This window comes from Pistacia vera, unplaced genomic scaffold (assembly GCF_008641045.1).
Source record: "Pistacia vera cultivar Batoury unplaced genomic scaffold, PisVer_v2 Contig430, whole genome shotgun sequence".
In the NCBI taxonomy this organism is placed as follows: domain Eukaryota; kingdom Viridiplantae; phylum Streptophyta; class Magnoliopsida; order Sapindales; family Anacardiaceae; genus Pistacia; species Pistacia vera.
In genome coordinates, this window is record NW_022196258.1 from 865558 (window position 1) to 937646 (window position 72089).

At 36.4% G+C, this 72089-nt stretch overlaps 1 protein-coding gene, 1 non-coding gene and 2 pseudogenes across 2 annotated transcripts; 3 read left to right on the forward strand and 1 right to left on the reverse strand.

The window, feature by feature from the left end:
* The first annotated feature begins 16220 nt into the window (after positions 1-16220).
* Positions 16221-19572, forward strand: LOC116143460 (annotated as a pseudogene).
* Positions 19573-42718: 23146 nt separating this feature from the next.
* Positions 42719-43588, forward strand: LOC116143461 (annotated as a pseudogene).
* Positions 43589-44020: 432 nt separating this feature from the next.
* On the reverse strand, positions 44021-46480 carry LOC116143462 (receptor-like protein 42). Its single transcript, XM_031428923.1, has 3 exons — positions 46128-46480; positions 44475-44547; positions 44021-44353 (listed from the first exon to the last, which is right to left on the reverse strand). Exons 1-3 carry the CDS (start codon positions 46478-46480, stop codon positions 44021-44023), a joined length of 759 nt encoding a protein of 252 aa, XP_031284783.1.
* A 19767-nt stretch (positions 46481-66247) lies between these two features.
* Positions 66248-66354, forward strand: LOC116143637. The gene has a single exon (XR_004130149.1). It is a non-coding gene; the product is annotated as a small nucleolar RNA R71 (small nucleolar RNA).
* The last annotated feature ends 5735 nt before the right edge of the window (positions 66355-72089 follow it).

The window sequence follows — 72089 nt, forward strand, 5'->3', positions numbered from 1 at the left end:
ACTTAAATGCATCTAAACACTCTTGATTGAAATTAAAAGGAACATCCTTAGCTAATAAATCACAAAGAGGTTTAGAGATTTTAGAAAAATCCTGTATGAATCTCCTATAAAAGCCCACATGCCCAAGGAAACTTCTGACAGCCTTCACTGAATTTGGAGGTGGTAGTTTCTCAATGACTTCAATCTTCGCCCGATCCACCTTAATGTCGTTCGTTGATATCCGATGACCTAACACATTCCCATCTCAAACCATGAAATGACATTTTTCCCAATTAAGCACCAAGTTAGTGTCAACACATCTCTGCAAAACATTAGACAAGTTAGTTAAACAATCATCAAAAGAATTTCCAAAAACAGAAAAATCGTCTATGAAAACTTCAATGGACTTCTCAACCATATCGGAAAAAATTGAGATCATGCGACGTTGAAAAGTTGCAAGAGCGTTGCACAAGCCAAAAGGCATTCTTCGATAGGCAAATGTTCTGTATGGGCACGTAAAAATAGTTTTCTCTTGATCTTCCGGTGCTATGGCAATTTGATTGTAGCCCAAATATCCATCTAGGAAACAGTAGAACTCATGGCCCACTAACCTCTCCAACATTTGATCAATGAACAGTAATGGAAAATGGTCCTTACGAGTTGCGTAATTCAGTTTGCGATAGTCGATACATACTCTCCATCCCGTGACCGTTCGTGTTGGAATCAACTGGTTGTTGTCAACTTGTCATTACGGACCACTGTCATTCTTCCATTCTTTGGCACTACTTGGACTGGACTCACCCATGCACTATCCGAAAGCTTCAACACCTCTTTCTTGACCACTTCTTGCATTGATGGATTCAATCTTCTCTGTGGTTGGACAATAGGCTTGTAATTTTCCTCCATTAAGATCTTGTGTGTGTAGATTGAAGGACTGATACCTTTGATATCCGCAATTGTCCATCCAATGGCCTTGTTGTATTTTCTCAAAATGCGCAACAACTTTTCTTCCTCTACAACACTTAAAGAAGCATTAATAATGACTGGAAAGAATTTACCCTCTTCTAAAAATGCATACCGTAAATGAGATGGTAGTTGCTTGAGCTCAAGTGTAGGCGTCTTTGTGATTGGTAAAGTTGACTGAGACTCCACGGCTCCAATTTCTCTGATCAATTTAGCCTCGGGATGACCTAAGGGTGGTAAAGCACTTAAGTATCTTAGACACTCCCTCATCTCTTCACTATCAACTTCATCCTCCTAGTCTCTAGAATTTATCAAACAATTCTCTAAAGGCAGAATTGGGTAGTTCTCTTCAAAATTCTGCTCCACTATGCTGTCGAGAACATCAATCTTAAAGCATGAATCTAATTCAGATGGACGCTTCATAGACTTGAAAACATCAAATTCTACTTGCTCATCTTCTACCCTTAAGATCACTTCTCTTGGTGGACATCTATCAATGTTCTACCCGTGGCCAGAAAAGGTCGCCTTAAAATTAAAGGTATTTCCCTATCTTCCTCCATATCTAGCATTATGAAATCTACTGGGAAAATCAGTTTGTCTACCTTAATCAGGACGTCTTCGACTACCCCCTTAGGATATGTGATCGATCATGCAAGTAATAAAGTTCGAGTAAATGAGTGTCGAATCCCAAGGGAACTACCTACCAAGTACCAAACTATTATATCCTATTGCTATTTGATAAAACAGAATTTTAAGAAAAGCTTTAATGATAAAGTAACAAACTAAAAACTAAATAAATGCAGAATTTGTAAACGCTTTGATGTAAAGATCAATATGACTAAACCTAGGGCATAGATTTCACACCAATTTAATCCTATGCATTGACATTTGTTGTTGACCTAATTAAACATATTCTAAAAGCCAAATTCCCCAATATTTCACTAACTCTCTCTCGAGCAATTAACAAATTAACCCTTAAGCAACAACCCAATATATCTCTAAATTGGATTTAGAAGCTAAGGGATCATTAAGTTCTATGGAATTTATCGGAGCCTCACAGATCGCGGTAACCTATCTCTAGCGTTCGCTCAATCTATGGTTTTATTACCTAAGACAAATCAGGTTTCATCTCTCGATCTCAACCTAACCCATGATATCATTCAACTCTCGGGATCTTGAGAATTGAAAGCATTATGCACAATAATAAAACTTAGAATTAAAAGCTCAATAAGAATTAACAACAATTCATGTCGACACATATTCATAAATTGGGCTACATCTTAGCCCTAGAAAGAGATTTAGTTCATCATGAAAATAACAAAATCCATCATTCTATTCAATGACATCAGTTCAAGAAAAAGATAAAAAACTTCTCTAATCGGTGAACGAGAGCTTTCAGGATCCCGATCTCCAATTTAGTAGCCATCCTCTTCTACCTCCAAAAGTCCCCCTTAACTTCTTAAAGGCTCTCCTTTTATATCTCCCTGCTTCTGATCGTGCTTAGGAAAAAGATTAGAAAACTTAGCCCATTCAGATTCAGATTAGGGTAATGAATTAACACACACCCGTAGCCATCACCGCGGCGGTAAGAATGGTAGCTGTAGCGATCGTTCTTTCTGTCCAAGGCATCCATAATCTTCAGAATTTGATAAAGTCATCAACATGAACATTGTAGCTCTCTGAATAATCTTTCCAACACCACTAGAATCATCAAATTCCAATTTCTACAGCTCAAGTTATGATAGAAACATCGAGCCATACTCATGATAAAGGATTTCCATATTTTCCGTACATCTTCGACATGTCACAACTTCCTCATTTCAACCCTGATTCTTCTGCCGTTTGTTCCTACGCATTGTGAATCCTATCGACATCATTCTTTTCCCTTCAAAAACCTGTTTGAGCCTGAAACCACTCAAAAATGCACCCGTGATCCCATAAATGGTATTTATGAAAGAAATAATCCAAATTCCACACTTTAAACACATTTTTCCATAAATAAACCAATTAAATCACTAACAAAATATAAATATTCAAGCTCTTATCAGCATCCAAAGCACTAAAAGGATCATCAAATAGATAGATATCAGCATCATGGTATAGAGCACGTGCAATCTGTATTCTTTGCTTCTGTCCTCCACTCAAATTGATTCCCCTCTCACCTATAACTGTTTGATCACCAAAAGGAAGGATTTCTAAGTCCTTCTCAAGGCAACATGCTTCAAGAACTCTGTCACACCTTTCTCTGTCCATCTCCTTACCAAACAAGATGTTGTCTTCAATCTTGCCACTCTGTATCCAGGGCGACTGAGCAACATAAGCCTTTGTACCACACACCTTAAGATTACCAGATATCTTGGGTACTTCTCCCAAGATATAGGAAAGTAAGCTAGATTTACCCGAGCCAACAATACCACAACTGCAACTTGCATGCCATGGAACACTTTCAAGTTGATGTCTCTTAGTGTTTGATTTGGGGAAGAAACATCCCAGGAGAAGTTCACATCAGCTATATCAATTGCTTTATCAGAACTACCAATTGGCTGTTTCTCCATAACATCAGCCTTCAAGTCTTCAAGACTTAGAAAGATGCAATCCTATCAAGCGAAACTTTACTCTGAATTATGGTTGAAATTGTGTCAAGAAGATTTTGGATAGGCTGTTCAAGAATCCTTAACGTTGCAAGTGCAGATAAGATCTTGCTCGACTCAAGTGGGATTCCTAAGAGCATACAAGCACCAAATGTGGCCACAGACACGAAAGTAGGGGCACCCCAGAAGACAAAACTGGTAATTGCAGAGGTGTAAAGATATTTTTTCAACCATACAGCCTCACTCATTCTAAGTATTTTTTCAACCATACAGCCTCACTCATTCTAAGTTCAACTATTTTCGACAAAAACTTCCTCTCCCATCCCTGAAGTTTAAGAATTCTCATGTTCCTTAGAATCTCAGAAGTTGCCTTCATTCTTGTATCTTTTGATTCCATCAACTTTACTTGGAACCTGTTTTGCAATCTCCCCAAACGAAAATTCGGTACCATAGCAATGATTATTGCCAAAAAAGTTGCAATAGATGCAAGCCCAAGATTTCTGTACAATATAAACAAGGCCAAAAAAACTTGCAGAAGCACAATCCATGGATCGTGCATGGACCAACTGAAATCACCTACTCTCTCAGCATTGACTGTCATGAAATTTATTATTTCCCCACTTGTGCGCTCCTGCTTCGCCTCACATGAAAGCGTCAAACCCTTATTGTACACCATCGCAACAAGAACTGCTCGGATCCTAATTCCGACCTACTGCAACCAAAAGAAATAGTGTATCTTAGAGAAGTTCTCCACAAATTTCGCAACAAAAAAAGCAGAAACCAAAACATACCCCTCATTTTTAAATTCCCACCTCCCAGTGAGGTATTGCACAAAAGTGCCAATGAGATATGGGCCAACATATGTGGCCATTGTGTATAAAAGGATAAGGAAACCTGTCAACAAAATTTCCTTCCATGTTGACAAGATCAATGCCTTCACCAGTTTTAGTGTGGTAACTCCACTCCCCACACCACCATTTGCTTCAAGCTTACTTCTAAAAATTGGAAAAGCCTCAACTACACTATCATGCCTATCCAACTGAGGCACATCCTCAAGGTCTAATGTTTTCTTATAGCCGACAACAATCAAGGAACCCATCCAAGATAATGTAAAAAGACTAAATAGACCAGCAGTTGAATAAGGGGTCACATTATCAGCCCTTCTGGACTTGATTCTTGACCCTATATCATCACTTACATTTGAATAACCATTCAAAAGGGGTTCTTGAAGGAGGGTATTTTCACCCTCACTTCTCTTAAAGAACCCCACATAACAGAAAAACAACCCAGTGATAACAGAGACAACATCAAATACCAAATACTGAATCGATAACGACAAATGGTTTCTGTAAAGAACAATGTCAATAACAAGACAATAACAGGAGATTAACATGTAAGAGCCCTACCAAACTCTCAATAAAAATGGTAATTTTTGTTCACCTAAATTAAAAAACTGGGTATGCAAATAAGCGTTTTCACCACTGAATTCAAAAGGGTTACCACTTTATCATCCGACCAACCATTTCTATGCCAATAGAAGTAACTCAACAAACACAATACAAGATTAAGCACTGAAAGACTTAAACAACCCACCAAAGTTTTATTATACCACAAAACCCCCTTTCTATTAAACCTCTCCTTTGACCCTTCAGTTTTATGACTAACACTCTCTCTCAATTTCCTCCAAACCCTCGAGAATAACAAAACTAGTAACAAAACTAAGTGTAATGAAGCAAAAAACCCCCGTGAGAAAATGGGTTTGAGAAGAAACTCAGTACCTGAATACAAAACTAAATATAAGTGTGTAAAGAAAGTTAACGAAACATGCTCTGTTGAATCAAAAAGCTCCATTTCTTAAGTTCGAAGACTCTTATGATTTCTATGTATGGATATAAATATATAATGTATTAAGTGAGTGACAAAAGATTGGTTGTTGGAAGAGAGTTAACTTGTCGACCAAGACTCAGTTGAGAGAGAGAGACTTAAGCACTACAGGTGAAGCGAGGCAAAATTTGGGGTGTTTGTCTGAGCTTATGAAAATGAGCTTAACGTGTTTGGTTAAAGTACTTATAAGTTATTAATAAGTAGTTGACGTGTTTGATAAAATGTGGCTTATAAGTACATTTTATTATAAAATGACTAAAAAGGATACTATATTAAACAAGGGTATACTATGAAATTTTAAAATTAAACAAGGATAATGTGGTAATGTACTTAATCAAACTAGCTTATAAGCAGAGTGCTTATAAGCAAAAAAAAAAAAAAAAAAAAAAAAAAAAGTACCTCTCTCCCAACTTATTTCTTTTTTGTTTATAAGCTCAACTTATAAGTTCAAAAAAGTTATAAACAAACATGTCAGTTTAATTTTAGAGTTTATAAGCTTAGACAAACACCTCCTTTGTCGCCTTTTCAGTAAGTCGGTCAGAGGGAGAGAGAAGTTGACCCACGTGTTTGGCGGCTCTTGGACATCGTCATAGGCTTCATCATGGTGCAAGACAAACCATTATGTAAGCTCTACCCAACACTACTTCAACTTTTAGCTAATATTTAAACATCCATTATGCAGGAAACCTTAAAAAATTATATCTGCACGTGGAAGAGAAGTTTTTTAAGAAGCCATGCATTATAGTTTTTGAGTTGTCTTGGTGAGTGATGTGAAGAAGATGGACCTTGGACAGATGGAAACAATCCAGGGAGACAGCACTGGTGACATGTGTCTCCATCCACCAGGTCTCTAACAAACACGCCAGGTGTCTAACAAACTAATATTCTCTGTGGTCCTCTGTTTGCTGTGCTGTCACTCTCTCACTACTGTGCTTGTCCACCACGTTTTGTAAATTGATCAGGAAGCTTCCTGAATCAGTTATGTAAAGGTGTATAAATCACGTGAACTGTAATATGAATATCATCTTCCATTTTCAAGCTTAATACTACTCCGTTTCTCTGGGTACTCCTTTCTCTTCTCTCACTCTGCTTTCTCCTTTTTCTCACTAGTGAGTGGGCTCACTACTAAAATAAATATTAAAATGGAATTTGATGTCCCAGGGTACTATGGTACAAGACACATTGAAACACCTAAACAAGAGACTAAAGTCTGCTTATACCACAAAAACCGGGGTTTCTTAAACCTCTCGTTTGACTCTTCAATACTATGACAAACACTCTCTCTCATTTCTTCCAAGCCCACGAGAATAACAAAACTGGTAACAGAATACAGAATTACGTGTAATCAAGCAGAAAACCCACGTAGGAAAATGGGTTTGAGAAGAAACTCAGCACCTGAGTACATAATTTGAGAACTAAGTCTAATCATGCATTATATTTGAATATGACAGTGTAAAGAAAGAAAGTTAACGAAGCATGCTTTCTGTTGAATAAAAAAAACTCCATTTCTCAAGTTGAGGACTCTTTTAATTTGTAGGTATATACATACATATATAACGTATTTAAAAAAAAAAACCCTACACGAGACTCAGTGAGTGACATATTGGAATAGAGTTAACTTGTCGACCAAGACTCAGTTGACAGAGATAGAGCTAAGCACTACAACGAAGTGTTACAAAATTTGGCGCCTTTCCATGTAAGTGGATGGAGCGGAGGGAGAAAGAAGTTGACCCTCGTGTCAAACTGGGATTGATCATGGTCCAAAACAAGCCATTATGTAATATGAAAGCTCTACCAACTACCCACTAACATTATTATTCTAATACAAGCTAAAGATATCCACTTTAATTTTAGCTAATATTCAACCTCATTACACTTTAACCTTCTTTTTCTTCAACTTGTTTGCTAATAATTTCCGATTACAAAGCTGCCTTTTGAGTTGTGTGCTAAACAAGTAGCACAGTAGCATTTGTAATTTATAATTTTTTTTTGTGCCCAAGCATAACATATTGCTACCTTCTATATTTAGTTGGAAAAATGTGCCAAAAGCTTTGGAAAATTGTCATGGTGACTAACAAACCACTTCACAATAGTTTCAGTTTCCAAAGAAGGGACAGTAGGAAATTTACTATAATATATATCACATTCTGGAAATGGATACATGAACATTCATCCAATGAGAATATACGTTATTTCAACATCAAACACTCTGCATAAAAACAGAAACTGAAATGTAAAATACTCTGATTTGCATTCAAGTAGATTATAATATCAAGTTATTACATAATCTGTAATAAAGCATCACTAAGATTACATTAACAACTTCTAACCTGATCTTCAAGATCTCACGCTTTTTGTTGGTACAACATAATCAAAATTAACACAACACTATTTTCATCATCATCAAGAAACTCAGCAGAACTGTGTTTTATTAAGGTTTCGCCTTCAAATTCCAGTTTACTTCTCAAAACTGGAATTGGATCTTACAGTGTACTCTGCATTTTGCGTTGTGTGCTGAACAAGTTCTTGCATTTCTGAATAAAAATCAAAACTTATTACTCAATACAAAATCTTTTCGGGAAAATGATGATTGAACTTATCAGTCAAGTAATCATTGTAGTGTTTAATACGAAAAATAAGTTGATTGCAGGAGAGTTCAGATGATGAAAATAAGTTTCTGGTCCAGAAGCCAATCTGTAACCTTTACTCAATAAAGGAAACGTTTAAGCTTGTCTATTCTTTACTGTTAGTGCTCAAATTTACACCATTAAGCTATGATTCAATAATGGTTTAGTTTTTCACTGTGTCAATGGTAAAGNGAGCAGTGAGCCTCCGCTCAGGGTTGTGCCACGCGTTGACATCTTTTATGTGGGTCTTATATTTATGTCGCATTGTAAATCTGGACTTTCATTTCAAGAACTCATGTTTTCCATCATGTATTTCCTTTTGTTTCATATTTTGGAATGTGTAGTATAAGTGAAAAACCTGATACCAAAAGTTTCCCTAACTCTTTTCTTTTGTAAAACGAAAGATGATGTATGTCTTTTTTTGAGATGTTGGAGATGGAAATACTATGATGTTATTCAGGAAAAGTATGTCTTTAAACAGGTTTCGCAGTTTTTCTACATGGCACGTCTCGGGTATCCGAGTCTTGTGGGAGCGCCCGGATCCTACGGGATGAGGAAATTCGGGACGGGTTGTGTCATAAACAACCCACCAAAGTTTTATTATACCACAAAACCCACGAGAGACTTCTATTAAGCCTCTCCTTTGACTCTTCAGTTTCATGACTAACACTCTCTCTCAGTTTCCTCCAAACCCACGAGAATAACAAAACTAGTAACAGAACTAAGTGTAATGAAGCAGAAAGCCCCCGTGAGAAAATGTGTTTGAAAAGAAACTCAGTACCTGAATAAATAATTGAATATAAAGTGTGTAAAGAGAGTTAACGAAACATGCTCTGTTGAATAAAAATGCTCCATTTCTCAAGTTCGAAGACTCTTTTGATTTCTATGTATGGATATAAACGTTAAAAAATTATATCTGCATTTCTTGTTTCTTTATTTCTATATTTCTTTTCTTTATTTTATATATTTTTGCACTTTACAATAAACGTGGAAGAGTAGTTTTTTATAGTTTTTGAGTTGTCATGGTGAGTGAGTGGGCTCATTACTAAAATAAATATTAAAATGGAATTTGATGTCCCAGTGTACTCTGCTACAAGACACATTGAAACACCTAAACAACAGACTAATGTCTGCTTATACCACAAAAACCGGGTTTTCTTAAACCTCTCCTTTGACTCTTTAACACTATGACAAACACTCTCTCTCATTTCTTCCAAGCCCACGAGAATAACAAAACTTGTAACAGAATACAGTACTAAGTGTAATCAAGCAGAAAACGCCCGTAGGAAAATGGGTTTGAGAAGAAACTGAGCACCTGAGTACATAATTGAATATGAAGGTGTAAAGAAAGAAAGTTAACGAAGCATTCTCTGTTGAATAAAAAAACTCCATTTCTCAAGTTTGAGGACCCTCGTGTCAATCTGGGATTCATCATAGTCCAAAACAAGCCATTATGTAATATGAAAGCTCTACCAACTACCCACTAACATTATTATTCTAATACAAGCTAAAGATATCCACTTTAATTTTAGCTAATATTCAACCTCATTACACTTTAACCTTCTTTTTCTTCAAGTTTTTTGCTAATAATTTCCGATTACAAAGCTGCCTTTTGAGTTGTGTGCTCAACAAGTAGCACAGTAGCATTTGTAACTTAATTTTTTCTTGGGCCCAAGCATAACATATTGCTACGTTCTATATTTAGTTGAAAAAATGTGCCTAAAGCTTTGGAAAATTGTCAGGAGGGTGACTAACAAACCACTTCACAATTTTTTAACATTTATTGAATAGTTTCATGTAATGATTCAATTTCCAAAGAAGGGACAGCAGGAAATTTACCACAATATATATCACATTCTGAAAATGGATATATGAACATTCATCCAATGAGAATATATGTTATTTCAACATCAAACACTCTATACACAAACAGAAACTGAAATGTAAAATACTCTTATTTGCAATCAAGTTGACACAACCCGTCCCGAATTTTCTCATCCCGTAGGATCCGGGCGCTCCCACAAGACTCGGATACCCGAGACGTGCCATGTAGAAAAACTGCGAAACCTGTTTAAAGACATACATCATCTTTCGTTTTACAAAAGAAAATAGTTAGGGAAACTTTTGGTATCAGGTTTTCCACTTATACTACACATTCCAAAATATGAAACAAAAGGAAATACATCATGGAAAACATGAGTTCTTGAAACGAAAGTCCAGATTTACAATGCGACATAAATATAAGACCCACATAAAAGATGTCAACGCGTGGCACAACCCTGAGCGGAGGCTCACTGCTCGGCACGATCTCCGGAAGGTCCTGGTGGGGGGAAAAACATTTAAAAAGGGGTGAGCTAAAAATACTCAGTGAGTGGGGAAAAAGGGGGAGGTTTATAAAAGTTTTAAAAAAAAGAATAATGCTAACATACAACAATTTTCAAGCAAATCATGGCAACAATGTAACTTTATGAATATGCAATAGAACAACCACCCCGTTCTCGCATACAATATACAATTTATTTCTAATCATCCTGCACTCAGTAAACTGTACTCTGACTTACTTCCTTTAACTGTATCGGATTCTGTATAAAACCTCAACATTTATTATTAAAACTCTCACCACAACTAGTACCCTGGGGGAAATCTGTCATACCTGGTGGGCGTCCCACACGCAGGCAGAGCGAGGGACGTACCTGTCATACCCGGCAAGGTCTATCATCGCGCGGGCAGAGCCTCAAAAACTGTCATACCTGGCGGACCACTCAACGCCCAGGCAGAGCCAATAAAATCTGTCATACGCATGCGCAGAGCCAAAATCTGAAACTGTCATACCCAGCGGAATCCTGCATCGCTCGGGCAGAGCCAAAAATCTGTATCTCTGGGGGATGGGTACTTCGTAGGGTGGTTTTAGCACCACAACATACTCATGCATAATCTCAAGTAACATGGAAGTCAAGAGTATATTACGTATGTGCCTACAGATCATACTATATGACATAATATTCAAAAATCACATATAGGGCTGAAAATGCAAACTGTAAAACATGTTTCAAAACTGACAGTTTAACCCCTTTTTATTTAACCTTAAAAAAAACGAAATTCCAACAACCTTAACCCGTCACTTTCCATGAAATCAACATCTTTAATTATTCAATTCACACATAATTTCCAAGTGATTGAAAGGCAATAACTTAAAAGTAACATGCAAGCTTAAAAACTCAATCTTTAGTAAAGGATTTGGTGCAATTCCCACTCAGTCTTTGATTAGCAAACTATCTCCAATTTAAGCCAGCAGGCCTTTTTTTTAAGAACAGAACACCAAATGCACCTTTATACACCTATATGTGTATATAAATAAAGAAAAGAGTTAATTATATGATAAAGTCTCATTCTAAATAAATATATATTCCATTCAACAATTTAATAAGCCAACACCAACATTTCCCGTTACCAAACTCTGCATAATATAATTTTCTCCACCCTTCAACATAAGCCGAACCCAACTCTCTCTATAGTGCCACCACACCCCAAATCAAGCAGCCATCAACATCAAATTTCATGAGACAGACATATAAATATATTTAAATAACATGCAGCATGAAAACTTATTACTTTGGAACAAGATCTAATTCATTATCACCCAAAAATTTGCTCAGCCGAAACATGCAAGATAAGTTTTAGCAAATAAAATACTTAACTCAAGATTTTGCACCCAAAACATTATAATAGAAATAAATAACTTGACATGCAAACAGGAATTAAGTTTTTAAAACACTTTTTGGTTAATCCACTCACTCTTCTAATCCTATAATTGGCTGCCTATTACAGTGCTTGGATTTCGATCTCCACCGTTCAGAATGTAGAGCTGTGTTTCATGAACAACATATCCAAAAATCAGAACGATCGGACGGCAAATGAGCTCCAGATCACGATTTGATGATGCACTGTTCACAGACTTAAAAACTAATATATACTCTCCTTTTCTCTTTGTTCTTCTCTTCCTCTCTCACTCTATCTCTCGGCCAAACCCACTCTTTCTTCTCTTCTCCCCCCCCCTTTTTTTTTCTCCTTTCTCTCCTCTCTTTCTCCTTTCCTTTCTTTCTTCTGCTCTCGTTTTCTCCTTCTTCCTTTGGGCGAACTGCCCAGTTTCTTCCTTTAAATAAAAACAGCTTTCTGAAATTATTTCTGCCCCCCATTTTCTATAAATTTCAGTTTAACCCCGCCACATAAGCTTTCCCTAGCAAAGATGTCCAAATGTTTCCCTCTTGATACATGCAAACCCATCAGGATTTATTTTTTTCGATTTCACCCCCTTAACGCAGCTTTAAAAACTGACGAAATACCCCTATCTTACCACAATACCAAAAATCAAATAAAAAAAAAAAAAAGAATTAATTAACTAAACACAATTCATGATCTAACTAAAATCAGGAATGGGGTTTTACACAAGTATATTATAATATCAAGTGTACATAATCTGTAATAAAGCATCACTAAGATTACATAAACAACTTTTAACCTGATCTTCAAGATCTCACGCTTTTTGTTGGTTCAATATAATCAAAATTAACACAGCATTATTTTCATCATTGACAAGAAACTCAGAAAACTGTGTTTTATTAAGGTTTCGCCTTCAAATTCCAGTTTACTTCTCAAAACTAGAATTGGATCTCACAGTGTACTTTGCAATTTGCGTTGTGTGCTCAACAAGTTCTTGCATTTCTGAATAAAAATCAAAACTTATTAGTCAATACAAAATCTTTTCAGGAAAACGATGATTGTGTCATGCAACGAAAATATAAACTCTAATGCTAGCTATTTAAATATAATAAAAACAAGTACTAAAGCAGAAATAAATGGCGAAAATAAATGCAAAAAATAAAGAATACAAGGAATTAACGAGGTTCGGTATTATAACCTACGTTCTGAAGCGTTGCAAAAGAAAACTCCACTATCTCCAAAGAATATTAAAAACTTTTTGGGCAATACTACAAATACCTAAAAACAATTATCCAAAACAAAAGGGAGATACAACAAACTTTTCAACTAAAGGGTCCTTAATGAAAGAACCTTATACAAGATGGATGTAATGAAAATACAATTTGAGATGCTTATAACAATGGTTTGGGTCCTTATTATAGGCCTCAAAATTTGCCCTACTTTCGTTTCTAAGCAATGTGGGACATAATAACATTTGACCTATTTTTGTAGGTTCCTAAACCTTTTTCCATTTTCATTTCTACCCCATGTGGGATTTTGCTAAATAGCCATTTTTCCAACAGATTGAACTTATCAGTCAAGTAATCATTGTAGTGTTTAATGCGAAAGGGAATAAGATAAAAGATTAAAGTTGATTGCAACATAGTGACAAATGATGAAAAATAAGTTTCTGGTCCAAAAGCAACTTTGTAACCTTTAGTCAATAGAGGAAACTTTTTAGCTTGTCTATTCTTTACTTTTAGTGCTCAAATACACACCATTAAGCTATGATTCAATAATGGTTTAGTTTTTCACTAAGTCAATGGTAAATTCCAAAAACCAGACATGGCTCAACTACATATTTATAGAATATGCAACACATAATGTTGACCATATTTGAGATATGCAGCATAATTTGGCAATGAACAATAGATCTTCTATTACATTTCTCTTAACAAGTTCTGTTTAATTCTAAGAATTAATTGTATATTTCATATTGAACATCATTTGCTTCCTTCGTAGACAGTGTAATGAAGATCAAATTTACTTCAAAGATAATCCCAGCTGCTTCTTTTCCATTATCTCAACGCTTTAAAATCTGGAAAGAGGAGAGGTAAAGTAATCATAACTCCAAACTACAGTTGAACCAGCTAAACAGGGCGTGTCTGCAATTTTTAAAATCATGAGGATGCGTTTAATAATATAACAAACCATAGGGATCTACTAAATTATCATATCATAGGAATCTAAGACCATCGAGTCCATTAATATTTGCAGAATCAAAATAAATAAATGACTCATGCTGAGAGTGGAAAAGAATTGAAGCTAGCTTATGTGTTTGTTATCATGAAAGAAATACATTATTTTTTAATACTGTAACACTCACCTGATTAAGATCATCACTTGCACTTTACTGACTTTCTCATCTTGCCAACCCGTCTAGACTTCCGTTAATGCAGTTCTCTGACCTTTCAAGGCTGTCGTTTCTCGAACATCCTACAAACCACCATGGTTTTCTTGTTGAGAATTCCATATATCCAATAGACAAGCCAATTATCAGCCCACATCCATAGCCCATCGTAATAATTTCCCAAGCAAACGGGCTCCAAGGATTGTGCAGGTCATGCAACGTTGGTGCTTGTGTCCCACTGGTGTCAAAATTAATTGAAAGTGGAAATCCACACAATCCTGAGTTTCCGATGTAGGAATTATTTGAGAAGGTATCAAAATGGTTCCTAGAGGTATACGTCCAACAAGTTGATTTTCTGATAAGTTCAAAACTTGAAGAAAATGCAACTTCATCAACTCCTGTGAAATGTTTCCTTTAAACTCATTTGAGGAGAGGTCTAAGGACTTGAGAGTTTCCAAATCTCCCAATGCTGATGGTATATGGCCATTTAGATGGTTTTGAGAAAGATTAAGGAGTCAGAGTGGATGAAGCTTTCATAATACCTCAGGAATCTCTTTGTGGAAGCTATTATTTGAGAAATCAATAGTGGTAAAAATTGTAAGAATTTTTTCCATATCAATAACTTTTCCTTTTAATATCACAGTGATAGAATCTTGATAGTACTTGTTACCAAGATATTGCAAATACTAATTTTCATCTTCTCCAACACTCATCATAGCATCAAGACTTTCAAAATACCTGGCAGGCAAGGAAGCACTATGATTGTTGTCCGAGAGATTGAAAATTCTCAACTTTGGGAATGAATGGTAGGCTTCAAAAGTACCCCCTACAAAACCATGAAATTTATTGGAGCCAAGAACAAGAACCCGTAGCTCTGGAAGATCTCCTAACCAGTATGGAAACCTATCGCTTATGTTGTTGTTTCCATTATCTAAAACTTCGAGCATTATACAATTCAATAAAGATGAGGGAACTGACCCTTCGAATGCATTGCCGCTTAACGGTCCGAAGATTGCCCGTAACAAATGTTTCAGGAATGGTGCCATAAAATTTATTCTTCTTCAAGTCCAACACACTGATGCTATCGCTAAAATATCCCAAGCATTCTGGAATAGTGCCACTCAACTCATTACTCGAAAGATCAAGAATTTCAAGGCTACTAATATTGCAAATGAAATGAGGAAACTCTCCTGTAAGTTTGTTGTTTGAGAACATATAGAACCTCAAGCCAGGTGGTGGAACAGGAAGTGATCCCTGAAGCAAGTTGGAACGAAGATCTAGAGATTGAAGATTTTTCCATGGAATCTGCTCCATGCTTGTCAGGAAGTTGTTTGAGAGATTGAGTAATGTAAGATTATCCTTTGCCATCTCCCAGAACCAGTAGGGAATTTGGCCATGGATATTGTTTCCAGAGAGGTCCAGCTGGAACAAGTTCTCTTGTGTTCTTAGAAACTCCGGGAACTCACTTATGTTGCAAGAAGATAGAAGTAAGTCGAGAAATTTCAGAAAGGAAGAGTTGAATTGTGGTCGGGTGCTCATGATCGATAGATTGTTATGTGAAAGATCAAGCTTTCGAAGCCTTTTAAGCTTTGTAAACATGTTAAACTCTAGAATTCCACTTAAATTATTGGAAGAAAGTAACAGGTCGGTCAAATTCACAAGTTCAAAGATTGAATCTGGAATTGAGCCATGCAACCTATTGTGTTCCAGAAGGATCACCTGCAATGAACTATTCTGAAATCCATCAATAGGGCCTGTAAATTGGTTGTAATTGAGGTCAATGAACTCCAATAATGGTAGAGTGAATAGTCTGAACGGCAGAGATCCATTAAGTTATGTTGTAACTTCACACTGATTAAATTTCAGAGTCCCCTTATATGAGAAGGAAATGAACCAGTTAGTAGATTCCCAGACAAATCTAGATAAAAAATTTGTGGTAAATTGACAAAAATTTCTGGAATTTCACCAGAAAATTTGTTGTCTGAAAGATCTAACCTTCTAAGCTGCTTAAGATTGGAAAGTGATGATGGGATATGACCACTGAAATTGTTATTTGAGAAGCAAGACATGGTAAGTTGGGTGAGCTTACCAAGTACTACAGGAACTGGTCCTGTGAAAATACATTTTGCAAGACTCAGAAACATCAAGGATTTCAAATCGCCAATTGAGTCAGGTAATTCTTCTTCTGACATCTTGGAATCGGCCATCAAAACCTTGAGGGGACTGCTCCAATTAACCTTCGGAAAACAATTCTCAAAGTGGGGTTATCCTCTAAAATAAGTGTCTAGATTTGGTAAGAGGAAGAGCTTTTCCGGAAACTTTCCTTCCAGTTCGTAACCGCTGAGACTTAGAGATATCAAAGAAGAGGATAGACTTATCAAAGAAACTGCTGCTATGCTTGACATATTTACTTGATCAAGAACAAGTTCTTTTAACTCTGTCAGATTTTGAACGAAAAGAGTTGCTTAAACTTGAGAAGTGCAAAACTTTGGTCATGAGAGCACAAATTTGCATAATTATGAGAATGAAAGAGCAATAACAGTAGGCAGAAAAGTTGAGAAGACCAGATGAACCAACCCATCTCTTCTTGTGAAATCAAAATAATAGAAATGATTATAAACAACGTCAATCTGTATATCTATTATATTTTGTTAACAAGGATATACGATTTCTTTCTCTTTTCTTAATTATAGAAGCCATTTACCAGAATATTGAATTCAAACTTGGTTTTCAGAATGTCATTGTTAGTATTTAATATTATGTGCTAAGTGATAGGTACTATAGACAAAAATGAAGAGAAAAAAAAAACACTTGAGAAAAAAGCTTAATATTTATTCTTTGTTGGAAAATGAAGTAATCGAGGTTGGTCTAAAAGTTTCTGCTAAGCATTTTCCAGCATGTTTCTGTCATTTGGTCTAAATGCAATAAAATAAAGTCAGTTTAATAACAATAAAAGAATCATGAAAGATGACCTTTTGTAGCATTCTGTTAAAAAAATCATTTTTTTTTGCTTCAGAAACACAGGAAGCTACATATCTCTAACCTATATGTTTTGAGCTTCACTTTTGTTGGCTTTCCAAATAGTCCTCTAATACTGGCTGATTTGGTAGTAACATAATGTTTGATCTGACAAAGAGGATTTGAAAAAGACTTAAAAAATATAGAACTTCATTGTTAAATGGTTCAGGTTCTTCTCATGGACTTTTCAACACACAAGTTCAAAATTCACCGGTCTTTCACCTTTAACCAATACTGGCTGTTTTGATAGGAACATTATGTTCAAGGTCAAGACTGCATAAACTGATATTGCATCTACCAGAAACTACAGCTATAAACACCGCCATACAATCTGACACACTTAACAGAAACTAAAATGTAAAATACTCAGCTATATATTCCAGTAGATTATAATATCAAAATCTGCAATAAAACATCCTGACAGTACATTCACAAATTCTAACTTGATCTCCAAGATCGCACAATACTTTTTTTTTTTTAATTACAGTATAATCAAATTTAACATATTTTTTTTCATCATAATCAAGAAACTCTGCATAACTATGTGTTTTATTAAGGTTCGGACCCACATTGGATTGAACTTAATGTTTTTGATATGTGATTTGTTTAAAAAAAGTTTAGAGTCTTGAGTTCAGAATTCAGATCGAGTTTTTCATAATCGATTTATGAATTACTTCTTACATATTAGAAACATGACCGAAAAATTTGATAATATTATTGAAGATAATCAAAAACAATAAAAGAAAAAGTATAAATTGTGAATTCAAAATTGGCAAATATTGTAAGAGAAAAATGTATTGAGGCATTTCTCCTTCTTAAGGTATCTTTAGAAGTATAGATGCTTGCAACTTTGAATATTCCTCTAAGATACTTTTTTCCTCGACTAAGCTTGCAACTTTGGATATTCCTTTACAATAGTTTTTCCTCAATTAATCCCTGAAGTCCATTAAATACCCTATAGGCTTAGATAAGTTACAATATTATTGTATTAGGTAACCTTAAAGTTTGAACCCATTAACTCAAAGAAGAGAGTAAACCTCCTTGACCGTCAGGCCAATAACCCAACTCTCTCTTACAATTTTCACAGACAGACACAACAGGAGGAAGAATTTTGATCACAAACTTCAACTACATACGCAAAGCTTTATCCTTCCTCATGAACCATCCTCCAACCATATTTCCCATCAAATCCTGGTCCTCACTTGCCTCTAGAACTAAAACCAATCTAACGGCTCAAAATGGTGCCACATAACTCATGGACCACCCCAGAGTTGATTGCTTTTTTCTATGGTTCCATTTGCATACAAGTTATAGAACTCTATAGCCCCACGCATATTCTATTTGCACCACAATCTTCTTCTTCTTGTTTTATCAGTCTCTCCATGGAAATCCCACTTCTGTTTTAAGCCACTAGTTTCATGCATTTCCCTCAACATGTTTATATATAGCTTCTCATTGCACTCTTGTTTCGATTCTCTTAGAGTCAGTACTCTTCAATGGCTATCCTACCCCATCAAAAATGTTAATTATGGTCCCTAGAATATGTCCCCACATGGCATCGGCCGTGCCACAGTACGCGTGTTATATGTCAGCCTCTACTAGTACCAAGCCTGAGCCGAGGTCGAGCAGTCCTAACCAGCTAATCATCGACCCACGGCTAGTAGCTTCTCCTCCTTTGTTCAATGACCCAACTTTGCAGTCAACATGGGCTCATCGAGCTTGGGTTGCAACTGGGTGCACCACTGTGCTTGTTTCACTAGCCAAGTCCATGGTGGCTGCAGCCTCTTCTCATGTTTGGCTTAAGCCCATGTTGGCAGGCTACGTTGGTTACATTTTAGTTGATCTTGGGTCCGGTGTCTACAAATGGGGCATTGATAATTACGGTGATGCTTCAACGCCGATTTTCGGTTCACAAATTGATGCATTCTAGGGTTATCATAAATGGCCCTGGACGATCACCAGGCGCCAATTTGCTAACAATTTGCATGCCTTAGCTAAAGCCATAACCTTTACAGTGTTACCTTTGGATATCTTTTGTAATGATGCAAGTATTAATGGATTTGTGAGTGTCTGCGCAGGCTGCATTATTTTTAGCCAGCAATTTCATGCCTCGGCTCATGGTACTAAGAGCAAGTTGCCGCCATTAATGGTGGCGTTACAGGATGCAGGGGTGCTTGTGTCGCGGTCACAACATGCTGCACATCACAGGCCACCTTATAACAACAATTACTGCATAGTAAGTGGAGTTTGGAATGAGTTTTTGGATAAACAGAAGGTGTTTGAAGTCTTGGAGATGGTCTTGTTTTTCAAACTTGGTGTTTGACCCCGGTCTTAGAGTGAACCCAACTCTGAGTGGACTGAAGAGGCTGAGACTCCTTCTCAAGTTGCAGCACGCTGTTAATTTTTTTTCTTCTCGAGGGTTTGATAAGTTTATGGCCATTTCCTTTTTCTTTTTGATGGATAAGGTGAAGGAGGAAAACAAAATAATATTGCTACTTTTATGTATCAGTCCTCTGCTAGATACAATTTATAAACAAAATCCTACAGGGTGAAGATTGTGGCGCGACCTGAATTTAGAACACACCTTCTCTGTTTATAAACAAAACAATGTTGTATTGGTGGTGTCCTTCAAATCAAATGCAATGTATTCATTCGGCAGAATTCCTGATGTTATTAACAGAAAACAGGGTTATTCTGCTCATTATTAATTAATGATCCTTGTATATTTGTTCTTAAGTTAATTATGTCTAGCTATGTGAAACTTGGAGGGCTTTAAGCCATTGTAAAACAAGTTAATCAATGTTGGGAAATGAGTATGCAAGATTTCATATATTACTTAAAACTTCATGTAAAAGTTTGTTTTTGCTGTTTCAGGGAATGCTTGCTTAATACTTCATTTGATGATTAAAGTACATAAAGAAACACATAACTCTGAAAAAGATCTAGCTACATTTTCTTAGAACACTGCTAACTTTGTCCCCAAGTCGATCCAAGAAATTACAATACACATACCTCCATCTTCTGTTGACAAGCAAAGGCCCTATCAAACTCCAGAAGCCCACCACATATCCAGGTGCCATGGCTACATAGAACCAGTCCACTTCATGTTCATTACCATCAATGTTTGATAGTCAAGTGTTGGAACAGTCGTAGTACAATTCTGAGGTAGTGGAGGTCCACAGAGATCATTTCCCACATAACAGGATGCATCAAAGCTCTGTAGTTGAGTGCCTAAAGGAATTCTTCCACTCAACTTGTTATTGGATAAGTTCAAGTGACTTAAAAATGTCAAACTTGAAATACCAATTGGGATCTCACCAGAAAGTTTGTTTGCAGAGATGGCAAGGGACTCCAATAATGTCATAGCACCAATGTTTTCGGGAGTTTTTCCAGTGAAAAAATTGTATGACAAATTCAGTGATTGCAGAGCATCAAGATTTGTGACTTCTGTAGGCATTTCACCAGAGAATTTATTGTTGGAAAGGTCTAAATTTCTCCCTAAATTAAGGATAGTACTATATTCAACTGTTTTTCCCTTCATCACAAGTGATGCGTACTCGATAGACAAAAAATAGTCAGACTGATATGGTATCTGATCACCTACAGAACAGTTTATTGTCACCATAGAACTAAAGTTATTGATGCATCTCGGCACGATCCACTGAAATTGTTATAAGCAAGGTCTAAGATTTGTATTGAAGCCAGATGACAGAGTTCAGTTGGTAGAACACCATAAAACTTATTTAAACGAAGGCTCATAATTTTCATACTTGGAAATCTTTCCCCGATCCATACAGGCATATTTTCAATAAACTGATTTTCACCAACATAAAAAATCTTTAACTTGGAACAGTTTACAAGCGATTCCAATATCCTTCCAAATAGGTTGTTTTTGCAAAGGTGTAGTCGAGGGAACTTAAAGTTCCCATGGAGCTTGGAAGGTTACCGGTAAACTTATTATTACCTAAATTCAGGACCAACAAGTTTTTCCAATTCATCTAACAATCAGGTAATTCTCCGAACAAAAAGTTGTCTTTCAAAGTGAGAACTTGCATTGACTTTGACTCATTCATCCCATAACACAAAAAATGAGACACGGTTCCTGAAAAAGAATTGTTGGAAAGATCTGGTCCAAAAACATCAGAGGGCATGAGAGGCAGTGGTCCAAAGAAATTATTTGAACTTAAATTAAGAACCTCAAGGCGATAAGCCTTAGTAAAATTTGGAACCTTCCCATGGAAAAGTATTTCCAAGAATGACTGGATATGGTATCCTGAATTCCCGATTTTGACATATCCGGAAGAAATAGGTCCTTTTGTGTTTGAAGCCACAATGGGAATTGAGGTCCTAAATAACAAGATCCCAATCCTTGTTCAAAGTAGTGATATTTTGCTTGAAACAAATATTTTGATTACGCTGGAGGTGGAAACTGGGAGCAAAAGGGTAGAATTTGAAGTTGTAAAGGTGGCCTGGAGCAGTTCAACGTAGCTGGTCTGTAGGCATGCTGAAGTGATAGTGAATTCAGCTTGCATTTGGCTACCAACTTTGTATCATCTTAATGTGATGTAATTAGAGTTGCTAAGGATGTATAGTTAAGATGTTATTTTGGATTAAAATATGTTTTATATTAGGTACAATTGTAAGTCTGCAATGTATAAAACTCTGCTGTATTTTTTGTTGAATATATGAAATATACAAGTCCTTCTTCTTTCTTATCTTTTCCTTCCTTTTTCTCTCCCATGTAACCATCCTTACATGCTCAAATAACCAACAAGTGGTATTAGAGCACCATATTGATCTTAAGGGGCCTGCAAAAACCTTCACTTTGGCACTCACTCACTCAGTCCTCACCACACCAAAAACCGGGCTTCATGGCAGTAAGTTCAACCTCACTCTTACCTCCAACCTTCAATGTGGAATAGTACCATATGTGGGCTGTTAAGATGAAGCCTTGAGAGGTCAGAGTCTATGGCAGTATATAGAAGAAGAGAAGTAGATGCCACAGTTGGGGCCAAATCCAACCTTGGATCAAATAAGAATCCATGAAGAGGAGACTACTAAAGCTCTAAAAGCTTTGTCCCATATACATGCAACTATTACGGATCTAGTCTTCACAAGGATAATGGCTTGTGAGAAGGCAAAGGAAGCTTGGGACAAACTTAAGGAAGAGTTTGGAGGAAGTATCCAAACCAGAAACATGTAAGTCTTGAACCTAAGAAGAGAGTTTGAGACATTGAAAATGCAAGAGGCTGAAGTGGTTAAGGCGTATGTAGATAGATTAATGAATGTGGTTAACAAGATAAGGTTGCTAGGGGAAGAGATAACTAATAAAAGAATTATAGAGAAGGTATTAGTAAGCCTACCCAAGAGGTTTGAATAAAAAATCTCCTCTTTGAAGGATTCCAAAGACTTGTCTCTAATTACCTTAACTAAACTTGTTCATGCACTTCAAGCTCAAGAGCAAAGAAGAAAGCTGAGACAAGAGGACAGTGGTGAACTGACATTGATTGTCTAGCAAAAGAGCAAGCCAACTCAGGGAGGAAACAAGAGGTTTATTGGAGATAAAAGAGCAAAGGAAAGAGCAAGCAGTTAGTGGAACAAACCAGTAGGTTTTAGGAGTTTTGCACCATGTTCTCATTGTAAAAAGAAGAACCATGCAGAGAGCAAGTACTGGTTCAGACCAAATGTTCAATGTAGGGCATGTAAACAGTACTACAAGAAAAATGCCTTTCAGTGTCTAGCAAAATTAGATGCAAAAAGTAAAATTTAGATGCTAAATCTCTTTCGCGTTTAAATTTCGTAGTCGCGACATAGTTGCGAAATCGCTATTGTAGAAAGTATGGACGTCTAAATTTTTTGGCGACTAGCAAATTAGTCACTAATTGCTGGTTAAAATAGTCCCCTCGCTTAGACGCTAATTGTTCAAGGGTAATTTGGTAAAATGGTATCGCGACTAATCAATTAGTTGCAAAATGTACCTTTTAGTGTCTAATAATTTGTCGTGAATACCACAAAAATTAGACGCTGAAGGTGTAAAGGTAATTTCATAAAAAGTTTTCGCGACTATTTTATTAGTGGCCGAATGTATCTTTTGGTGACCAAATTTTGGTGGTTAATTCTAATAATTTTAGATGCTGAATGTGGAATCCAAAAGGTTTTCGCGACTATTTTATTAGTGGACGGATGTATCTTTTGATGACCAAAATTTGGTGGTTAATTCTTATAATTTTAAACATTGAATGTGGAATCTAATTATGATAAATTACCATTTGCAACTAAAATATTAGTTGCAGAATGTGTTTTTTTTTTTTTTTTTTTTGAGAAAATAATTAGTGGCAAAAGCATTTTGTATTAACCTAGTTTATACATTCAACATCAACAAAATAATTCATCACAATATAAAAATATGAACACTAACATCAAATATTATATATATATATACATACATACATACATACATACATGGATTTTTATGCATTAGGAGCAATAAAAATCCCAAATGCACTATCAAGTGTGCATAACCAAAAACAAAAAAAGTATGCACCACATTTTCATCACTAGCTATCTATCTGTGTATAACTAACAAAAAAATGCCCATCCCATGTACACCATCTAACAGATATATGCAAACAATCCTAAAAAGATGGTCCTACCCCCATGTCAAAATATATACTATCCATACAACAAAAAACTAACCATCAATATCTAGAGCATCTCAGGTGTCACCAGTTGAGGTTTTTGAAATAGCTGTAGCTGATGAGGATGAGTCTTCAGCAGTTGGAGATGGCGATGGCTGTCGAGTTTGAGCTTTATCAGATTGTTGTAGTTCAAGAGCTATAGTCGGCTACTTCATCATCTCCAATAGGACAAACTATTGTTTTTCAAGGCTTTTTATTTTCTGTTTTTGTTGATCAACTAAGACGAGTTGCTCCTCCAATTGTTTAATCTTATTTTCTTGTTGTTGCACTATGCACCTTAACTCTGCTTCTGCTACAGTATCATGATGCTCAGTGTGTGAAAATGCAAAATTTTGATTAAATCCGGAAGCTTGACCCAGAACTTCCTCACATATTTCTGCTTCTATTTTTTCACTTTCATTTGCTTGTGTTTCATCTTGCAGCTCTATCATTTTTTCCTACCATCAATTCAATGCATAATCAATAAGTCATGAAATAATTGTATAGGACCGATAATTGAAAGATGATCAACTTACATATAGCTCTCTTGCTTGTTCATTAACCCACCCTTTCTCGATGCTCCAACGAGTGTCGTGAAATAATTGTATAGGACCGACAGATTTCCCAAGTTGGTTTGCCTTAACAGTTCATATGGTCATTGACCATAAATTGAAATAAAATTAGTAAACAGGAAAACAAAATTGTATATTTGTATAGGTGAATAATATTAATACCTTTTCCTTTTTGTGCTGAATAAAGTTCTTGGAACCATCATGGTGGTTACACCTCATCTTTCACCGGTTCTCAGAATAAGTTTTTTATCGTGCCTAACACCACAAAATTTAATATTAAAATACAATACATATATAATAACATTAAAAGCCAAGTTGACCTTACCTGAAACTTTTCACTAGAAAAAAGGTCACAAAGATATATCCAATCATCGAGATCTTTAATTTCTTCATGTCTATTCTGTAATGCTTCCTCCTTAGTAGCATATGCTTTGAATTTCTTGTGTAAGGCACTCTGAAAGCTGTTGAATCTCTTACATAGTTTGTGCTTCAGCCATTTGAGTACATGGGGCTCCATGACATCAATGTCAAACTTGGTCTAAATTCAGCAATAATGTACATGCATTAAACTTATATGGGTATTATATATTATTTTCATAAGGAAGTATGACAATATGGACAATGATATGAAAGACATTATCGTGATACGAGCAACCATTTGTTTTTCCATATCGTATGGAACTTTCTTCCAAGTAAGCACTCTAACGGGGGCATAGTTCCTTGCAATTATTCCTACCTCAGTACTCAACTTTGATGCATTTACTCCAGTAGGTACTCCATCTTCTTTTTGAAAGTCTACATGCAACTTTGACTTCGCTGTTTGTATGAGTCTTTCACATCCAACTCCTCTAGTCTTCCCTCTCACTTTCTTTGCCACAATATTGGCTACAAAATCAAAATAATGCATCATTAGTAAATAATATGTTATCACAAGGACTGTTTAAATGTTGGTAAAGTAAATTGGATTCTTAAATTTTAAACAAACATTAGAGACAATATCTAAAATCCAAGTATATATTTCAGTATGCTTATGTTAACCAATATCATAACTTTACCAGTGTTTGCAGCAATTTCAGTAGTCGGTTCAGTACTCTGATTCATTCAAACAACCTTTGCATGTCTAGCTAGGGTCCTTCTTGTACCAGGAGCCATCTTCGGAATATGCAAACATCAACATAAGAGAAAAGATTGTGTGGCCAATGTGCAAAGCCAAATTGGTTTTTTCATTCTTTCATTGCTTTATGAGAGTTTGTTGTTAGTAGTTGTTGATTCAATTTCATTTTCAGTTTTTAACTTTTAGAACTGAATCTGTAAAGTCTCTTGATAAATAAGCTTGATAATATATATCGCATAAATAAATTGACAGGGTACCTTTTGACAGCTTATCGACTCAAATTTCAATTAAGAACACAATTACATAAACAGAAACCATCAAAGAGAATTAAAACCCTATCAAACAGAAAAATTTCAGCGTTCTAACAAGGAAAAGACTAAAGACTCTGGGATTAAAACCCTTAAACCTCAATCAAAAATCATTTGAGCATATAGTACAACTAACTTTCAAAATTGATTTTTATTTTTTAACGGGGGAACTAAAAGATACAATTGATTTTTTATTTTAGAAATATATAAGTAACACAAACTGAAGAACAAACAAATCGTTCATATAGACCCAAAAAAAAAAAAAAAAAAAAAAAAGCTACAACACCTTTAAGGTTGGTATCAAAAATTACGAATCACAAAAAAGAAAAAGAAAAAGGAACTTTTGATAACCAAAAAGTAAAACAAGAATATTTTGAATCTTTCAATTCTTTTTTACCTTTATATCTTGAAAAATAGATAACGTGATTTAGAATATGACTATTTCATCTACTTTGGTATCTTTATAGCATAAAAAAAGAATCATCAACAAGATCCTCAAGCTTGAAAAAAAGAAATAGAGAAAGAGAAGCTCTTTAATATGAATGAAAGCAAAGTAGAGATACCGAATCAATAACATAAATAAAATACTTGAAAAAAAAAGGGTCTAAACTAACCTCTATACACTTGGACTGTTGAGTAATAATCAGTAATATGAATAAAAGCAAAGCAGAAATACCGAATCAATAATAATCAGTACACTATTACACTATTACCAAAATCCATCTCAACCTAGCTCCAACCAGCTTCTTTTACTAATTGTTTATCATTTATCAAGCCTCTTGCTGTGGCTGCCTCTTTCCACTTGCCCACGGGTGTATACAAATTTGCCATTAAAACATAATTGTCGGTACATAGAGGGCTTAAATTTATCAACTTTCTAGCTGCAAGTTTTCCTAGCTCAATGTTGCTATGTTTCCTGCATGCACTAAGTAATGGAGCCCATACTTGTGCTTGTACTTGGACAAGCATCTCTTGGATTGTTTTCAAAGCCAAATCAAACTGAACAACTATGCCAAGATCCAAGCATACATAATGCTGTATGCTGGGTTTTATTCCATACTCATTCTGCATACTTCAAAAATACCTTAATCCATCTTCTACCAATCTAGAATGGCTGCACACCGATAATAAGCTTGTGTAAACCACATCATCTGGCTTTATTCCTTCTACTTGTTGCATCTTATGAAAGACTTCATCTCCCATCCCATGAATGGCATAGCCATTTATCATAGCACCCCAAACAGCCAAGTCTATATCTGACACCCTCTCAAACACTTCTTCTGCCTTGTTTATGCTCCCACATTTGGAGAACATATGTATCAAAGAGGTCAGAACTTGCCTACTAGACTCTAGCTCGTTTACCAAAATGTACTCTTCAATCTCCTTTCCCATGGCAAGTGATCCTAAATCAGCACAAGCTGAAAGTATTGTAGCCATGCTTGCTTCATTGGGATCTTCATCCTTGCATCCACATTTTAGTACAAGAGAATGGACCAGCGAAGTTAACAACAAATTCCCTTCTTGTGAACAACCCTAAATGAGTTTCAGAAACACTATTAAGTCTGGTTTCAAACTAGTTCTTCTCATTTGGTTGAACACACCAAATGCTTCACCAACTTTCCCAACATTCACAAACCCACCAGTAATTATTGCCCATGAAATAACGGAACTTTCTCCCATTCCATTAAAGACCAAACACGCTTCATCAAGTCAATAGCATACATTTTCATAACAGAGTTAGCTAAGGGTATCGCAGTACTTAACAGTCCAAGTTTAAAAACGGAACAATGTATTGACAAGCCTAACATGCCAATAACACTTCTAAGTGAACAAAGAAAGGACACGTATAATAATGGCACCAATTCACAAGTTATCAAACAAAAATCAAGTATTTCAAATCAATACAATGTCAATACAAGAAAATACATCAGCTTCGAAAAATTTTAAATCAGATTCAATGTTACCATGTGAGAGAACTAAAGAATCAAAATTTGTACTTATGGGAGGCTAGGGACTGCCTCGTATTGGATGAATGAAGGAAGCCAAGAAGATCAATTGAAAGATGAAGATGCGTGGAGAAGAGATGACGTCAAGTTCTGCATTTCTGAAATTCAGGCAATAGCGACTAAGATGAAGACGCGTTAGAAGAGATGAGCTAGGTAAGGGTTATGCATTTGGGAAATTTGGGAAAAAAGCTAGGGCTTCCAATGAAGATGCGTGGAGAAGAGATATGAAATTGATAAAAATGCTTGCTTTATATAGGTTAGGGTTTTTTGTAAATAACTTAAAAAAGTAAGGGTTGTAATTAGTTGTTTAATTTTGAAACATAATTATATTTTGCAAATAAGTCAATTTGTAACTAAACATTTAGTCAGTAAAGAATTAGTGTTAGTTGCCTCTAATTTAGGTCTGGCGGGAACAAATAATTTGGGGGGAATATGAATTTTTCAACTTAAATTGGCAACTAAATTCTGTATATAATTTTTTGCAACTATTGTTAATATGAACACAAACATTTCTTGCTAAAAATACTTTGAGGCCCTTGTAATTACTGTTCAGATATGGGATATTTTGGAGGGAAAAATCACCCATTAAAAATTGTAACTAAATTTATTAGTCACTAAAGCAACTTATTCTGTGACTAACAAAATAGTCACAGAAAATTAACTTTAGACGCCAAAAGTTGGAACATCTAGGCCCCAAAATTTTAATCTTCTTTGCTCGACTAATGTCAATTTTGTTGGTAAATGTAGTCTTTTTGTAACTAATTTTGGTTAGTTGCTAAAAAATTGGTTGCAGAATGCCAGTTTTCTTGTAGTGTAGTTCGACCACATTGAAAAGGTCTGCAAAAACAAACCACACCAGCCAGCACAGCAAGCACAGATGGTTGAGGATCTGCAGCAAACTACAGAATTAGAGTAGTTGTTTATGGGCTCCTGCTATGCAATTTAGTTCAATGCTGGAGCTTGGCTGATTGATAGTGGATGTACAAATCATATGACACCTAATCTGGAGAACTTTGTGAAGTTGGATCAAGCATAACAGTCAAGTGTAAAGGTGAGAAATGGTGACTTTGTGAAGGTTAAAAGTAAAGGAGATGTGGCTGTGTAGACCTTGACAGGTACAAAAATCATTTCTAATGTGTTGTTTGTTCTTGAAATCAATCAAAATCTACTTAGTGTAGGACAGATACTTGAAAGAAATTACATCCTACACTTTGAAAATAAATCCTACACAATATTAGATAACAAGGGAAATGTGATGATGCATGTTAAAATGGTGGGGAAGAGCTTCCTAGTTGAACTCAAAAAATCAGAATTTTAAGCTATGGTAGTGAATTCAGATGACACAAGCCTATGACATAAAAGGTATGGTCATTATCACTATGCTAGCATTAGGCAAATGAAGCTTAAATATATGGTGCATACATTACCCGAAATGGAAGAGAAAGAGAGTTTGTGTAGAGTATGCCAAATAGGGAAGCTTAGCAGACCTGTTTTTCCAATAAGCTAGGCTTGGAGAGCTATTGAAAAGCTCTAATTGGTACACACTGATGTATATGGACCAATGCAAAACCCATCTCTAAGTGGATCTAAATACTTTACCTTGTTTATTGATGATTATTCAAGAATGTCTTAGGTGTATTTTTTAAAACAAAAGGGAGAAGTTGTTGCTATGTTTAGGAGGTTTAAAGCTCAAGTTGAAAACCAAGCTGGTGTAAGGATAAAGGCTATGACAAGTGACAATGGGGGTGAATATACTTCATGGGATTTTGAATCTACATGCAGAGATGCAGGAATATGGCATCAGTATAGCTGTCCTTACACTCCTCAACAAAATGGAGTGAGTGAAAGGAAGAATAAGACAGTGATGGAGATGTCAAGATGCATGCAAACTGAAAAAATCTGCCAAAGGAGTTATGGGCAGAATCTATGAACTGTAGTGTGTATTTGTTGAATAGGCTTCCCACCAAGGCTTTAAAAGATCAAACTCCATTTGAAGCATGGTATGGAGTCAAGCCTCAAGTGGACCATCTTAGAATCTTTGAGAGTATATGTTATGTCCTCATACTAGCCATCAAAAGATCAAAGCTTGATGACAAAGCAAAGGCTGGAATTCTGGTTGGTTACAACCTCCAATCCAAGGCATACAGAGTTTATATTCCAGAGTCTAAAAAGGTTATGGTTTCAAGGGATTTAATGGTTGATGAGAGGTTTGTGGAACTGGGAGGAGAAGAAAATTTAGGATGATACATGGCCACAGTAAAGAGAGCAAGTTGCTAACCAAGTTGATAGGGTAGATTCTGATACAGAAGAAGAAGTATCAGTTAGATGAACCAGACCTTTTGCTGAGATTTATGGGAGATACAATGTTGTAATGCTTGAACCAATATCCTATTATGAAGCAGCCAAGACAGAGGAATAGAGGATTGCTATGTAGGAGGAGTTGTCCATGATAGAAAAGAATGGAAGCTTATGGACAGAGCTGCCGAGAGAAAAATGATCCAGGTAAAGTGGATCTTCAAGAAAAAATTAAACCTTGATGGTTCAGTTCTTAAGCATAAAACTAGGCTAGTTGTGAAAGGCTTTGCACAACAACATGGTGTAGACTTTCAAGACACATTTTCACCTGTTGCTAGGCATGATACAATCAGGTTAGTCCTTGCTTTAGTAGCTCAATTCAAGCGAAAAGTTTATTAAATGGATGTCAAGTCAGCCTTCTTGAATGGTTGGCTAGATGAAGAGATCTTTATTGAACAACTTGAGGGATACGAAGTCAAGGGGAAAGAAGACAAGGTCTATTTGCTGAGGAAGGCTTTATATGGCCTAAAATAAGGTCCAAGAGCTTGGTACAACAGAATCAATGACTACCCGGTCAGCCTAGATTATACAAGCAGTCTAAATGGGCATACTTTGTATGTGAAGAAAGTCAATGAAAATGTGATCATGGTTTCCTAGCTTATATGTAGATGATTTGCTGGTGACAGGAAATAATGCTATTCAAGTTGAAGAGTTTAAGAAGGCAATGCACAAAAAGTTTGAGATGATTGACTTGGGAAAGATGACCTATTTTCTTGAAATGGAAATCTTTCAATTTCAAGATGGAATTTTTATATGTCAAAGGAGATATGCTAATGAGATGCTGAAGAAGTTTGGGATGGATGAATGTAAGTCAATTGGCACACCTTTGGTGCAAAATCAAAGGCTGTGTAAAGAGGATGGAGCAGCCCCGGTGGATGAAACAAATTATAGAAGGTTGATTGGGAGCTTGCTGTATTTAATAGCAACAAGACTTGATCTAATGTTTGCCACTAGTCTCCTATCAAGATTTATGAGCAAACCAAGTGAGGAGCATCTTAAAGTAGCCAAAAGAGTGCTGAGTTTCATCAAAGAAACATCATATCATGGAATCTAGTTTAGGAAATCTGAAAATTTCAGATTGGTAGGCTATGCAGACAGTGATTGGGGAGGCTCTTATGATGACATGCGAAGCACATCAGGGTATATTTTCCTGCTGAATTGTAGAGTTTTTGGTGGTCTTCCAAGAAGCGAGAAACAGTGGCTCAATCCACTATAGAGGCTAAATACATATCAGCTGCTGCTGCAGTAAATCAAGCCATATGGTTACGGAATATGCTAAATGATATGGAGGTAAAACAATGTGAGCCTACTAAAATTTTTTGTGATAATCAATTAGTTGTTGCTATGGCAAAGAATCTAGTCATGCATGATCAAACTAAGCACATAAAAATCAAGTTTCATGTAGTGAGGGAGGCTGAGTAATGCAGGGAAATCAGATTGACTCACTATAGGGGAGAAGTTCAATTGGCTAACATCTTTACAAAGTCTTTATGTAAGTCCAAGTTTGAAGATCTCAAACTTAAACTTGGTGTCTCAAGCAAAAATATCAAGGAGGAGTGTTCAAAGTAGTGATATTTTTCTTGAAACAAATATTTTGATTATGTTGGAACAGGAAACTGGTGGCAAAAGGGTAGAATTTGAAGTAGTGAAGCTGGCCTAGAGTAGTTCACTGTAGCTGGTCTGTAAGCACGCTGAAGTGATAGTTTTTGGTGAATTCAACTTGCATTTGGCTACCAACTTTATATCATCTTAATGTGATGTAATTAGAGTTGCTAAGGATGTATGGTTAAGATGTTATTTTGGATTAAAATATGTTTTATGTTAGGTATAACAGTAAGTCTGCAATGTATAAAACTCTTCTATATTTTTTGTTGAATATATGAAATATACAAGTCCTTATTCTCTCTTATCTTTTCCTTCCTTTTTTCTCTCGTATAACCATCCTTACATGCTTAAATAACCAACAATCCTAACGCCAACAGTTGAAATGGAGGAATCCAATAAGGACTGACTTCCAACATTAATGAGTTTTCACTTACAGAAAAGGACGACAATTGAGTCAGATTGGTCAATTGAACCTGGCTGCGGATAGGCTAATATGGGAAAATTCTTCTGATGGTGATCTTACATTTTCGTCAAGCTATGATTCGGTTAGAGGTGCTTCCCACTTTCTTCCATGGAGTAAGCTTATTTGGGCTTAGTTTATCCCTCCAAAATTCTCTATTCTGGCCTGGAAGTTAATTCACAAGAAACTTGCAACAGATGATGTTCTCAAAACTAAAGGGTGCTTTATGGTTTCTGGATGTCAAATGTGCAAGTGAATTTGAGAAAGAGTTCCATTCAATTTATTGCAAGAGAGATCTAAAAGTTCTAAAGATGAAAGATTTGCTAAAGACAATGGAATAGGACCAGAAATAGAGTTGGTATGTAATCGAAGCCTACTTAAATCTTTAAATTGCCCAAGTTTATTGGTCAAATGACCATAAAATTTATTGTCACTCGATTCCAATAACTCTAGGCCATCTGAGACACATCCTAAAAAAATATCTAAGACCTCTGATATCTCTTGACTCAATTCGACACCGTGTATAAAGATTGACCTCAACTTGCAAAGCCTTTCAAATGATCTTGAATTCTCTCTTCAAGATTATTAAATGACAGATAAAGGTAATTGATAGAACTCAGGTTTCCCAAACCACTTGGAATTGTACCTTGTAAGTTATTCGAGATAAGAGAAAGGTACTCAAGACGACTAAATTTGTAGATCCAATTGGGTATTGAAGAATTGAAACTATTGACAGATAAATCAAGATGTGTGAGAAATGTCAAGTTTTGAAGTCCATTAGGGATTGGATCTGCAAAATTATTCCAACTTATATCAAGAAAGTTTAGATGAGTGAGACCAAAAATCCAACTAGGAATCAGAGAGTTATCGAAGTTGTTGAAGGAAAGTGTTAAATTCTGATAATTGGCTAGAAATGTAGCAGGTTATCAACTTGGTTTTTGAACATGTTCTGGCACCAAATAGAAATGCAATCTGACGTCTGCCATTTTGTGAGGCAACCTAGTATAATTCATTTTGTAATGCTTAGTTGTGTACTGCCAGGTTATATGGTATGTGTTTGTAATGGTTGTTGTAAGTTGGTATTAATGTATGGCTTTAGATTAATGTAGGATAAAATATGTCTGCAAAGTTGGTGTTAATAGTAAATTATTTGCTTTATTAGTTATGCTATAATCTCAGTTCGTAATGCAGAAAGATAACTCTTTTCATTTCTCAAGTTGCTTTCTTTCTTTTCTTTATATTCTCAAGTGTAAGCAACAACAAAATGGTATCAGAGCTCGGTTACTTGAGCTGAAAAATTGAACCTTTTTCCTTCTCCTGATCACCTTATTTGTCTCTCCAAAAAACAACCCTACATCATACTTGTTTTTTCTTGAACCAATGGCCAGTCCGACAGCTTCCCTTCTACCTCCTGTATTTAATGGTGAACACTACCATATATGGGCTGTCAAAATGAAAGCATACCTAAGGGGTCAAGGATTCTGGTAGTATGTAGAAGAAGAGAAACAACCCTCTTAGTTTGGACCAAATCCCACACTCAACCAAATTCGGCTGCATGAAGAAGAAGTTTCAAAGGCTCTAAGAGCCTTGTCCCACATTCACTCAGCTATCACAGACCTTGTTTTTACAAGGATCCTGGCATGCAAAACAACCAAAGAATCTTTGGACAAGTTAAGGGAGGAGTTCATGTATAATGCCCACATTGAGGTACGTAACTTAACTTATGCCCTTATACACTTAGTTGATTTTTTTTTTTAAAGTTATTTTGAGAAAATGTAAAGAAAATGCCTTAAAATTTCATTAGGGGTAAAATGGTGTTTTCACTCATAATTAGTTGAAAAAGTGGGGAGTGAAAAGAGATAGAATTTCATGGAGAAGTTAATAAAAATGAGGGCATTATTGTAATTGACTAAGGGACATAGATAGATTTTTTGGTTGGATTTTGGTAGATATTCAATCCTAAGCATCCAAAGGTAAGAGTTCTTGCAATATGATGTGAGATTAATTTTTAAAGTGTGGAATTCTTATAGTTATATGCTTAGGGTTTAAGAAGGAGATGAGATCTACCCAAAGAGAGAGTTTTTAGTGTGGAACTACACAAGATCAAGGTAAGTAAATCCAACCCTAAGTTTGATTTGATAAATTTGTAGAGATTTGTACATGTATGTATGTGCTTATGTTTTTGTGAAGTTTTGATTAGATTGATACTTGATGATAATTAAAATTCAGCCATGAGAATCTAGATTTTGCCTATATGGTGATTGATGGAAGTTTGGTTGAATTTAGAAAGAGTTTGAGTAGACTTTATGGAGTGTATTTTCCTGGCAAGGTTTAGTGTTGATTTAAGGGAGTTTTACTCCAAATATTGGTGGCTTGAGAAAGAAGTAGAAGTGTAGCCAAATTAGAGTTCGAGTATGCATGCAATTTGTTTGATGAAAATCCTAAGAGAAAACATGTTACCATGGTTGCCCTGTCACAGCCGTGACTTTCTAAGTAATTTTTGGGCATGTTACCAATTGAATTGGGTTGAGACCTAAACATAAAATTTGTAGCCCTATCTGTAAGCTTTAAAACGAGACTAAGATTGTAGCAATACGATATGTATAACTCGAGATATGCCTTCTTGAATATGACCTATGTAGAATGACTACCTCAAAATATTTTTAGTCTAATAATCTATGATTGATTTCAAGTATGGGAATGTTGTTGGTAAAAAAATACTAGTTCTCTAATGATATTTTTATATGCCATAATGCATTCTCACATTCTCACATTTGCATTTAGAAAAAATAGCAAAGATGAGCATAGTTCCATGCACATACACATGGATGAGAATAGTCAAGAATAAAGAAAAAGAAAGAAAAGAATTAAAGGTAGAAGTATTATATAAAGAAATATACTTAAAGAAGAATTCAAATCTGAAATTTTACTTAAAGAAATGTAAAAAGAAAAGAGAAGTAGAGGTTGTTGTGATGGGGAACCCGTGAGTGACAGAGAAGAATAGTCCCACATACACACCGTCTTCAGTGAGCGGCCTCAGAATCAGAAAGAAGTAAGTGTACAGTTTGTTAGAAGTGTATGTGGAAGAGAACTGTACCAATAGAATTTACCTACATGCACACCGCCTTTAGTGAGTGGCCTCAGAATCAGAAAGAAGAGTTGTACAGTCTGATAGAAGTGCATGTAGATGAGGACTATACCCACTCACATGGTTAGAGTTCTAAATCCATGCCTCAACCAAGTCTGATCGACATAGAAAGAAAGAAAGAAAGAACAGAAAGAAAGAATAGAAAGAAAGAAAAAATAGAAAGAAAAAAAGAACAGAACAGAAAGAAAGAAAGAATAGAACACGGAAAGAAAGAACAAAATAGAACGAAAGAAGAGAAACAGAAAACAGAAAAGAAATTGCATTCTTTATGCATTTATGCATATGCATCATGGCATTCATATTATTCAGAATTAGTTTCTCCAGTTTTGCTTACTTGTCAGTAAGTGAGAAACAAGAATATAGAAAGAACAAAGAGAAAGAAAAAGAGTAGAGAAAGAACAGAGAAAAAGAAAGAAATTTGTTGTAAGGAAAGAAATTCAGAAGTTGAACAACGTAGAGAAAGGAGTAGCCTAGTGGATTTACTTACTGAGCAATTAGTGCTCACCCTGTTGTTTTCAATGTTTTTGCAGGTAGTAGATGAGAGGTGGTCGGAAGGAGTGTCAAAAAGCAGAAGGAGCGGGCAACACTATCGAGACTATTTTGAGAAGTTTTGTTACATGATGTAAAGTTTTGTTTAAAAAAAATTGGGCCCATTATTTTAAACTCATCTACATGTATACTTTCTTATATATATTTAGTGAGTTTTACTATTATTTTACGAGTATTTTATCTACAAAGAATGCATTACATCATGGGAAGTGATACTAGAAGAAACATGCAGGTTCTGAACTTGAGAAGGGAATTTGAGACATTGAGAACGCAGGAGGTTGAGAAAGTGAAGGAATATGTTGATAGGTTGATGAAGATAGTCAATAAAATCAGGCTGCCTGGAGTGGAGATGTCAGACAGCAGAGTAGTGGAGAAGGTGAAGGTAAGCTTGCCGGAAAGGTTTGAAGCAAAGATCTCATCCTTGGAGGACTCAAAAGACCTGACTCGGATCACATTGACTGAGCTGGTCCATGCTCTGCAGGCACAAGAGCAGAGAAGGTTCCTAAGGTTAGAGGATGCGAATGAAGGGGCAATGTTAGCAACAAACAAAGGCAAGTCTACGTAAGGAAATAGCAGAAGGTTTGCTACAGAAAAGAGAGAAAAAGAAAGGTCCAATAGTTAGTGGAACAAAGCTGGTGGAATGAAGAATTTTCTAGCTTGTTCTCACTGTAAAAGGAAGGGACATTTAGAGCACAGATGTTGGTTTAGGCCTAGAATACAGTGTAGGGCCTGCAAACAATTTGGCCATATCGAAAGAGTTTGCAAAAGGAAGGGAGAGCATCCCTAATAGCAAGCTCAGACAGTTGATGAACAATAACCAGGGCAAGAGACAAAACAACTATTTGTGGCATCATCTAGTTTTTTCCAAGCATGTGATGATACCTGGTTGATTGACAGTAGATGTACACATCACATGACACCAGATTTGAAGAGTTTTGTGAACCTGGATCACTCACATCTGTCAAGGATCAAAGTGGGAAATAGAAAATTTGTAGAAGCAAGAGGGAAAGGAGATGTTGCAATCTAGACACCAAAAGGTACAAAACTAGTCTCAAATGTACTTTATGCACCTGATATAAGTCAAAGTCTCCTTAGCGTGGGACAGATGTTGGAAAAGGATTATGCATTGCACTTTCAAAACCAATCTTGTATTATCCAAGACAGTGAGGGAAGTGAGATTATGAGAGTAAGAATGGTAGGGAAAAGCTTTCCAATCATGTGGAGAATTACTCCACACAAAGCATGTAATGCTAGAGAAGATGAAACTGAGATATGACATAAGAGATTAGGCCATGTATACTATAGGAGTCTAAGGGAGATTCAGTCAAAAAACTTAGTCCAAAATCTACCCATTGTTAAACAACCGAGAGGAGTTTGCCAAGTATGTCAATTAGGCAAAATGAGTAGAAAACCTTTTCCAATGAATCAAGCATGGAGAGCTTCTGAAAAGCTTTAGCTTGTTCACTCGGATGTGTGTTGCCCCATGCAAATCTCATCTCTAAATAGAAGTAGATACTTTGTATTGTTCATAGATGATTGGTCTAGGATGTGCTAGGTTTACTTTCTAAGGCAGAAAAATGAGGTGGTTGGAGTATTCAAAAGGTTCAAACAGGAGGTGGAAAACCAAACAGGGAAGACCATCAAAACCTTGAAAAGTGACAATGGCACTAAATACACTTCTCAAGAGTTTGAAATAATCTATAGAGAGGCTAGAATCAAACATCAATTTAGCAGCCCCTATACTCTACCACAGATTAGAGTTTGTGAGAGGAGAAACATGACAGTTATGGAGATGGCAAGATGTTTGATGGCTGAGAAAAGACTTACAAAATTCTTCTGAGCAGAGGCTGTAAATACAGGTGTACTTGCTCAACAGACTTCCTACTAGAGCATTGATTAGTCAAACACTATTTGAAGCTTGGACTGGAGTCAAACCAGCAGCAGATGATCTGAAATTTTTTGAAAGCATATGCTATGTTCTGGTGCCACCTGCAAAGAGAACAAAGCTGGAGGACAAGGCAGTGACAGGAATTTTTATTGGCTACATTAGCCAATCTAAAGCCTACAGAATATATATTCCTGACTCAAAGAAAATGGTTGTGTCCAGGGATGTTACAGTTGATGAGAGTGGAGTCTGGAATTGGGGGAAATGCAGGGCTGATGTAGAAACAAAACCTCAAATGAGTGAACCTCCAACTGATCTGTTTGAAGAAGATCCCGGGGAGGAATCAAATGAAGACGTTGCTGTCAGAGGAAAAAGGTCTCTAGCTGATGTATATGACAGATGCAATTTAGCACAAATGGAGCCTTCAAGCTACTCAGAGGCAGTAAAGTCAGAACCTTTGAGGATTGCTATGAAGGAAGAGCTAGCCATGATTGAAAAAAATCAGACTTGGAAGCTTGTGGACAAACCAGAAAACAGAATGGTGATCCAAGTAAAATGGATTTTCAGAAAAAAGGTAAATTCGGATGGGTCAGTTTTGAAGCATAAGGTCAGGCTTGTTGTCAAAGGATTTGCTCAGCAATATGGAGTGGATTTCCTAGAAACATTTGCTCTAGTTGCTCAGCATGACATCATCAGATTGCTACTTGCTATGGCAGCTCAATTTTCTTGGAAAGTTCATCAATTGGATATAAAATCTGCCTTCTTGAATGGCTGGTTGAATGAGGAAATTTACATTGAATAACCTGAAGGGTATGAGATTCAAGCAGAAGAGGGAAAAGTCTACTTATTGAAGAAGGCCTTGTATGGCCTAAAATAGGCACCAAGGGCTTGGTACAATAGGATTAATAACCACCTACTCAGCCTAGACCTTGTGAGGAGTCCAAATGAGCATACTCTATACATTAGAGAAGCTAAAGATGATGTAATGATCATTTCTCTGTATGTGGATGATCTTCTTGTGATTGGAAGCAATCAGGCTCAAGTGGATGAGTTCAAAAAATCCATACATAGTGAGTTTGAAATGACTGACTTGGGTAGAATGTCATATTTTCTTGGGATCGAGATTGATCAAGATGCAGATGGTATCTTTGTGAACCAAAGAAAATATGCAAATGAAGTCCTGAAGAAATTCTGCATGGAGAATTGTAAACCAGTGGACCTGCCATTGGTCCCTAATCTAAAGTTGTCAAAAAATGATGCTGGTGAGAAGGTTGATGAAGGATTGTACAGAAGCTTGATAGGTTGCCTGTTATACTTGACAGCAACTAGACTAGATTTAATGTATGCCACTAGCTTGCTGTCCAAATTTATGAGTCAACCAACCAAGACACATTTCAAGACTGCTAAAAGAGTGCTGAGATATGTGTAGGGCAGCACTGACTTTGGGGTATGGTTCAGGAGATCAGAAGACTTCAAATTGGTTGGTTTTTCTGACAGTGACTGGGCTGGTTCAACAGATGATATGAGGAGCACTTTAGGATATGCATTTTTCCTAAATCATGGTGCTATCTGTTGGCTTTCCAGGAAGCAAGAAACCGTGGCTCAATCCACAGCAGAAACAGAGTATATATCTGCTGCTGCTATTGTGAATCAAGCCATTTGGCCGAGGAAGATCCTTGAAGACTTGAAGCTGAAACAGATCAAACCTACTGGCATCATGTGTGACAACCAATCTGCGGTAGCTATGGCCAAAAATCCAATGCATCATGGACGCACAAAGCATATCAAAATAAAGTTTCATGCAGTGAGAGAGGCTAAACAAAATGGTGAGGTGGAATTGATGCACTGTAGGGGTGAATTACAAGTGGCTGACATTATGACTAAAGCTGTCTCCAAAGCCAAGTTTGAAGAATTCAGATTCAGACTTGGTGTTTCTGGCCAAACATCAAGGAGGAGTGTTAAATTCTGATAATTGGTTGGAAATGTAGCAGTTTATCAGCTTGGTTTTTGAACATGTTTTGGCACCAAATAGAAATGCAATCTGACATCTGTCATTTTGTGAGGCAGCCTAGTATAATTCATTTTGTAATGCTTAGATGTGTACTGCCAGGTTATATGGGATGTGTTTGTAATGGTTGTTGTAAGTTGGTATTAATGTATGGCTTTAGATTAATGTAGGATAAAATATGTCTGCAAAGTTGTTGTCAACAGTAAATTATTTGCTTTATTAGTTATGTCGTAATCTCAGTAGGTAATGCAGAAAGATAACTCTCTCCATTTCTCAAGTTGCTCTCTTTCTTTTCTTTGTATTCTCCGGTGTAAGCAACAACAGAAAGGTCAAGTGTAGAAAGAGACGAAAAATTTGCTATGAATAGCGGAGGAAAGTGGTGGAGCTGACAACCTGACAATTTTAATTCTACCAAAGAACCAAGTTTGTTAGTCACCATCAACCAATAACTAGAGGCTTTATTAAGGTTAACACCATTGAAATCAAGATGGTTTAGCAAAGCAAGATCGGACAGCCAAAAAAGATTCTCAATAGAAAACTCACTGTAACCATTACAAAAGAGGTCAAGATATTCCAAATTTGAGAGATTTCCAAGTTGACGAGGAATCACTCCCCGAAATCCACTTCTAGAGAGATTAAGGTAACTTAAATTCCCCTTAGAACCAAGAAAGCTAGGAATCTGAGCACCTTCAAAATCATAACCGCTTAAGTCCAAGTGAATCAAATGTTTAAAGTCAAGCAATGGAAAGAAATTTATCTTAGCACCCAATTTTAATCTCTCACAGGCTTCATATTCCACGTCTGGTGAGCCAGGTCTCAGAGGAAAAGGATTTCGACGGTGGAGCTCAAGGATATGGCCTGTCAAATTGTCACAGACAACACTAACCCATTTACAGCAATCGCCATCACCAGTCTAGGAGACGAGCCGCTTCGAAGTATCGTTGAGATCATGCTTGAACCGTAAAAGTGCTTGTCTTTCTCTCTCAATGCAACCCAGGTAATAGCTTCCATTGCAGAAGCTAATATTGATGGTTGCTATGGTAATAATTAGCTGAAGCAGAAGAATGGCAGAAACAGCACTCATGATGGTTTCCTTTGAATTAAATTTGTAACAAGAAGGAAATGTGCATGAGAACTTCCCCAACAGGATGCTATTTGTAGTGTCATTCAAAATCGAATTGACGCGGAAAATTATCCATATTGTCCCTGTGGAATACTATTACCAGAGTAGACTATAAGTCAATTAAAGAGGACAGCTAAGCTTTGATTTTTCTAACTTATTTGCAAATACAAAAGAAAGTAAACAGCTAACCAGGAAAGTTTATCATTGGGAAGCTAAAAAATCTAAAGGATTCCATATAGAAAGAAGATAAACAAGACTAAGGTAATATATAAAGATAAACCTTCATAAAATTCATGAATCTGTATTGGATTGATCCGATTATTGATTTCATAATTACGCTTTGGTTACTATCAAAAATGGTTTTTTTAGAGTAATATATCAATCAATGCGTCTAATATCAGTTGACCAAGACTTAATAGCACTATTGTATGAACCTGGAATTGGAGTGGCAAGAGAGGGTAGTAAGGCTACCGAAGTATACTAAGGAGAGGCTGGATAGGCAGGAGAAGCAACTTAGTTGCTGAGTATGCCGGGACAAAGAGATAGCAAGAAATAGAGAGAAAGAATACAAAAGTATTTGATATGTATATTTTATGTAGAATGTGTCACAATTTATACAAGTGTAGATGTAACATGTAACGAAAGCAAATAATGTAAATAAATATAGGATCAATTTACAGAAGGTAAATAACCAATTGCTAGCTAACTATATTTGGATCATATCAATTATCTCCACTAATTGTGCATTCATATAATTCTGGATTGTCAACAACTATCATTGTTGTCTTTTCGTTTTTCTTTTCTCGCGTCTTTGTCTTCCTTTTACTTATTCAATTATTGAAAACTTTTCAAGTCTTTTACTTGTTCTACACGTCAAATTTTATTGTTTATATACATCAGTACATTAACTTTTACTTGAAATAGAACCACGGATGTTGAGCTTGTTGACACTAACCGGAAAATAGCATAAAGCTACTACCATTAGAGAGGCAATGAACTTTAGTTGGCTAGTATGTTGTATTTGTTTATTTATGTTTTGTGACCGGGGGTGTCTGAGCCAGTTTATGCGTACTTCGACTAATCTATTAGGGCCTTGAAGTTAACGATTGGGTATACCTCTAATGGTCATCCCTATTAACAATCGAGGTGACTTAAACTCAAGACATCTTGAGCAATATACCTAAAAGTCCTTGTTCATTGGGCTTGTAGGGTGTTCTATGGCCCTAAGGATTAGACAAGCTCTAATGTGCTAGCCTTTAGGGTGTTCTGTGACCCTGTGGATTAAACATGCTCTAATGTGGGCTTGGATACCTTAGTTACCTAAAAAAAATGAAATAACTCATGGACCACCTCAAAGTTCATTAATTTGCACACAAGTTATAGACAGAATTAGAAATATTTGCCTTCCTTGGTCCATTGGGCTTGTAGGATGTTCTGTGATCCTGAGGATTAGTTAGACTTTCTTGATCCATTGGGCTTGTAGGGTATTTCGTAGTCTTGAGGATTAGGCAAGCTCCAATGTGAGGGCTTATAGGATGTTCAATGGTCCTGAGGATTAAGCATAATCCAATGTGAGCTTGGATACCTCAATTACCTGAAAAATGAAATTAACTCATGGACCTCCTAAATGTTGATTAATTTGCACACAAGTTATGTGCCTTTCATTTCCCTCAACTTGTTTATATATAGCTTCTCATTGCACTCTTGTTTCGATTATCATAGAGCCGATACTATTCAATGGCTACCTTACCCCACCAAAAATGTTATTGGCTGAGCCAGGGTAACCGTGTCACACAGTCAGCAACTATTACCACCCAACCTAAGCCCAGGTCGAGTAGTCCTAACCAGCTAATCCTCGAGCCACGGCTAGCAACTTCTTCTCCTTTGTTCAATGACCCAACTTTGCAGTCAACATGGGCTCATCGAGCTTGGGATGCAACTGGGTGCACCACAGTGCTTGTTTGCCTAGCCAAATCTATGGTGGCTGCAGCCTCTTCTCATGTCTGGCTCGAGCCCATGTTGGCAGGCTTCGTTGGTTACATTTAGGTTGATCTTGGGTCCGCTGTGTACCACTGGGTTATTGATAATTATGGTGATGCCTCAACACAAATTTTTGGTGCACAAATTGATGCTTTTCATGGTCACCATAGGTGGCCCTGGACAATCACCAGGCACCAATATGCTAATAATTTGCATGCCTTGGCTAAAGCCATAACCTTGACAGTGCTACCTTTGGCTATCATGTGTAATGATGGAACGATTAATGGATTCGTGGGTGTCTACGCAGGCTGCATTGTGTTTAGCCAACAATTTCATGCTTGGGTTCATGGTACTAAGAGCAAGCTGCCGCAATTGGTGGTGGCATTGCAGGATGCAGTGGTGCTTGTGTCACCATCACAACATGCTGCACATCACAGGCCGCCTTGTAACAACAATTATTGCATCGTGAGTGGAGTCTGGAATGAATTTTTGGATAAGCATAAGGTGTTTGAAGTATTGGAGATGGTCTTGTTCTCCAAACTTGGTGTTCGACCCCGATCCTAGAGTGAACCTAGCTCTGAGTGGACTAAAGATGTTGAGACTCCATCTCAAGTTGCAGCGCCCTGATAATTTTTATTTTTTTTTGGCTAGACAAAAGTTAATAAATAAAAATCTGTAGGGAGACAATTGTGGTGTGACCTGAATTTAGAACACACCTTCTGCGTTTAAAAGATTACTCAGGATAAAGAGTTTCTCTTCAGCGAGGAATCAATAAAAATCGGCAGAAATTGTGATGTGATTACCAGAAAATAGGGTCCTTCTACTCATTATTAATAATGATCCTTGTATATTTGTTCTTAAGTTAATTATGTCTACCTATGTGAAACTTGGAGGGCTCTGAGCCACTATTAAAAAAGTTAGTCAATGTTGGGAAATGATTACGGTTTCATAAATTTCTTAAACTTTATTAAAAATTGTTTTCCCGTTTCAGGGAATGATCTCTTAATACTTTGTTTCATGATTGAAGTTCGAAAACTAATAGAGAGCTCTGAAAAAGATCTAGCCACATTTTCTTAGAACACTGCTAACTTTGTTTCCTCGGTGATCCAGCATATGACAATACACATACCTCCATCTTTTGTTTACAAGCAAAGGGCCGATTGAACTACAAAAGCCAACCACAAATCCAATTTCCATGCTAACATAGAACCAGTCCACTTCATGTTCATTACCATCACCATTTTCATAATCAAGCATTGGAGCATGATTGTGTGCAAGGATGCCGACGGGTGGAATCTGAAAATGTCCTGAAACTCTTGTTAAAATGTAGAGGTAGATGAAGAATTGCAGTGATTGTTTGCAATGATGCCGGTGAGAGGACTTGATGATGTCCTGGAAAAAGCATGAAGTGAAGAACATGCTTTTTAATTGTGAGAGACTCCAATTGAAGTTTGGAGTGAGAAGAGACCAACACCCAAAGAAGTGGTAGGTTGTATTTGTGATGCTCACATACTTGGAGGAGTAAGCTTGAAGATGAGGCTGAAAAAGTCTTGGCTGTAGGATTGGCAGCGTGACAGCAACATTGGCTGCAAGAAGAGCAGCAAGATTGGCAGCATGGTAGCAAGATTGGTTGCAAGTTTGGCTGCAGAGTTGGCAACAAGTTTGGCTGCAAGTTTAGCTGCAGAGTTGGCAGCAAAGCAGCAAGATTGGCTGCAAGTTTGGCATGAAAGCAGCAAGATTGGTTGCAAGTTTGGCATGAAAGCCATGAAGGCGTGAAGAGCCTTGAAGACATGATGAAGAACATGTTTTGAAGTTTCAACCAAAAGAATCAGAAGGAGTGTTGAAGTATGAATCTTTTGGTAGAGGCATGACCCAAGAATTTCAGTTTGAGATAAACTCAAATGGAAGTTATTTTCAGTTTTATTATTTTGTAACTTCTTGTACCTTTTGTTGTCAATTATCCCTTTAAAACTTATAAAAGGGAAGGTTAGATGTATGTTTTAATTGAGTTCAATTGATAAAATTGTTCTCCTTTTACACAAGTTCATCTTCTTCTTTATCTTTATGAAATTAGAAGCCTGAGAACTGTATTTCCTGGCTTCTATTTTCCAACACAAAGCAATGGTCAAGATTGAAAAGAAGTAGCAATAAAAAACGACAGCGTATGGTATTAACTCATACGACAGCGTTTAGTGTCTTCACAATTAACATAGGTTAAGTTCAAGTGGCTTAAGAAGGTCAAACTAGGAATACTCTGTGGGATTTCACCAAAAAGTTGGTTTACAGATAAATCAATGGACTCTAATGATCTCATAGCGCTAATACGCTCAGGAATTTTTCCAGAATGAAAATGGTATGACAAATTCAATGATTGCAACGCTTCTAAGTTTTGTCAATTCCTGTGGAATCTCTCTTAAGAAGTTATTGTTGGAAAGATCTATGATTCTCATCAAATTAAGAATCCTATTGTGTTCATCTGCTTTCCCTTTCATCTAAAGTAATTCATTTTTACGAAAATGCTCTGAAATCTTATAAGCTCCTGTATTACTGAATTAGGATGGATATTGTAAATAATTTCCTGCGGGATAGTAACCATGTAAGTGAAGTTATTGATGCATCTTGGTATAGTTCCTGAGATGTTGTTAAAAGCAATGTCTAAGATTTATACAGAAGCCAAATGACAGAGTTTTATCGGTAAGAGACCTTGAAACTGATTCAAACGAAGGTTGAGAATTGTCATTCTTGTAAATTCTTCACCGATCCATTTTGGAACATTTCCAGAAAACTCATTTTTAGCAATGTCAAGTACTGTACTATTAAGTTGATATTTCAGGGATAAAGGTATTGTTCCGGAAAACATGGCTCTTCTGCTTATTATTAATTAATGATCCTTGTATATTTGTTCTTCCGTTAATTATGTCTGGCTGTGTGAAACTTGGAGGGCTTTAAGCCATTGTAAAACAAGGTAATCAATGATGGGAAATGAGAATGAATTCATAAAAAATAGTTTTCCTGTTTCAGGGAATTATCGCTTAATACTTTAGTTGATGATTGAAGTACATAGAGCAACACACAGCTCTTTAAAAAAAAAAAAAACTGACCACATTTTCTTAGAACACTGCCAACTTTGTCTCCACGGTGATCTAAGAAATGATAATACACATACCTCCATCTTCTGTTGACAAGCAAAGGACCTATTAAACTCCAGAAGCCCACCACAAATCCAACTTCCATGCTTACATAGAACCAGTCCACTTCATGTTCATTACCATCATCATTTTCATGATCAAGTGTTGGCAGATATGCTGTACAATTATTAGAGAGTGGAGGTCCACAAAGTTCACTACCCATAAAACAAGATGCATCAAAGCTTTGTAGTTGAGTGCTTGAAGGAATTCTCCCAGTCAACTTGTTATGGGATAAGTTCAAGTGATTCAAGAACGTCATACTTGCCATACTCCCTGGGATTTCACCAAAAAGTTTGCTCATAGAGAACTCGAGGGACTCTAATAATTTCATGTTGCCAATAAGCTCAGGAATTTTCCCAGTGAATAAGTTGTAAGACAAATTCAGATTGACTGAGATTGAGGTACTTCAAGTTCTTTAAAGACCCAAGAACTCTAGGAATCTGAATTCCATGAAAATTATTATTGCTCAAGTCTAAGTAATTCAAATGCTTAAGATGAAGCAGAGAGGGGTTCAGTTTACCACCAAACATTGACCTTTTATAAGTGTCATAATCGGCAGCATCAGATGCAGGATTTCTAAGGTGGAGCTGAAGGACATGGCCTGTCAAGTTGTCACAGAAAACACCTGCCCATCGGCAACAATCTCCATCTCCACTCCAAGAGGCAAGCCAGCCGGAATGGTCAATGAGATCTTGCTTGAACGTCAAAGTGCTTCTCTCTCACTATCAATGCAATCCATGTAGGCGCTTCCATTGCCGAAGCTAACATTAATGGTTGCTATAGCAAGTAACTCGAGATAAAAGGCAACCAAAACACTCATGTTTTTTTTAATTGCAAATACACCTTTAACTTTGAAAAACAAGAAAATGTGCCGAGAATGTTACCATTGCCCCACTTTTTATGGTGACTTTTGCCTGCATATTTTTTGCACTGCATCGTAGTTATCTCTATGGAGTAGTTTCCAATATTTGGCAGCTGATTGTATGGATGATATAATTAGAATTAGTATGTCTGAGTATTCGAGGGGACACTTGCATTTTAGCCGGCCTTCGTTTTTTCAAATTTTCTCATGTCATTGTTGAAGTCAGTTACATATGTTGAACATATGTGGAGAATTGGAGACGACATTCTTTTTCAACTTTGGGGTTTGACCCCAGTCCTGGAGTAAGCCCAGCTCTAAGTGGACTGAAGAGGCTGGGATTCTTCAAGTTGCAGTGCCCTGATCATTTTTTTTTTTCTTTTTGTGGGTTTTGTTGAATCCACAGCCAAACACACGCAATAAAATAAAATATAAAAGTAAATAGGATACTTGATTTACCTTGGTTCGTTCCGATTAAGAAACTACCTCGAACATTCAAATAGAGATTTTGTATTAAGTTTCAAAACTCTGTAGCAATTACAATCTATATAATGGCAACTCACTCTCTCGTTCTGTCATAAACTTGGTTTCTCACTATTACATCATATAATAGAAAACCCTACCCTATTTGGGCCTACCCGAATCTAACCTAACATAGGCCCAAATAATAGTAAAACAATAACAAGTCTAATTACTAATCTGCAGGGTGTACATAAGGGGACATCAAACCCATGCAAAGTATGAACTATATCCAACAGGTTTGATGTGTTCATGGCCATTTCTTCTTTCGTTTTTATGGTTACGGTGAAGCAGGGAAAAAAAAAAAAAACAATATTGCTATTTTTCAGGATCAAGTCCTCTGCTAGACACAAGTTTATAGATAAAAATCTGCAAGGTAAAAGATTGTGGGGTGTCCGGTATTTAGAATTCACCTTCTTTGTTTATAAGATTACTCAGGACAAAGATAGTGTTATTAGTGTCCTCAGAAAAAAATGCAATGTATTCTTCCAGCAAAATTCCTGATGTGATTAACAGAAAACAGGGTTCTTCTGCTCATTATTAATTAATGATCCTTGAATATTTGTTGATCTTCAATTAATTATATCTAACAATGTTAAACTTGGGAAGGCTTGAAGCCACTAAAAAGCAAGTTAATCAATGTTGGGAAATAAGAATGATTTCATATATTCCTTAAACTTCATGAAAAAGTGTTTTCCTCTTTCAGCGAATGATTGCTTAATACTTTATTTGAATGTACATAAACCAACACACAGCGCTGAAAAAGATGTAGCCATATCTTCTTACAATACTACAAATTTTGCGTACAAGGCGATCCAGGAAATTACAATAGACATACCTCCATCTTCTGTAGACAAGCAAAGGATCTATAAAAACTGCAGAAGCCCATCACAATCCAATTTCCATGCTTACGTAGAACAAGTCCACTTCAGGTTCATTAACATCACCATTTCAGTAATAAAGTGTTGGAGCAAATGTAGTACAATTACTCCTGATTTGATTAACAGAAAACATGGCTCTTCTGCTCCTTATTAAATAATGATCCTTGTATATTTGTTCTTCCTTTAATTATGTCTGGCTATGTGAAACTTGGAGGGCTTTAAGCCATTGTAAAACAAGTTAGTCAATGTTGGGAAATGAGAATGAATTCATAAAAATTATATTCCTGTTTCAGGGAATGATCTCTTAATACTTTATTTCATGATTGAAGTACATAACAGACAGCTCCGAAAAAGATCTAGCCACATTTTCTTAGAACACTGCTAACTTCGTCTCCAAGGCGATCGAAGAAATGATAATACACATACCTCCATCTTCTATTCACAAGCAAAGGACCTATTAAACTCCAGAAGCCCACCACAAATCCAACTTCCATGCTTACATAGAACCAGTCCACTTCATGTTCGTTACCATCATCATTTTCATAATTAAGTACTGGCGGATATGCTGTACAATTACCAGAAAGTGGCGGTCCACAAAGTTCGTTGCCCATAAAACAAGGTCCATCAAAGCTTTGTGGTTGAGTGCTTGAAGGAATTCTCCCAGTTAACTTGTTATAAGTTCAAGTGATCCAAGAACGCCATACTTGCCATACTCCCTGGTATTTCACAAGAAAGTTTGTTCATAGAGAAATCGAGGGACTATAATAATTTCATATTGCCAATAAGCTCAGGAATTTTCCTAGTGAACAAATTGTAAGACAAATTCAATGATCCCAATGTTTTAAGATTTGTCACTTCCACAGGAATCTCTCCCGATAATTTATCGTTGGAAAGGCCTACAAGTCTTAAAAAATCGAGAATAGTACTATATTTAACCGCTTTCCCTTTCGTCACAGGCACTTCATTTGCAAGAAACTGTTCTGGGAATTTGACAAACTTAAATCGGAACTGAAAAAGTCGATGCGTCAAAAGAGGATGAATATGGTATACACTTGCCCTGAGATTCACTCATGTTCACCATGGCAGTGAAGTTCTTAATAAACTCTGGAAACAGTAAAAATCTTAAGGAACTGAGTGTGTTTATCACCATCAACTAGTCAGCTGATGATGCTCTGAGGTTAACATAGCTCAAATCAAGATGCTCCAATTAGTGAAGAAAGACCAGATAGCCACCAAAGATTCTCAACATATGAACTGTAATGATTCCTGCTACTACACATACTTGTAACACTTTTTGTTTTGTCACTAATAATACTTTCTGTTTTTTCACTAATAATGTACCATCATGGACTTTGTGGCATCAAAGATTAGGCCATCCCATCACATGATATTCTTAATAAAATTTCTATTATCAAACACTCTGATTTAGCAACTTTTATTTGTGATCTCTCCTTTGTCAGAACAACATCGATTACCTTTCCATCCTAGCATAACTCACTCTCACACAGCTTTTGAATTGATTCATATCAACATTTGGGGACCTTATAAAGTAGCTACACTTACAGGGGCACATTATTTTTTAACTATAGTTGATGATTTCAGTAGAGCTACTTGGACTTTTCTTCTAAATCATAAGAGTCAAGTAGTACATACATTGACTACATTTTTTAGAATGATTAAAAATCAGTTCTCCCTATCCCTTAAAAAAATCCAAACTGATAATGGAACTGAATTTCTTAATAAAGATTGTCAGAATCTTTTCCTTGAACATGACATTTTACATCAAAGATCATGCACTTATACACCCCAACAAAATGGATTAGTTGAAAGGAAACATAAACATTTGCTTCAAGTAGCCAGATCCCTTATGTTTCAATCAGCTCTACCTAAATACTTTTGGGGGGAAGCCATACTCACAGTTACTTATATCATTAACATGTTGCCCACTCCTGTTCTCAAATGGAAAACCCCTTATGAAATACTTTTCCATAAACCTCCGAATTACTTTTTCCTCAAAACATTTGGATGCTTATGTTTTGCTACTAACACACATCCACATAAAGATAAGTTTGCCCCCAGAGCTTATACATGTATTTTCCTAGGGTATAACACTGGTCATAAAGCTTACAAAATGTTTGATATTCATTCTAAAATAGTGTTTATGTCTAGGGATGTCATTTTTCATGAGCATTCTTTTCCTTTTAAACAAAGTAGTCCTACTTCAACAATTGTGTCTTTACCTCAGATTCCTATTACTGAAAATCATCAATGTACTCCTCCTAGTCATACAGAATTACCTTCTCCCCTTTTATCACCTTCATCACGTAACTCCTCTTCTATAGAATCTTCACCCTCACCAATTATACCTCCTCTTATACGATGCAATACCAGGACATCTAAACCACCTGCTTGGTTAGAGGATTTTGTCTCTAATGATCTTACTTGTCCATCAACTTCCACTGCCACTACTGCTCAGCCTGGTGTCTCTTCACCATATACACCTCCCATATTTCCATTTGTGCAGTCACCTCTTTTTACTTCATCATATATTTCCTTCTTGGCAAATGTATCTAATGTCCAAGAGCCTGCTTCTTATAGTCAAGCTCGACTTAATGATCAGTGGGTACAGGCCATGCAACATGAGCTTAAGGCTTTAGAAGCCAATCATACATGGGAGCTAACGTCTTTACCTACAGGAAAGAAAGCCATTGGTTCACGATGGGTTTATAAGATCAAACTTAATCCAGATGGTTCAGTTGACAAGTGTAAAGCTTGATTAGTTGCCAAAGGTTACAACCAAGTAAAAGGTGTTGACTATTTTGATAGTTTTTCTCTTGTGGCAAAAATGGTTACTATACGGATTTTTCTTGCTGTGGCTACTACTAAATTATGGCCTATTCATCAGCTTGACATTAATAATGCATTTTTGCATGGTTATCTTGATGAAGAAGTGTATATGTTACCAGGTGCTGGTTATGATAAAGCTGGACCAGATTAGGTTTGTCGTTTGAAACGATCTCTACACGATTTGAAACAGGCTTTTAGACAATGGAATAATGAGTTTACTTCTCAGCTGCTTACTTATGGTTTTACTCAGTCTACTCATGATACTTATTTGTTTGCTAAATCTACTGCTTCTTCCTTTTTTGCTCTTTTAGTATATTTTGATGATGTCATCATTACTGGTTCTTCTGAAACTGACAGTCTTACTGTTAAGAAGTTCCTTCATGATCAATTTACCATTAAAGATCTTGGATATGTCAAGCATTTCCTTGGTCTTGAGATTGCTCGGTCCTCACAGGGTACTTAAATATATCAGAGGAAGTACGCTTTGGATATTCTTACAGATGCAGGCCTTTCTGGTCCCAAACCTACTGCTACTCCTTTACCTAAAGGCTTCAAGTTTTTTTCTATTGAGGATACTTTGTTTGCTAATCCTGATCACTATTGCAGATTGGTTGGCAGACTTCTTTATCTTGGTTTCACTCGACCTGATCTTGCTTATGCAGTTCAGCAGCATAGTCAATATGTTCAATGTCCTTGTACTCATCATTGGGAAGTTGTTGTTCATGTTCTTCGTTACTTGAAGGGTTGTCCTTCCAAAGGCTTGTTTTTCCCTGCCCATAGCTCTTTTCGTTAGAAGCATTTTGTGATGCAAATTGGGTTTCTTGTCCAACTACCAGGAAGTCTTTAACTGGTTATCGTGTCTATCTTGGCTATTCTCTAATCTCTTGGAAAACCAAGAAACAGACTACTGTCTCCAGATCCTCTCCTGAAGTTGAGTATCACAGTCTTGCCTCTACTGTTTGTGAATTGCAATGGATTTCCTATGTTCTTCAGGACTTTCATGTTTCTCTTCACCTTCTTATTCCTCTCTAGTGTGACAATCAGGTTTCTTTCCATATCACTACCAACCCTATCTTTCATTAGTGCACCAAACATCTCAAAATTGATTGTCATTTGGTTCGCAATCAATTTAAGGTTGGTTTTGTTCATCCTCAACATATTTCTTCTAAGTTGCAGGTTGTCAACATTTTCACCAAATCCTTATATGGTCCTTTGTTTCATCAATTTACTTCCAAGTTAGGCTTGTTGGATTTCCATCAAGTTCCAACTTGAGGGGGGGATGTACAGAATAAAATACAAATAAATTATTTTATTGTTTTATTCAGTTTAGTTGGTTACACTAGTTAGTTGCTGAGCTGTAAAGCAGTTAGTTGGTTAGATTAGTTTTGTTTAGTTGTCAAGTACGTAGCTACAGTTCTTTGTATATATATACAACAACATTTTACTTTACTCAGTAATAAGAATATACTACTTTACCAAAATATCTTTATTCTGTAAAGCTTGCGTTACTTTGTTCAAGTACACATGGCAACACAGCTCCTAAAATAAAAAAAAAATAAAAAAAATAAACCTCTAGCAACATTTTTTTACAACACTATTACATTTGTCCCCAAAGCGATCCAAGAATTTACAATAAGCATACCTCCATTTTCTGTTGACAAGCAAATGACCTATAAACTCCAGAAGTCTATCACAAATTGAAGTGCCATGCTTACATAGGATTAGTTCATTTCATGCTCATTACCATCACCATTTTCATAATCAAGTATTGGAATAATGGTAGTACAATTTAGAGAAAATGGAGGCCCACAAAGATCATTTTCCATAAAACAAGGAAGAGGAAAACCCTGTAGTTGTGTGCTTCTCATCGAGGCGGCATTAGAACAGACAGAGGCTGATGCGGGAAGGGTGATGGTCAACGTCTCGGTATCCTCATCAATTTGGACTGATTGAGACGACCTTGCTCCACCCGAGATACGTCAGTCGGTGGAGTAACAACATCCTCTTCCTCCACTCTGGTCGATTCTTGAATAACAGGCTCCTCAATGACTAGTCTCTTCCTCTTGGCTTGGCGCTTTGTGAAGGCCTCACTTGAACTCGGAAGCTAGAAACCACTTTTCATTAACCTTTCTGCAAGTGACAATTCTCTGGGTGTTAGAGGATTTAGAGGCAACTCAGTATAAAAAAAATGGTTGGAGTATTGAGTCAGCAACACATGCCACATTCGCTTTAGTGGAGGAAACGGGTTACCTTGTCGAATCTCCCTTACCTTCGCCCACAAATGATTCCCTCTCAGACTCAACTCGTCAAGCAACACTCTCTAATCTCGCTTGTTCTTGGGGATGGCTAGGATTTTCTTGGTGTTGTTGTCAAGACGGTCTATTGGTTTAAGGAAGAAAATTTTAGAGTGAAAATGAAAGATTGATAATGAAGGAGACGGCAAGAATTAGGGATTTTTTCTCTCTACATTTCTTTCATTGAACAGAGCAATGTATATACAAACTTAGTCACTGTTTTACCTACTGCAGTAAAAATAAAATATTACAAATACACTTTAGCAAAAAATATGCACCAACCCAAGTTAAGTCTCAACAAAACATGACATAAAGTCTTCACATGATTGGCCTGATATCTGCTCCATAACCACTGCTGTCATAACAAAAATAGAAGCTGAAACTTTGGCTCCAAAAACTGGTTTGAATATCCAACTGAAAGTTCTCCCATTTCCAGCAGGTTATCACCTACATCATCACTCTTACTTGATAAGCTTACTGGAAACACCAAGTCTAAGTCTCAAACTCTCAACCTTGGTTTTAGGTAGACCCTTGGTCATGATATCTGCAAGTTGATCTTCACCCCTACAATGGATTAGTTTTACTTCAGCATTACTTTCAGCTTCTCTCACAGCATGGAACTTGATCTTGATATGCTTTGTCCTATCGTGTAGGATTGGATTCTTTGCCATAGCCACTGCTAATTGATTATCACAGAAAATCATAGTAGGTTCTTCTTGAATCTGCCTCAAATCCAGCATGACCTTTCTCAACCAAATAGCTTGGTTAACTGCGGCAGCAGCAGAAATGTATTCTACTTCTGCCATGGACTGAACTGTTGTGTCTTGCTTCTTGGAATGCCAGCATATGGCCCTTGAGTTCAAGAAGAATACATAACCTGATGTACTCCTCATATCATCAATGCATCCAGCCCAATCACTGTCAGAATAGCTAACAAGCTGCAATTTTTTAGCCTTTTTGAACCATATTCCAAGCTCAGCACTTCCTTTAACATACCTCAGCACTCTCTTGGCTGCCTTGAGATGGATTTCACTTGGATTAGACATGAACCTAGAGAGGACACTCGTTGTGAACATTAAATCTGGTCTGGTGGCAGTCAAGTACAGAAGGCAGCCTATGATGCTTCTATACATTGTTTCATCAACCTTCTCAGCCTCATCATCCTTACTCAGCTTTAAATTCATAGCCAGTGGAGTGTCCACTGATTTGCATTTGTCCATGTTGAATTTATGCAGAATTTCAGTTGCATACCTCTTTTGATTGACAAATATCCCATCGTGACTTTGGTGGATTTCCATCCCAAGAAAGTAGGACATCTCCCCTTGATCAGTCATCTCAAATTCTTTATGCATGGCTGATTTGAAATCATTAAGTTGAGTTGAGCTGCTCCCCATGATGAGTAGGTCATTAACATATAGTGAAACTATGGTAAACTCATTTTCCAGCCTCCTAACATATAGAGTGTGCTCATTAGCAATCCTTACATAACCCAAACTCATCAAATACTCATTAATTCTATTGTACCAGGCTCTAGGAGCCTGTTTCAAGCCATATAAGGCCTTTCTCAGCAAATACATCTTATGCTCCTGCCCTTCCACTTCATGTCCCTCCGGTTGCTCCACAAAAAATTCCTCATTGAGCCAACCATTTAAGAATGCTGACTTGACATCTAATTGGTAGATTTTCCATCAAATTGGGATGCCAATGCAAGAAGAATCCTTATAGTATCATGCCTAGCCACTGGTGCAAAAGTATCCAAAAAATTCACACCATATTGTTGAGCAAAACCCTTAACAACTAGTCTTGCTTTATGTTTGTACACTGAACCATCAGGCCTTAGCTTCCTTTTAAAAATCCATTTTACTTGGATCACTCTCTTGGTTATTGCTCTGTCAACTAACTCCCATGTTCTATTCTTCTCAATCATGTTTATCTCCTCCTGCATTGCATTCCTCTAGATTTCGGATTTAGCAGCCTCCTTGAAGTTTACAGGTTCAAGCATGGTTGCATTACATCTCTCATAAACCTCAGCCAAAGACCTTGTGTCCCTGATTGGAAAATCATCATCCAAGTCTGCCTCTTCTGGAATCTCAAATCTGTCCACTGGTGCATCTGCAATCTGCTCTATTTTGTCCACTTCAGCTTCATTTTTCACCTAATTCTAGGTCCCTTTTTCATCCACCCTCACATCCTTTATGATGTGTATCTTCTTGGTTGCAGGATCATAGATTCTATAGGCCTTGGACTGCTCACTGTAACATATAAAAATTACTATCAAGGCCTTCTCATCTAGCTTACTTCTTTTGGCTGTTGGAATGAGAGCATAACACACACTCCTAAAAATTTTCAGGTTTCTCACTGAGGGCTTCATTCCATACCAAGCTTCATAGGGTGTTTGATTTGTCAGGGCTTTAGCAAATAGACCCCTGTATTTACAGCTTCTGCCCAAAATGATTTGGGCAGCCTCTTCTCAGCAACCATGCACCTTGCCATCTCTATTACAGTCATATTCTTCCTATCGCTAACTCCATTTTGCTGTGGAGTATAGGGACAACTGAACTGGTAAACAATTCTAGCCTCCCTGCAAATTTTCTCAAATTCGTTGGAAGTATACTCTCTCTCATTATCACTTCTAACAATTTTATACATAGGCTTGATTGTTTTTCAACCTGCACTTTAAACCTCTCAAACACCACTGCAACTTCACTCTTTAATTTCAAAAAATACACCCAACACAACCGGGAATAATCATCAATGAAGAGGATAAAATATTTGCTTCCATTTAGGGATGGTGTTTGCATAGGTCCACACACATCCGTGTGGATAAGTTGCAGCCTCTCACTAGCTCTCCAAGCCTTGTTTACAGTGAAGGGTAATCTGCTCATCTTGCCAAGTTGACAAGTAGCACAAATGGTTTTGTTTTCAACAATTTCGAGCAGGTCACAGACCAGCTCTTTGGTTTGAGTTTCCTTAAGACTATGGTAATTTAAGTGGCCTAATCTCTTATGCCACAATTCAGTCTCATCTACCTTCACAACATATGCTTCTAATTCTAGTTTGTTCAGCCTAATGGGAAAGCTTTTTCCCATCATCCTAACCTTCATCAATTCATTCCCTTCACTGTCTAGGATTGTGCAAAACTGATCCTGGAAGTGCAGGGCATACTTTATCTCGATCATTTGTCCAACACTCAAAAGGTTATGACTTAAACTAGGCATAAACAAGACATTGGGAATGAGTTTGATACCTGATTTTGTTTGCACAGCAATATCTCCTCTCCCTTTCACAGCCACAAATTCCCCATTTCCAACCTTAACCTTGGAATGGTAAGACTTGTCCAAATTCACAAAGTCTTCTAGGTTTGCCATCATGTGATTTGTGCACCCACTATCTATCAGCCAATCATCATTTTGAGCTTGAACAGCACTGCATGACGCCACAAACAATTGCTCTGGATCTGAGTTTGGCTGCTGGTCCTCCACAATTTGTGCTTGCTGTGTTGACTGAGATGATTTGCTTTTGCATACCTTTTCAATGTGACCATATTGCTTGCATGATCTGTACTGAACATTAGGCCTAAACCAGCACCTCTTTTCACTATGCCCGTTCTTCTTGCAGTGAGCACATGGTGGAAAATCTTTCCCTCCAGTCGGTTTATTCCACTGGTTTCCTATTCTCTCATTTCTTTTCTTTTCTCTCGCAGGTCTCTTGCTTCCACCCTGGCCTAGTTTGCCTTTGAATCCAGCCACCATTGCACCCTCACTAGAGTCCTCTTGCCTCAACAATCTCCTTTGTTCTTGAGCTTACGAGGCATACACCAAATCAGTGAAGGTGATTTGTGTCAAATCCTTAGAATCCTCAAGTAAGGATATCTTATATTCAAACCTTTCAAGTAGGCTAACAAGAACCTTTTCAACTATCCTTTTATCTGTCATCTCCTCTCCTATTAATCTGATTTTGTTTACCACATTCATCAACCTATCCATATACTCTTTTACGATTTCATACTCCTGCATTTTCAGCATCTCAAACTCCCTCCTCAAGTTTAGCACCTGCATACCCTTTGTTGTATCATTGCCACCGAACTCTTCTTTGAGTTTATCCCATGCTTCTTTGGCTGACTCATATGCCATGATTCTAGTGAACACTTGTTCAGTCACTGCTGCATGGATATGAGACAAGGCTCTAGGTGATTTGGTGGCTTCTTTATCGTGTAATCTAATCTAGTTCAAGGTGGGGTTTGGCCCAAGTATAGGTGGTTGTCTATTCTCTTTAACATACTACCATAATCCATGTCCTCTCAAGAACGTTTTCATTTTGATAGCCCAAATGTGATATTGCTCCCCATTGAAGGTTGGAGGAGATAGAGAGGTAGAGGGTTGTGACATTAAGTCAGTTCATGTGATACTTGAAGCTGATTTCTGCATAACATGGGTTGAGAAAATGGAGAGGAAGAGATGAGGTTATCAGGACCTTAAGATCAATATTGCTCTGATACCATTTTTTGGTTCAAGGAAGAAAATTTTAGAGTGAAAATGAGAGATTGATAATGAAGGAGACGGCAAGAATTAGCGATTTTTTCTCTCTACATTTCTTTCATTGAACAGAGCAATGTATATACAAACTTAGTCATTGTTTTACCTACTGCAGTAAAAATAAAATATTACAAATACACTTTAGCAAAAAATATGCACCAACCCAAGTCAAGTCTCAACAAAACATAACATAAAGTCTTCACATGATTGGCCTGATATCTGCTCCATAACCACTGTTATCATAACAAAAAACAGAAGCTAAAACTTTGGCTCCAAAAACTGGTTTAAATATCCAACCGAAAGTTGTCCCATTTCTAGCAGGTTATCACCTACATCATCATGGTCGCTGATGTGTTCAGCTCGATTGTAAGTGACATTTGCACAAGACAAGTGGATGAGATTCAGTCAACAAAGTATTAAGGACAAGAAGATAAAACACTCACTCATGGCCTTCCAGTAGAATGAAATGTCTCCCAGTCCACTCAGCCCAAGTACATCTTCACCTTTAAGGAAGCAAAAGGCATATTTCCACTTTTTGTCATGTAAGGTTTGTAACCAAATGTATTTGATCGTGCGTCTAGGTAATTTGGTACCGTCCTTTCTCTTTATCATGCTCATTCATGGGATATGAGTAAAGGAGGTCATGCAGCCTATACTCCACACGATGCCTTGTACTCAGAATCTCCAAGGCCATAAGTAGTCTCCATCCATTTAACATCAGTTGGGAGGGTGCTACTATAAAATGATGCAAAACTTCCCAGACCAGCTGGGGAATCGACAGCCTCAACCCATCAAAGAAGGGTTGCTCATACATGCCCAGCTAGCTAGGAACATCCCAGTCGATCCTCTCATGAAACTTCGGTATCCGAATGCGAGTTGACTCCAGTATCTTGTATGCATACCTCAATCTCCATTCATCGTTCGGCATGAGTCTAGACCGATAATCGACTATAAGAATGCCTCCACCTGACCAGCTTGGTTCATCCCCCTAACCTCCACCAGTTGAAGGTTCTTCATTCAAGTTATCGCTTGGTCTATCCCCACTCTTACTAGACTTAGCTCCACTTGACTCTGCTCGACCTTGCACCTCCTAGCCAGCATGTTGGGCTATATTAACTCCCTCAGGCCCTAAAGACTTTCTATCAGGCATCAAGATGTAAGTCCTGGCGCACTCATACTCATCCCCTTTGTCCATTCTTTCTTGGCTCGGCCTACGTCTCCAGTTGAGGTGAAATACTCACTCGACTGTGCCCAAACAAACACAGTTACACTTCCACAAGTTTCATAAGACCCCACTCGGCTCCCTCAAGTTGGCCGAGACAGGATACTTCCCCACAAACTATCTCCACTCGGCTCAATCAATTTGGCCGAGTTAGGATATCCTATATGATTTATTTCAATCTAACATTTACAAATGAATTGTTATAAGTAGTTATTTTATGTATCACTTAATCACTTGATTTTAAGCTATTAAATTTAATCAATTTGATTAAAGCTTCATGCCCTTTATCTTTAAAGTAGACATTGTTAGCATCGTAACATTTTTAGACATCATTTGTTAACATGGGCTGTATCAATGTTTAACATCAATTATTAACTCTTTTTTTTTATTTTTTTAGCAAAATTCTAATATTAGCTTATTCTATATCATTTATTAGTTAATTTCTGTTTTAAACTAATTAGAAGGAATTAATTAGAAAGCTTTTTTCTTTCTTTCTTTTCAAGTTAGTTATAAGGTTGTTGTTACCAATACTACAAGTACTTGGGTGGGACTATTAATTCCTTAAGCATCCGAAATGGAAGCGACTAGGTTCTTACGAATAGCTGTAGTACTTCTTAGTCTAATTTTATTTTTTAGACTTAGTTTTGGAGCTTCAAAATCAAAAGGAGTCAGCATTAAGCTCATCCCAATAGACTCTCGTGAGTCCCCTTTATATCAACCTAACCTTACTCACCACGAAAGAGTTGAAAGAAGGGTTAATATCACCCTAGCCAAAGCTAAACTAACGAAATTACGTTTTACTCAAAATGCAACATTTGGTGATGAAAAGCTTTTGATTGCTCTAGACCGTCAATATATATTCTATATTGCGTATATGATGATTGGACACCCAATGCATTCTGTGTATTTAGTGGTGGACACTGGTAATGGCTTAAGTTGGACACAATGTGAACCTTGCATAAATTGTTTCCAACAAAGTTATGCCATGTACAATTCACAAGCTTCCTCTTCTTACCATAGAGTTAATTGTGATCACCCTCTTTGTAACTACAATGAACCATCCAGCGTTTTCTGATGTGTTAATGGCGATTACGTCTACAGTCAAACATATGGTGATGCTTCAAGTCTTTCTGGGCCAACAAAAGGTTATCTCTCCTCGGAATCATTTCATTTCATAAATAGAAACTTTGAAGTTGAAGAATTTACTGTTCTCTTCGGCTGCTCGAATGACAACGTAAATTTCTACTTTGGTAATAAACCATCCAATAGGATTTCTGGGATCTTGGGATTAGACTTAGATCCTACCACACTAGTGAGCCAATTGCATGAAACCATTGGTGGTGTTTTCTCTTATTGTATTGTTCCTTATGATCAAAATTATCCATTTGATATTCATCCTCATATACTCAGGTTTGGGGATGATGTTCAATTACATGAAGGAAACATTCCAACAATGCCCTTTATAAGTTTTGTAGGCAGAAGTAGTCTTTATTATCTTGATCTTATAGATATAAGTGTTGGAAATTATCGCTTATATTTACCACCAGGTTCCTTCAACGCTACACTTGGTCACGGTTTCATCTAGATTCAGGAAATCCATTTACCACACTCACCACAAGTGCCACGAGGGGGCTCAATTTTTTGAACTGGTGACAACAGCATTTAGTCTACACTATGATTCTTATAATCTCGTTGATGCGTGTTTCTACAACATGCAAAAATAGCAAGTACACTAGTCGCACAAAGTAATAAAGTGATGAGTGAGTATCGTTCCCACGAGATAATGTTACTAAGTACCGATTTCTCTAGTTTAAGTCCTAATTGAAGCAACAATAAATTGGATTGATGGAAAATTAACAAACTAAATACAAATTAACAAAATATAAATGAATGATATGAAATTAAAGTAAAACCTAACACTTAACTAATTAACAATGCTAAAAAATGCTAGGGTGTTGATTTCACCTAGATACGCTAACCCAAATCACGAATCTATTACCCAAGTCTAATTCCTTGATTGAAATCGAATTCCCTAAGTTGTAAACATACCTTCTCAGGCTACATTTCCCTACTTATCCCTATCAAGCTTCCACACCCAACAAAATGAAGATTAATGTTCCAAGTCTTTTAAGCTTTAGGAATTCTATCTAGATTTCATAGATCGTTAAACCATCTCTAGCGTTTGCTAATCTAAGGTATTTATCCCAAGAGGCACAATCACAGATCGCTTCTCAGTCTCATTATGAACAACACACATTTGAATGGTGATCAAGCATCCAAAAGTCATTAAGCAAAGAGATAAACACTCAATCATGAAATAAAACTCAAAGTAAATCAATTCATATAAATTTGAATCATTGTATCAAGATTACACAAACCCTAGCTAAACAGCTCAGTTCATACTCAAAAACGAATTAAAAATACAAAAACAAACTGAATCAAGATTCATCATTGAAAAACACAAAAGATGGAGAAATCTTCTCTAATTTGAAGCCCAAATCTTCATTAATCTTCTTCTTAAAGAGCTGCCTTCCAAATGACGAACCAAGCCTTTTTTTCTCTTCTTTTTTGCTCTAATTTATACCTCTTTCTACTTGACCAAGCCCTAGCAAGCCAAAACGCGTCATTTATTTTTACAGCGGATGCAGGTTTCACTGCGGCGAATATTGTTCCTCGCCGTAGTGAATAATTTCGGGCAAAATTTGAGCCTGATAGATTCTGAATCTAAAAAAGTGTTAAACATATGAATTGTAGCCTTTAAATTATCTTTCTTTTCGTTTAAGAATAAGCACAATTTGAGGTCTACAGCTCAAGTTATGGAAGAAATACGAAGCACGTCCAAAGACATTTTTCTTCAGTTCCCAACGTACTTTTCACGAATTCAAGCCAAGTTTTCACCCTTGTCCGATCAGAATTAGGAAAAACCCAAAACATGAAAGTTGTAGCTCTTCTTCTTAGCTTTCCAAAGCTCTAATTCAAGTCATGCCAAGTTTCCAAGCTCAAGTACACAATTTACGCTCAAAACTATCATTTATGCTAAAAATCATCGCTTAGGTCTGCAAAGACAAATTAATAGAATTGGTGCAATTATGGCCCAAATTGTATGAAAAGTATCCTAATCCTATCAAAATTCAATGCAAAATCATAGTGTAAAATATAATTCAAATACCCCCAACTTAAGATTGCTCGTCCTCGAGCATAAGGAATAAATACTCAAAGAAAGAAAACAACAAACAACCAAAAACACAAAACAACAAAACTGAAAATGAACAAACAAAATTGGACTTAAACTCAACACAAGAATTGCCTAGAATTTATGCAAGTCTCTAAGGTTGTTGAAAATTATTACTAGAAAATGTTCAACACTCCAAGAAGTTTAAGTTGCATCGACTATCTTTCTCTATTAGTCCCTTGAGTAGGTGATCCTCACTTTAGTCCACATTCGACTTCCCAGATTATTTTCTGCAGAAATGTAAAGTTTATCAAATGGTGGCAAACTCCATAAGCCTAAGTATGGAATACTCTCACTAATGTAGACTAGACATCGCTAAGGATCAAAAGGTCTTCGCAAGCTTGTAAGTTAGGCTAGGGTAGTGGGCTCCAGGAAAGGATAGGATAAACAAAGTAAGAGAACTCGGTTTTCCTCATGCAAACACTAAGAGCTACATCAATCTCCACTTTCTTTCTCAACCACCAATTAAAGTATCAACCATTTTACAACCCTCAAACTTGTGCTTTCTTATTTTTGATTTTGAATCGAACTAAATAAATTTTCTTTTTCTTCTTCTTCTATTTTTTTTTTTTTTTTTTGAAATTAACAAATATTTACACACCATTGAGGTCTCTTGCCCCTTCTTCGTGCCATTTTTGCAACCCCCAAACTTAAGATTTTAGTCATCGATATCACTTATTCACACACCTCTTAAAGCTCTTTTGTGTCATACATTAGGTCCATAATTCTCCTAAAGGGTGATATAAGTGTTTAGGGTATAGGGATTGGACAATTTTTTGTTTGCAAGGAAATAAGGCAATGATATCTCATAAGGCTCAAATGGGTGACTAGGAAAGACATTCATGGTCAGCTGGAAAGGCTCAACGTTTCAAAAAAATGCCTAAATCATTTCCTCAACAATGTCTAATCCTAGAATTTTGCCTCGAGCACTTCTTAACTAGGTTCTAGGTCCACCAACATTATCAAACTTTATCTAACCACATAAAATGAATCTAAGCATGCTGAAATAAATGAAAATGATGGCTGAACCACTCAACAAACCTCAATCAAATTCATCATCAATAAACATAAACTTGAAGCAATGCTTAACATTTTCCAAAAAATATCCCAACAATTCTAGTTTCATCATAGACTTATGCAATTCTCTAGGCAAACAACAACACAACCACACACAAACACACTAAACATTTAACAATCAAAGAACTTAAAAAACAAAAAACACACAAACAAACTAAACACACAAATTCTCAAATTCCCCTACCCCAAAACTTAAAATGACATTGTCCCCAATGTCACATCATGCACATCCAAGGAATAGAAAAAAAACAAAAGTAAAGGTTACGAGATACTCCCTAATTAATCTTTAAAGGCCGATTCTTGTGCTAAATCCTGGCATCATTCCTTGGCTTCCTCATCATCATCATCATCTGTCAAACAATTGAAAGTCTATGATGCCAAATGTGTTAAATACCCTCACTGATTAATGTGAAAGAATTACATCCTAATCTCAACCTTATTGAACTAAACCTAAAATCTAAACAAAAACAAATAAGAGCTAAAAACCAGGAAATCAACATCAATTCCTACTTACAAAACATATTGAAATAAAAGCAAAAACTAAAAAGCAAGTGCTTCAGGCTTCAATCTTCTTCTACTTCTTCCTTTTCACACAACTCCCAAATTGCTAAAAGCACTTCAACACAACAAACCCAACTTCCTCACACCAAATTAAATCAAAATCAACAATTTCTACACTCCACAATCAACTCAATCCTCAAGTTCTTAACCAACATCCACAATCAACAAATTCAAGCAATTTTTCAACAAAAACAAATCCAAAATTGAAAGTGAACAAATAAATTGCATAAAAACTCTTAACCTTACCAAGCCAAAGCTTTCCAACCTTCAATTGCTCCAATTTCATTAAAAATCACAAAGAAAGCCCAAATTTTCAAAACCTAGGGGTTGCTAAAAATTTCTTCAAAATGGGTTAAACTGGGGCAATTGAAAGGTGCATGATGTTTAAAGAGTAAGGGAGTGGAATGGTGCAAGAATTTTGAGGGAAAAAGGTGAGAAATTGAAGAAGAGAAAATGAAATTCTTCGGAGGCTAGGTTTGAAATCGCAAAAATGGAGAGAATGAAGGTGGGTTTATAAACAGTCTCAAGTTTCACCACGGCGAAGTTCTTCATTCAGTACAAAATACAAACCCAGTCGATGCCACGGTGAAGAAAATTTCCTCGCCGCGACGAAAAATTCCAGAGAGCACAACTTTGCAAAACTCTTTTGCCCGCGCGAAGAAAATTGTTTCGCTGCGGTGAAAAATTCTAAAGAGAACGTCGCCCCGCAAAGAACATGCTTTGCCGTGGCGAAAATGGAAGTTTTCCTTTTTTCGCCTTAGTTCGATATTTCACCTGAAACACCAAAAAAAAAAAAAACACACGAAATCAAAAATCATTCTAATTCATAAAACAACTAAACAAATTCAAAACAACAAACAAATGACAAACAAATGACAAACAAATGAAAACAATTGGTTTACCTCTCAAGAACGCTTGTTTATAGTCGGAAACTTGACTTTCCATGGTCCTTCATCAATCCGGATCCTTGTGAGTGCTCACTTCCTATTGCCACCTCTTGGTCTTTCTTTGAATTTCGAACATTCTCATAAGCATCTTTTCGGAACTTCAAGTTCTTATATGCGTACTTGAGATGAGATGTGATTGGTTGAGTCCAATGTTTGGAGTCTCTTCCAACACCAATTTTGACTTGTGCGCATTTACACCAAATTCCTCAAATTGTTCCTTGTGAAGTGAGTTGCTTGGTTGAAATTCCCCTAAGTATCTTGCACACATTGTTTGCTTTGATATTTCCTCTTCATTAGTCTTGTCTTCATGTTCTTCCAACTTTTCTTCATTGTGAGGTTGCTCCAACACTATGCCTCTCCTCAATGTTATGACATATAATTTTTCTTTAGGATTTGTGACCGTTGTGCTCGGTAAAGAACCTTGAGATCTCTCTGTCAATTGTTCAACCAATTGCCCCACTTGAACCTCCAGATTTTGAATGGACACTCCTTGATTTCTGAAGTTTGAGCATGCCTCATTCATAAAACTTGTGGTTTCTTGCATGAACTCTTCGAATATATCTTCCAATTTTGACACTCTTTGCTCACATGGTTGATGATTCACCACTGGTTGATGGTTTGGCACCGTCCTTTGATTTGATTGACTGCTTTGATTGCTCCAGGACAAATTTGGGTAATTCCCCCAACCAAGATTGTAAGCATTGGAGAAAGAGTCACTTTGTAGCCTTTGTGAACTAACCATGTAATTCACTTGCTCGGTTGTTGAGAAGAATAACTGGTTTCCATCTTGGCATTCCTTACTCCCATGGTTTCCTGCACAAAATTCACAAGTTATAAAAGGTGAGTGAATAGAATTTACATTCATACCTCCCAATTGATTTTGAAGTGATGCAATTTATGCAGATAATGTGGCGAACACATCGACTTCATGTATACCCATTGTTCTCTTCGGCATTGCTCTTTCATTAGGTCTTTGGTAGTTATTGTTTGCCATCACCTCAAGCAATTCATAAGCATCTTCTGGGGTCTTGTTATTTAAGGTTCCGCCTGCTGCCACATCTACCATTGTTTGAATATTTGGTAGCAACCCATTGTAAAATGTTTGGACTTGTCTCCAAAACGGTAGACCATTATGTGGACATTTCCTTAACAACTCCGTGTACCTCTCCCAAGCTTCATATAGTGATTCATCATTGCCTTGCACGAAAGAGGTAATGTCATTTCTCATACTTAAGACTATAGAATATTTACAATTAACTACAAAAATGAAATAAAAGCTTCAATTTAGCACTACACTAGATACTATCAATATTAATAATCAACTATCCCCGGCAACGGCGCCAAAAACTTGATGCGTGTTTACTACAACATGCAAAAATAGCAAGTGCACTAGTCGCACAAAGTAATAAAGTGATGAGTGAGTATCGTTCTCACGAGGATAATGTTACTAAGTACCGATTTCTCTAGTTTAAGTCCTAATTAAAGCAACAATAAATTGGATTGATGAAAAATTAGCAAACTAAATACAAATTAACAAAATATAAATGAATGATAATGAAATTAAAGCAAAACCCAACAATTTAACTAATTAAACAATGCTAAAAAATGCGAGGGTGTTGATTTCACCTAGATACGCTAACCCAAATCACAGAATCTATTACCCAAGTTCTAATTCTTTGATTGAAAATCGAATTCCCTAAGTTGTAAAACATACATTCTTAGGCTACATTTCCCTACTTATCCCTATCAAGCTTCCACACCCAACAAAATGAAGATTAATAGTTCCAAGTCTTTTAAGCTTTATGGAATTCTATCTAGATTTCATAGATCGTTAAACCTATCTCTAGCGTTTGCTAATCTAAGGTATTTATCCCAAGAGGCACAATCACAGATCGCTTCTCAGTCTCATTATGAACAACACACATTTGAATGGTGATCAAGCATCCAAAAGTCATTAAGCAAAGAGATAAACACTCAATCATGAAATTAAAACTCAAAGTAAATCAATTCATATAAATTTGAATCATTGTATCAAGATTACATCAAACCCTAGCTAAACAGCTCAGTTCATACTCAAAAACGAATTAAAATAACAAAAACAAACTGAATCAAGATTCATCATTGAAAAACAAGCAAAAGATGGAGAAATCTTCTCTAATTTGAAGCCCAAATCTTCATTAATCTTCTTCTTTAAAGAGCTGCCTTCCAAATGACGAACCAAGCCTTTTTTTCTCTTCTTTTTTGCTCTAATTTATACCTCTTTCACTTAAGGACCAAGCCCTAGCAAGCCAAAACGCGTCATTTTATTTTTACAGCGGATGCAGGTTTCACTGCGGCGAATATTGTTCCTCGCCGTAGTGAATAATTTCGGGCAAAATTTGAGCCTGATAGATTCTAAATCTAGAAAAGTGTTAAACATATGAATTGTAGCCTTTAAATTATCTTTCTTTTCGTTTAAGAATAAGCACAATTTGAGGTCTACAGCTCAAGTTATGGAAGAAATACTGAAGCACGTCCAAAGATATTTTTTCTTCAGTTCCCAATGTACTTTTCACGAATTCAAGCCAAGTTTTCACCCTTGTCCAGTCAGAATTAGGAAAAACCCAAAACATGAAAGTTGTAGCTCTTCTTCTTAGCTTTCCAAAGCTTCTAAATTCAGGCCATTCGAGTTTCCAAGCTCAAGTTACATAATTTACGCTCAAAACTGTCATTTATGCTAAAAATCATCGTTTAGGCCTGCAAAGACAAATTAATAGAATTAGGTAGCAATTATGGCCCAAATTGTATTAAAAGTATCCTAAATCCTATCAAAATTCAATGCAAAATCATAGTGTAAAATATGATTATCACTTGTGAGAGTGCCTTGCATAAGAAGTATACCGTTCAAACTTTGTTATATGCACATACAAGATTTTAGAGATTTTCTACCATTGACCTATCATTTCCGAGGGGCAAACTACGTAGTACATAGCAGGTTTGTGCACATTCAATATAACGGAGGATTTCTCTGTGTAACATTAATGCCTGATCCATTTGCTTCTATTCTAGGAGCCTATCATATGCAAAATATGCGCATTATTCATAACAGAGTAATCAATGCAATTCAGTTTTACAAAGAAGAATGTGGTTTTGATCACTTTTAGAGTGGTGATGATGGCTGCTGTTACCTTTCTATAGTGATACTCTATATATAGGAATATGTTAGTATATGTCCTAGGAATCAATCGTGTTATTGGTTTCAAAACATTATATCTTGTAAATATTATTTTAAGAATGGAAGAAAAAGTTCTGATTTCGGATATATATTTACTGCTTCATTTATATTATTTATAATGCATGTAAAATGTCTAGATGATACAGATCTTTAGAAGATCAAATTATCGAAGCATTCTTTATATAAGTAATGTTAATTGGGCAATAACATTGCATAGTAGGCATGCTAAATGTCTCTATTGGATATCATGTGATAGTATTGTGTGAGTGATTATAAGAGTTATGTCACTAGGGCATTAGCATGAATAAACAGTTAGTAGATTTTTATCGAATATGACAATTTACGATGAATCACATGGACATTTAGAATGTAGTTAATGATAAATCGTAGGATCGTATTAGTGTATCATTGATCATTAGACCTGAGATGTCAAGGTTGAATTCCGCATAAATGCTTGTGATTCATATGATGTATAAACATGAGACTAGTCATGTCATGTGTAAAAAGTCAATCTAGCCATGGTTTATTTATGTGTGAAGACAAGTGATAGTCAAGACGGGATCCGTTGAGTTGATATAGTTTAATATCAAGTTCCCAGACAAATGTCAATATACGAAAAGGAAATCTCCGACCGGGGTATATAAACTATACAGGGTATATGAAGTTCCCACTCGACTCGGTTAACCAAGTGAGCACATAGGATACACCTTGCACCCTTTTTCGGCTTAGTACACCTTTACTTGGCTAAAGTACTCTCTCTTGACCTGTGACACTATCATTCGGCCTAATCTACCCTCACTTAGTCTAAAATAATCTCCAAGCTAAGGACTCCTTAACTTAGAGAGTGCGGGACAAACTGTACAAGCCAAAAATCGATTGGGCCTTAACAGGTTCAAACACAAAACATCTACTAGGTGGCCCAACACCACAACCCAATTCCAATTGGGCCTACTCTAAGATCCATGCCATGGGCCCACCCATTGCACCAACCAAAACTTCTTATAGGTTGGATCATCCAAATTAGGCCTGACCAGTATTTTATTTAGGCCAAGGCCCATCAGCCCAAGATCGCTTCAACGGGTCCAAAGCTCTATTGGTATCCTAATTCATCTACTTCCTATTTCTTCTACATCTTAATTCCTCTAAGATCCTAAATCTTGTACAATTTAAGACTCTTACTCTTACAAAGACAAGTAAATCCATACTTTCCTATTTACTGAAACTCTGTCATTATGAACCTAGAGTTCTACGAGGATTCAGAGATCATACGTTCACTATATAAGCATAGGCCTGACCTCTCATTAAGGATGCATTATTTAACGCCACCTACTAGCTTCTAAAGCTCTTGCTCCTAAGAACTAGCACCTTCGCCGTATTCTAATCTCCGATTGGATTCTGATAAACTTTCTTCCCCTTAGCCCTCACTAAAAAGCCTCTTTCAGCCTCGCTGACTTAAACATCAGAGTGTCTACAATAGACACCACATCAGTGTTCTATGTAAGCTTCACGCTTGTTTCTTTGTGTGTGCAAGTTTAATAGATCGTTAGTGGCCTCAATCTCATTGGATCAGTCTGTCCTGTAATCATAGATTTTCACCATCTACAAATGGCTTCAAGAAAATCTTGATAAAACATTAAAAAAAAAAAAATACATACCTCGTAGATCTTGTACTTTAGATACAACTTCAATAAAGAAAGACATACTCAAATTCGAGCACTTACCTATTGTGAAATCTTCCAAGGCTGGCCAACTTGAATGGAAATTTTCTGGGTGGAAACTAATGATGCTTACAAGTCCATATAGTCTTAGTACTTTTAACTTAGGGAGCTTGATGAGTGAATTTTCCTTTCCATCTCCAATAACTACATTTTCTTCACTTCCATTATCCAAATAAAAGACTTGAATAAATAAATATGCACAAGAGTTGCTACAAAAGGTCGGAATGGCAGAGTCTAAACCTTGCACTACACTATGGCAATTGGTACTAAACTTGGAGAAGAGTACAGTGAGATTTTGATCAACCAACATTATACAAAAGCATTATTGGAGGTCTACAATATCTCACTTTATCCAGGCCTGTTTTGGCTTTTGCAATGTCAATTTCTTCAAGCTCCTACTGTAGCTAATTGGATTGCTTCCAAACGAATTTTAAAGTATGTTAAGGGCACCTTACAACATGGTCTTCTGTCCAAAAGAAGTTAGCATTTTATCATTGAAGGTTATGCTAATGCAGATTGGGTTAGTGATATAAGTGATAGGAAATCTACTAGTGGCTACAATGTTTTCTTGGTGGGAATCTGGTTCAATGGAGTTCAAGGAAGCAAAAATTGGTGTCTTTATCTTCCACAAGAGCAAAATACAGATCTCACAGTCAAGTTGCAACTAAGATTGTGTGGATTCAGCATTTGTTTAAAGAACTTGGGATTGAAGTTAATAATACTTATGTTTTGTGGCGTGACAATATGAGTGTAGAAGCATTCTTCTCAAATCTTGTTTTTCATGACAATTAGACTAAGCATATTGATATTGATGTGCACTATGTCAGGGATTGTTGTAGAAAAAAAGTTGAGTGTTCAGTATGGAGCTATTGAATATCAAATAGTAGATGGTTTGACCAAAGCATTGCTTGGAAACATGTTTAAGATGTTAGGAGACAAGTTGAAAGTTACATTATTTTTCCCTGCTTAACTATTTTGTGGAAACAGGCAATGATTTTTTTTTTTTTTTTTTTTTTGGTAGAAAATTTAATAACAGTTGGAGGTTGATAGTAGTTGGAGGTGTGTGCAGTTGATGAATCTTCTAGAAAATCAGTGCACATAATTTGATGAATGACCAATGTGTTAAGTTTCAGAAGCCATTGGACTTTATTGTAATTGTAAAGGACCAATGTGTTAAGTTTCAGAAGATGTTGGACTTTATTGTGATTGTGTAAAATGATGTGTTTTACCCTACAGTATTTGTAATCCCGCTCAGACCTGTTAACGTGGTTCTAGATTTTTCTCTCAAAATTCTTTCAATTTTCTTTATTTTTTTTTCGTAATTCTTCAATTATCCCAAGGCAAAATCAAGTTAGAAAGTGCTTGAATTTTTAACAATCTTAAGTGCTTGCATGCTTTAACGTGGTCCAAGGGAAAATATATTGGCTTCATCATTCTTAAAAATATATTGATTGTGGGAAAATAATCTTTTAAGTCTAAAACTTCTAACATTTCTATAATAACGTTATTCCCAAGTCAATTAAAATTTCACAAACTGACTTCATTAATATTATTATTAACCTTTAGTGGCTATTAATAGAATTAATCTTACTCACTTTAACTTGTTGACGTTTATTCGAATAAAATACTAAATTTTTAAATCATGTCAATATGAAACAAATAAAGATTCATTGATATTGGAAGGTGTTCAAGCCAGTAAAATAAAATTTGGCTCAGCAAGGTCTTTAATAAAATTTAATTGGAATGAGTATGCTTTAAATCAAACATGCTTGGAAAAGAAAGCATATTTTCTAAAAATATTTAGGGATTTTCTATTCAAAACTTTAAACTTAACCCAAGGTAGTATTAAAATCCTCTAAGGGTCTTCTCACTTCTTCTGATCTTATTTAGCCAAAACACTATAAAAATATAATTAGAATCCTCAAATTAAATAGATGAATAAAATGTATCAAATAAAACTCTTAATCTTAATGGTTACCAAAATGTAAGAAAATGAAATGTGTTAAATGCTTCCCCAACGAGAATTTATATATC

Bases quoted from the DNA above. Each gene is read 5' to 3' on its own strand.
- LOC116143462 (XM_031428923.1), bottom strand. From the start codon at position 46,480: ATGAAATTATTAGAGTCCCTCGAGTTCTCTATGAGCAAACTTTTTGGT. The intron at 44,548-46,127 runs GTATGTGTATTA...CTCTTCTTGCAG, and splicing joins CTTGTCAACAGAAGATGGAG to CCAATGTTGCTGTCACGCTG. The intron at 44,354-44,474 runs GTATGTGAGCAT...TGCTTTTTCCAG, and splicing joins CTTCAAGCTTACTCCTCCAA to GACATCATCAAGTCCTCTCA.